The sequence below is a fragment of the Ixodes scapularis genome, unplaced genomic scaffold, assembly GCF_016920785.2.
Source record: "Ixodes scapularis isolate PalLabHiFi unplaced genomic scaffold, ASM1692078v2 PGA_scaffold1__304_contigs__length_218370807, whole genome shotgun sequence".
Classification (NCBI taxonomy): Eukaryota; Metazoa; Arthropoda; class Arachnida; order Ixodida; family Ixodidae; genus Ixodes; species Ixodes scapularis.
Genome location: NW_024609846.1, coordinates 48166445 through 48238533, shown reverse-complemented (window position 1 = coordinate 48238533; position 72089 = coordinate 48166445). Strand labels below are relative to the sequence as shown.

Sequence of the window (72089 nt, the reverse complement as noted above, 5' to 3'; positions counted from 1 at the left end):
TATTGAAAATATGGTAAAAGGGCAGAATGGTTTTAAAGTGATATAGCAACGAAATTGTAGTGCCTATTTTATTGTCTAAATGTCAACCATGTTTTTCCATACAGTGGAGACACCAATTTTTTGCTCAAAAAGACACAAAACATTTAAAACTAGTGTCTCAGAAGATCTCCCGATATGCATCACGTTCGTGACGTCTGGTTCTCCTTCAGTCAAGGCTATATGGGGGCTGGCGTGGCTGTGAGCTTCGCCACTTGATGACGTCAATGCACTACAAGCTGGTCGTTCGAGTTGTCCCTCCTCGCTCTCCGCAGGAGTTGAATAGGCACGGGAGAAAAAAGAAAACCGGTTCAGCCAAGTTAGACAGGGCTCAGGCGCACACAGCCTGCCACCATGTTCCCGTGTAGTGGTGCTGCTTCTATGTGGTGTGACGTGACAGTATTTGGTTTATTTAAATAATGTTTCGGCGTCTTTTTTAGCAAAAAAAAAAAAATCGGTGTCTCCATGGTGTGGGCAGAACATGGTTAACATTTAGACAATACAATTAGTGCTAAAATTTTGTTGTAATAACCTTTAAAAAAAAATAAAAAAAAGAACAAGGTACACCCTTATTTTCAACAGTTCACATCAAACATGTTTATAACTATCTACCTTTCTGTGCTAGTTTCCTTTTCCATCGTTTCATAGTCTCAGTAACTTTAAGGGTGAGTGACAGTCCTGCAAAAATGTCATCAAGCATGTAAAAATTTTCAAAGCCGGAAAAATTGACAGCTTATTGCAAGCTTTTAAAAAGTCATACCAAACAAAACGACCTATTGCAAAAACTGTAGGATACCTGTCTTGCTGCATGTAAGCTTAAGAAATTAAAATTAGTATACATTTCTAGCGATTTACTCCTACAAACTATAATTTTCTTCACTCTCGCACAATCACTAGGCAGAAGAAGCAAACGCCCTCCCATTATCATAATTGTGTGCACTGCAAACATGCAAGAGTTATCAACTTTTTGAGAAACGACTATAAGGGATAGCTCACATATACGGCACAGAGCTAAATCAACAGTAAAACAGTGCTGACTTGAACTTAACTTAGTACTGATACAGCAGTATATGAGCATCAGATCATTAACAAAGAGCAAAGTCAGCACTATTCCCAGCACTTACTAATAGTACTGCACTATTGTAACGCCCCGAATCTGGGTGAACCCTTTCAAATCACCGCATAAATTGGCTTCACAATGTATCGCACTACGATTTACCAGAGAGGTGCCTGAAGGTGGTGAAAGCATCGCAGAAAAAATTTCAAAGAATGAACTTACCCGAGTAAAAAGTAAAAAAATTGGTTTGGCTACCTATGGCACCAGTGTGCTAGTATATGCGCACCCTCCGACTGGCACAACAACCGACAGATGGCGGCAACGGCACCGACGCCTTATGGCTGCTCAGTAGCTCCACGGTCACGCCAAAAGCACACCACATGTAGCTGAAATTACTCAACGAACCATCGGTTTGATTATTTTTGTGTCCATTTAATGTGATTTATTGGGGGTGAAAATAAAATAATGTTCTGACAATTATAGCACCGAAAAAGTGTGCACCATTTATGACTCAAAAAGGTTGTCTGATTTTGGTGTGACTGGGCGGCTGCTGAGCAGCTACAAGCCGCTAGGGTTGATGTCGCCATCTGTCAGTTATTGAGCCAGTCAAAGGGTGCACAGTTAGCAGACGGGCACCAAAGGCAGAAAAAAATAGTCATTTTTTACCTTTTACTCAGGTAAGTTTGTTCTTTGAGCTTTTTATGCAGTGATTCCAATACCTTCGGGCACCTCTGTCGTAAATCGTAGCGTGATGCATCCCCAAACCGACTTAATGCAGTACTTTAAAAGCTTCAGCAAGATTAAGAACTTGGCAGCACAGGTCTAGTGTATATGTGAACAGATCTTAAAGGAAAGGAACAGAAATTTAGATTTCACAAAATAAGGTAGCAGGAGTGTTCAACGGGGCGCCACCAACCCCTAAACACCACTCATAAAGCGATATCTTGAACGGATAGCCATATTTTTGTAAAATAAGGATACGATGAGTGAGAATCGCGGCATTGTGTTTCCTGCAGAATAGTTGAGGAGGGGGGGAAACAGCCTCGCGGAGTCAAAGTGAGAAGAGGAGGAAACCAGAATCGCGACGTCACGGGCCTTTTTGGCCATTGTTCAAGCATGCTCTTCTTTCACAAAAATACAACCATCCGTTAGAAATATCGCTTTATGCGTGATGCTTTCGGGTTTGTAGCGTCCCGCCTAGCGCTTCTGCGTTGTTTTCCGAAATCAAAATTTCGCTTCAGCATTCCTTTAAAGGATGTACACCTAACAATTATATTTGGCAAATATATAACAAGGACTTACCTAACTTATACAAATAATTTCAATTTTTTTAGTTGTAATAGACTGATTTCACAGGCCAGTTTGGCTAAGCCACTGCTGCTGCAATGCATCAAGGGAACTTTCGTCTTTCTGCATGTGCCCCAACCTCGCTGGAGCTCTGCGCATGCAAAGCGCGAGACGGCACGAGGTGTCTCAAGCACTGCCACCTGCCTCTTGTGAACTAAAGTTATGGCGGCTTCACAGATGCACTGAACGCTAGGTGAGATCGGTCTATTCCACTAAAGACTAAAATAACCATACCAACAGGCTCTTATCAATCTTTCATGAGTCTTGATTGTTTCAAAAAGCAACATGTCCCCTATACCCTGTTTCATTATAGTAAGTTACAGCTCAAGAAGATGGGGCGAGCAGTGATGTGATTGGCCTAAGCCGTTTTGGAGCACCTTTCGGAGCAGCCAAAACAGTGTTCTGGAGCAGCAAAAGTGGCTTTTGGGGCAGCTAATACAGTGTTTCGGAGCAACAAAAGTGGCTTCTGGAGCTGATATTTTTTGAAAAATAAAAATTTATGTTTCAAGTGCTGGACAAACAAAGGGCACTTTGCTCGCCGCAGTAAACAAAGTATAGTCAAGTTAGACTACCTGGGAGTTTTTCAACATTTAACTGAAATTCCAATGCCATGCCACATTTTGCAATGCTTCAGTTAAGTGATACATATAAATGTACCCGCTATAGGTAGATAAGAACCAAACTGCACATATTAAAATTTATTCCAAAATGACCAGCTTAGTGTTAAATATCACAACATTAGGTTGACTAGCTATATAATAAATAGAAGTAGTCTCTAACTGTCGATACACGTGACCACTGCAGTGAAATGCGAAATTGTCACGCGAGCGGAGATGGTTGTTCGATCGAAACCATGCCACTCCGCTCCGTCGCCAACTAGTTCCCAAAATTGAACACAAAATGTAACTGTCCAGCATACGACAAAAAACAGTCAGTCCAGCCGTACGTGCTTCCCAGACTGGCTGGCAAGGTACAAGCTAAAAAAAAAAAAAAAAAATTAGCACATTGATGCAAGATATTGCGAGCCAGTGTCAAAAAGTTCTCGGAGCACTTTGTGCAACGACTGAACTCGAGACAAACAAGCGCGCTGTGCGGGTTCACCGTGCAGACATTGCCTTCTTTGCTTTAGCTCACTTTTCTTCACCAACTTTCTTTCGCGACGGATTTTTCGCGCACCGGGGTCCCCCTCGAAAGAAAGCCCACCGAAAAAGCTTCGACACAACAGTCTTCGAGCAAGAGGTTTTTTTTGTAGTAGCATATTAAACAAGAACAAGGATGTTGATGAACATTAGGGCGATCCTTACGTTTCAGTTTAGAAACCACCATATCTGCAGCGACGTGGCGACGGCAACAACCGACGTCGCGCGACCACGGCAACTTGCAGGCAGAGAGAGACCACATATAGTTTTCCCACAACCGTTGGTTTGAGGAGCAAGTGCTTCAGCTCAAAAAGTAACTCCCGCCTCGCCAAAACGTGGTTTCGCTTCACAGCATGAAGGCGTGGCTGGTACCCAACACGCTAGTGTCGAAGCGTCCGCACATGCCCGCGTCCATCCCGCGTCTACCGTCTACCATTGAAAAAGTTTAAAAAAGACGCGAGACGACGAGAGCGCTAAACGAGAGACGGCGGGAAAAACCCAGTGGAAAAACCATACAAGACCGGATGAATCACAGCAGAGCCGTAAATGTAGAGAGTTTGGCCATTCGTTGGGAAGTATAGGAGACAAATGAGGAGGCGCCATTGGCCGAAAGCGGGCTGGGCGTGTTCCAGGGCGTCTTCAGAAATTTGAATGTGACCAACCAGAAGCAGGAAATAATACCCTGGCGGTGGTCGCAAGAAACAAACCTGATAACTGCAATGGAGTAACTCTCAATGGCTGAAAATATGGTACACGTATGTTTCAATCACGTCAATCCAAAATGATGGTGGACGAGTGCGACTAGCGGAACGATCAACATAATCCGTACGCCAAGCGCCGAGGGCCGGGAATCTGCCGTTCGAGCGGTCACACTCTGCCCGCGCAAAACAGATTTGCGCGGCGCATTCGGTTCTTACATCTTTCTGCATGATCATGATCAAAACAACACGTGAACCCTATTTTCAACCACAAAGAGCTACTACACTTCACTCTTACGCGCTTGTTAAAACCATATACGAACATAGACTTTTGATCAGAACTGTTTGCTGCTACCACCGCTAGGGGATTCTTTTCGGCTTCTGGTTGGTCAAGAGAGCATGACAAGCCCTCTTTCCGACTCTGCCGCAAGCCCCGACTCTGCCCGCGCCTCCCATTGACCAAACTCTCTACATATACGGCTCTGAATCACGGATGAACGATTGATGCTGGGCACTTTTTATGGGGCGGCCGCTTGCGCCACCTAGCTCACGTGTGCTCGTTGCGGTACTCAGTTTAGTCTCAGTTTTGAAAGGCGACCAAATTTGGTCATTTGGCGCAGGCCGGGCGCAGATTACCCATATTTCGTCAAAATGTAGCAGGATGTAGCAGAGTTAGACCCTTGGCGCAGTTTGGCGCAGCAATCACATCACTGGGCGAGGGAAAGGAAGGCCGGGGAGGAGGAAGCAGACGGAATGCTAGATAGAAGAGGGAAAAACTTTCTCCTCTCTTCTCCAGCAATTCGTCTGCTTCCTCCTCCCCGGCCTTCCTTTCCCTTTCCTTACATTCTTGAGTTGTAACAGACTATAATTACGTGAACGACAGACAAAGGCAACGCCAGACGAGGGGAGAAAGGCCAAGCACTAGAAAGGTTGGGGAGGGGAGAAACCTACCCTCCTCTCTAACATTCCTAGTGCTCTCTCTTTCTCGCCTCTTCTTCTGTCCAGCCTTCCTAGTGCTTGCCCTTTTTTTTTGCCCGGCGTTGCTTCGCTTGCACTGCACACAACTAGTGGCGCAGACTATTAGCAATGTGCACGACAAAAAGCGTCGCTGTAGTTGAGGTTTGCGATCCGCCGAACCAGAGCTTCCTGTATACTGATAATGCTTACCCAAATGCCGGCTAACGGGGAGGGAAATCCTGCCAATTACAGGAAGGTAGAGGCAAATATTGCCAATCAGGACAAGGGAAATTCTGTTTGTGACGTCACAAACGGAAACCATTAGAGGGTGCCAACGAAACATCTTGGAGCTAATGGAAGTGGAACATAAATAGCTCTGATGAATGCCCGGTCCGGTTTTCGAGCTGCGCAAGGGCCACTGGTCCTCTCACTCGAACAGTGCTTTCAGCTCTTCATTCTGGTACCTGGGCCACAAGTTGTGCCAGCAGGCTTGCAGCACCAGCTGAAGGAGTTGAAGGCCCACTTCTGAAAATACAAAGCATAAAAGAAGCCATCACTTAGAACAACAAAAATAATAAAATCACACAAATAATTATAGTCGAGCTTTGAAGATTCATCTCAGCCACCTAGGTATTGTTAAGATAGATGGACCTTGCAGCACAGTAAGCCTGTCAAATTGCAGGCACCTCGGTCTCGTTTACAACCTGGTAACTCGGAATCAGAGGACAAAAAATTGTAACAAAGCCAAGTTACAATTAGTGGCCAATCAGACAATAACCTCTCAATATTTAGAAAGCATTGACAAAGAAGATGAGCACAGCCATGACAATCTGCTTGACTCACAATACCAAGTTAAGTGTCAGTCAACCAAATAATGCTCTTATGCCCTTGAAAACTGTGGCACGGATAAAGACTACCACCAAAAAGATACCCTGTCACCATGCTAAACCTTGCTCTACAAACGGACGTGTGAAGAGCAACCCACAAGGGCCACAAGAAAGCACCTGCCTCTCAAGAACCTTAGCTTCACCACAGAAGATGGTCTACTTTGATAAAAAGGACATAGCCTTGCAGCTATTTCAACTATCCGCTCACGTGATGGGGAAAGTATATCAAACATCTATATCAGATCGAAGATATAGTTTGACGGTCAAGTTGACCAACTGATTACGAAGCTAATTGCACGGAACAGAGGAGCCTGCTTTAATCTGTCGGTTAGCAATTGTCTGCTAAACAAATTAAAGAAGCACTTAACCAATTTAAGTAGCTATTGCTACTTAAATCGGCATCAGAAATCGATTCCTCGGGAACTATTGCAGACACGTCCACATTTATGACCGTAAATAGACTTTCGCAGACATTGGTTTAGTGCCCCCTTAAGAAAAAAGGAAGACAAGTCATTCGAATACAATGCCTGTATGGGTAGTGAGCTTCAAAGAAACTGCTCGTGCAGCTAAAAGTCTTTTGATCGCCTTGTAAATGTGCATAATGGTGACGGGGTATCTCATGAGAGATCATTAATGCTGGAGAAAATTGAGTATGTCGTAGAGCTGCGAGAAGGAAAAAACGAGAAGGAGGAGGCAGTGCAGAAATATCAAGCGAGCATTCGCACAACCGAGTCGGAGTTGCCGGAGTCTTTCCTTTTTCGAATGTGCTGGCGAACTTCGGAAACCCGTCAAACAAAAAGCATATTAATTTTTTTTTAAAAAGGCGCCCACCTAATTGCTGTTAACTGCGGTACCTTCCTAAAAGCAGGGGGACAAAGGGGAGGCCTGGTCGCTCTGACGAAACAACAGATATTCTGTCGGCCGGTCACAAATTCCCCTCGGCTCCCTGCGAGCTGGGGGGATTTGAGAACATTCGTGATGCGGAGCACGTGAGTTTAGAGCTCAATGACGTTTAATCCTGTGCTCAGGGAGAAACCTAGTCGTGCGAATACTCTATTAAGAACTCACAAAAGGATGTTGGTCTGAACTCGAAGTTTCGATTGATCCTGCTTTGACTGCTCAAAACTGATATTGTTTTAGCGGTATAAATTAACTGAAATGAAACGTTTGTAATGGCTGTTTCACAAACTTGTGACTGCTTGTGACCGGAGGGTGCAAAAACAGATTTTAATCTCTTGCGACTGCTTAGAATTGGTAATATCGCTGCACAGTTAGTAAGAAGTTGAACAAGGCTTAAAATCCGGTTTTTACCCTCACTCTGGAAAGGAGAGGATGTAGTTGTGCACGCCCTGGTGAGCGAGATTGTTTCTAACTGCTCACAGGACACTGCTGCATCTCGCCGCGCGAGACCGCGCCAACCAGGCACGTAGCCAGGATTTTGTTTCGGGCAAAAGGAGGGGAGGGGGGGGGGGCCGGGGCCGCCTATGACAAAATGCTGTATGAGGGGGAGGGGGGACAGGAGGTCCCAGCAAAATGGAAGATTTCGGGGGGGGGGGCCAAGCCCTATGGGCCCCCCCACTTGCTACATGCCTGGCGCCAACCACGACCGAACCCCGAGGCTGAGAGTTTCCGGCATAAGCATGGAGAGGTAGGTACTGCTTGATCTGTGGTACCAGTGCTTGCAGAGTTCCTGTATAGGCTCCCTATGGGAGCCAGAGTTGCGTGCTCATCCCCGTAGCGCCGTCTTTCCTGCATGGCACGTTGATCCCTCATCTGACTGAATTCGGCGAATATCTGCGCCGCGCGTTCGAGGCTCGCCCGAAAGCAGGGGAATGTATGCCGGGGCGCACGCAACGTCTACTTTCCTGCACGGCATTTGAGTCTGCTCCTCACGTGATCGGATCTCGGCGATTAGCGGTGCGGCAGCATGTGGAAAACAGATGCGCAACTCTGGCTCCCGTAGGGAGCTCATAGACCATTTCATTTAGCTCTCTCAGGGCGGCGCCATTTTGTTAGACCACAGCACCCTCTCCACACATCCGGGAAGTTCAGCAGGGTCGGCGGGGTAAAACGAGAGAGGGCACGCTCCCGACTCTGCTAGCAGACGAAAAACAGGGAGGTTGCCGTTCTCCATCTACCAAACATTGAACTCTCGCTCGTGGCTGCCGTTATGAAGTGGTTCGCATTCTTAGAATATTTATGGCTACTCCAAAACCAGCCTTTAGTGCTCTGTTGTTTTATCTCAGTAAATGATCAACTAGCGTATCTTTGCCCTGTTACTTCAATAGCAGTGGAGTCAGCTGGCAACTCAACCACTGCGTCTATTGCGCCAGGAGAGCATGTTTTTATTTATTATTCCAGACTTCCACTCATCGTCGCTAAAGGCCCACACCAGTACCAACTTCGTATAGTAAAATAGCTACAGCGACCGGATTTAACATTAAAAACGAGCGTGTTCGTAATTATACTTAAACTATCGGAAAAAATAAACAAAATTTGCGACGAAAGCAGACGCTTACAACTCTTTCAACTCTCACCAACATTTATTTCGTCTCCGTTCAAACGACGGCCATCGAGCAGGTTCAGGGGAGGGAGCAGAGAAGGAAAAAGGAGGGGGGGGGTTGAAAGAGGAGGAGGAGGAAAAATGAGTTATTCGTGGCCTTCCCTCAAGGCCTCTGGTCCCTTCCGCCCAGTTCGGGACGGAGGAATTTCATCTGCCTGTCGGAAAGGGCTAGATAGAGAAGCCGAAGCGACGTTAGTGACCAAGCTCTTAATGGCGTACCATTTGGCGACTTCCCTGCCAAATCTCTGCCTGTGTCCTCCCAATATGCGCGTACCTTCGCATCTGGACGAACAACCGTCGCACGTCATACGGTGTACGACTATTGGATGCATGGAGTCGTCGGGGAGTTTGCTCAGTGATAGGCGAGTCCCTTAAGGCGATGTGCGGTGTTATGCAAGTAGGGGATAACTGTAAAACGCTTTTTGTGAGTAACAGGAGCGGCTGGCGGTGCCCGGGAGGCGGTGATCAGCCTCTTTAGTGTATTTGCCACTAAGTCTTCAGGATACCCTGCCCTCTTTAGTTTCTCTGTTTGTAGAAGCATGCTGTGCGCGCTGTGCATAGGAGCTGAATGGAGGAGACCGCGCCGGAGAGCTGGGTGTTCCGGTATGTAGATGATTATCTGATCGTGCACCCAAAGCAGACCCCTCCCGAGTCTGTCATTCAGGCCTTCGCTTCGAGACCCACCGGACTCTCCTTCAAGAGAAAAGACCCGTCTGAAGACGGTCTTCAATACTTGGACCTGCACCTGAAGATGCACCCCGATGGGATATGCTGGGAGTTCAGATAGTGCACAGAAAAGCCGGTCCGCCCTTCACGAGTGCCCACTCCAAAGCAGTAAAACGGGGTCTCGTGAACTCACTCCTAAAATCCTCTGGAACCAGGTCGTGCCCCCATCTCACCACGCACAGCGTGCTCTACAGACAGAGAGGCTAAAGAGGGCAGGGTACCCTGAAGACTTAGTGGCAAAGACACTAAAGAGGCTGATCACTGCCTCCCGGGCACCGCCAGCCGCTCCTGTTCCTCGTAAAAAACATTTTGCAGTTATCCCCTACTCGCACAATACCGCACATCGCCTTAAAGGACTCGCCTATCACTTCGAGATAGGGGTAGTGTTTAGCTCCAAGCAAAAGCTTCAACAAATGTGCAGAATGGTGAATACCCCACCCTCTGTGACCCAATGCAACAAAAAGCACGGACAGCAGTTTGTTAAGTGCAGGAAGGAGGTGGTTTATACCATCCTTTTTTCGGGGGGGGGGGGGGGGGGGTATATAGGGGCAGACCGGCAGGCGCCTAAATGAGCGCCTGAAGGAACACTCGCGAGAGGTGAGCAAACCCCCCCCCGACTCCATGCATCCAATAGTCGTACACCGTATGAAGTGCGACGGTTGTTCGCCCAGATACGAAGGTATGCATGTATTGGGAGGACACCGGCAGAGATTTGGCAGGGAAGTCACCGAATCGTACGCCATTAAGAGCTCGGTCACTAACGTTGCTTCGGCTTCTCTAGCCCTTTCAGACAGGGAGATGAGATTCCTCCATCCTGAACTGGGCGGAAGGGACAGGGGCCTTGAGGGAAGGCCGCAAATAACCTGTTTTTCCCCCTCCTCTTCTTTCGACCCCCCCCCCCCCCCTTTTTTCCTTCTCTGCTCCCTCCCCTGAACCTGCTCGATGGCCGTCGTTTGAACGGAGACGAAATAAATCTCGTTGAGAGTTAAAAGAGTTGTATGCGTCTGTTTTCATCCCAAATTTGTGTTTATTCTATCGGATTTAATTTTCGCCGGAGCGACCGAGCCCATGCTAGCACTAAATTTAGCGCATGAGTTAGCACGCGCTGTGCCAGGGTGTTTTAGAATAATGTTTCTACACCGCAACAGAAAGTCCTAAGCACCACGTGCTTGCAACGCCACAAAGATACAGTAACACTTTTTATTTTGCACACAAATTACTAACTTGAGAAGAAAAAAAAGTTTCTTGGTTCACATTAACATTTTAGATTTGTTTAAATATGAGAATGCAACGGAAGCAGTCGACTGGTAATGTCCACTTGCGTCGCCTAAGCAAGAGAGGTCTCGTGTACTGACCTTCACACTCCATAATTTCGCTGAGAAACGTTTGCGCGTCGCAAGTTGCCGGCAATTGTTGCCCACCTTGTTGGGTCCTATTAAACGTTTCTGATGCGCACCTCCTATAGCAGTGGTCTCAAACTCATTTGAGTCTGAGGACCAGATATCCCATACCGGAAAGGTCGAGGGCCAACGCAACGGGGGGAAGGGGAGTCAGACGATTTTAAAAATGAAAAGACCTCGTCCTCTATGCTTTTTGTAACTCACAGTTTTGCCAGTGACATGTTTAGATTTGATTGGTTTATATGACTACTTTGGGGCCTCACGTCATGTGATATCAATAATTAAAATGACACCGCCCCACCAGCATGCTAGCATTTTTAATGGAACAAGAGAGAAATTGCACTGTCGTTTTCGTTGCTTAATTCGCTCGGAAATTCACCAAGCCCAACATGTCTCTAAAAAATCAATCAGTTAATTTGACAGTTCTTGCTTTCCTGATGATTTTTATTACAACACACTGAGAAAATACTGTGATGGATCTAGTCCCGACCTCGTAGCTTTATCTTTGGCAGCTACTCCTGCTGATCGAGAGTTCGCGCAGCTGAGATGTATCCTGAAACGAAAAGTTTGCGCTTGCAGCAGTAGCGTAATTGTTGTACATTACAAAAAGCCGGGAAGCAAGAAAATAAAGCGAAACAAAGGGCAAATGAGCACAGATAAGTATAAACTATGTGAATACGTTAAAATAGCAGAGCTACTTTTCGAGCGGAAATGAATCGGCGTGATGAGATCACTATGGCGCATGCCATTTAAAGCGCACAGGAACCGGAACGCGTAGCCGGTTGCCTGCGGGCCGCGTCCCAGCGAGTCGCTGGCCGCGTGCTTGAGACCCCTGTCCTATAGGAATGCAATGTCGTCCTGCGTTGTAGCTCGCAGCTGAGATGATGTGGTGAGGGTCTAGGACAAATCGCCGACGGTCAACTCGTCGGCGGTTCATTCATCGAATAGGCCGATTTGTCATAGGGCAATTCGCCGCACGAAAAATCGTTGCAGATGTTAACTGGATGCAGCTTTTTAAAAGCCAAAATATACCTTTTTCCCTGACATTTTAAAGCAAATACTGCGCCATAGCAATCCCTAAAATGAAAATAACTTGCCACTTTCACCGCTTTCACGGTGCCATGCATAGATTTTTTTAGGGGGGGGGGGGGGGGCTGGCTGACTGAGGAGGCTGGGATCTTTATGACCAGGGGAGGGAGGGCTGAAGCCCCATAAGCCTCCTCCCTGTCCACGCCACTGCAGTGGGGGACGGCCACTATGTCGCACACGTAACACTAAGGCGCGTGCGTGTTAAAGGGATAGTGAAACGAGATTTCGAGCTAACTAAACAAGGCCAAGCGGATAGGCGCGAAGTTGCAAAACCAAAAAATACCACACCTACGGCGATATATCTAACGGATCGCCATATTTCTTTGAGAAAGAAGTGCGCGATTGAACTTGGCTGACGAGGCCGACGAGACAAGGCACGTCACGATTCCCATTCTCTCTCCTCGCTACGTCCCGCCAAGCTGGTGAACCGAAGCGAGGAGGAGAGAAGCGAGGCCGCTTCTCCTCATTCTCAAATTCTCCCGGAGGACAGTTACGTCAAAGAACTCGCTTGATCACACCCTTCTTTTCCAAAAGTATAGCCATCCGTTTGAGATATCGATGTACGAGGGATGTTTTGGAGTTCGTAGAATCCGGTTCAACACTTCTGCAGCCTTACTTTGCGAAATCCAAATTTCGGTTCAGTATCCCTTTAACCTACCCGGTCCACCCATTCCAGCCGCTTCGCGGCGACAGTCTGCGACGACTTGTTACGAAACATAAGAAATAAAATTAACAAAAGGACGATCCCGAGATGGCATATTTTTCAACTTGTCTCAAGGTCCTTTCCTGTCTTTGCACTCTTGCAATCTTTTTTTTTTTTTTTTAGTTTTGTGGTTTAACGCGAGCGCTGCGCTTAGTCCAGATATAGAGTAACTGTATAGGCATTGCAGAGCTAGAGTATAGCATTCCTTTTCCTTTTGCTGCCAACTCAGTATTGGCAGAGTTGGTAGCAAAAAGCGGGCACCAATCCCCTCCCCCCCCTCCTCCTCCCCCCCCCCCGAATCAAAATCCTAGCTATGTGCCTAGCTGAGAACATGGAGGCGGTGAGTCTTGTCTTGTTGGCAGCAGAAAAAAAGTGGGCACAATCCTGGGTGTCCCTCCGTAAGTTTCTCTCGAGAAGAAACGCAAACCTTTCTAGCCATTGTAAATGAGCTGAATATTGGCGACTCCAGCGAAATCAACGCAGCGTAGCGGCAACACCGAGAAGCTCAGGAGAGGAGGTTGTTTCCACTCTGTCGTCTGCTATCGCTGCTTGGTTCACGTAGGCAGCATAGAAACAAACATTGTTTCCAGTAATTATTGTTATGCTTCCGCTGTGTCATTCCTACGCACTGACTAGAAGAAGGTTTCTACCGTCGAAAAATCGCTTTGCTTTCACATGTAACACCGATCTTACGCTGCTGTGAAAGAATTTATGGTGGTCAGCGTGCTGAACGACGAAAGCAACCTCCTTTCGCCCGCCATACTGCCTGACCGGCGCGCCCCTATAGTTCGCTGGAGTCGCAAATAGCTGAGCTGCTCGGCGAGGGCGGCACCCGCTCTGGCCTTGCGCATCGGAGGGAGCCCCTAGAGTAAGTTGTAAGCAGGAATGGCGTCGCGAGCTCAAAGTGCTGGTACTGCAGAAAAAGTAGTTCCTACCTCAGTGCTGCTCCTGCTTGCACTGGAACCTCTCGTCCTTGTGGTCCAACCATGATAGAAGTAGCTGTAGTGTCTTGAAAGCCGTTGGAAACGATCTTGCTCGCCATGTCGTGTGCAGTATTGTTCCCTCGGTTCTAGAGTGGCAAGGCCCAGAACTCTCAGCGCTTTCTTCCATGCTGTAACTTCTTGCAGAGCATCAAAGACAGTGGTTAAGATCTTTATGCTATCAGAAAGGCCACCGCATGCAAAACACCAGACAGAAAATGTGATTACAATGTTCGGCTTGAGTTGGAAATGCTGGTTTAACTTTGAGATGTAACACAACATGGTGCCATCTTAGCACAGGACTTGAGCATTAAAGAGGCCTTGCAATGAATTTTTTACTGGTTTTTAATTTGCACCGAACTTGAGCGCACTAAACATAGCAACTTAATGAAACTTTTTTTTCCCCCTCGAATTTCACTTTATCTTAAAAGTTATAGGCAAATTAAAATTACAAAAAATGCAAAAAATAACTTCCTTCATGACGTCTTTGGCCACTTCAGTGGCCGTAAACTAGAGGGGGGTAGTGAGCGCAGCGAGCGCTCATGGCTGCCGCACTCTGCGTCGACAGCTCGAGAGGGCGCCACTAAAGCATGTTCTGGATAGGCTGTAGGAGCAGGCAGCCAGGGCGGCTCGCATTGCATTTGCTGCACGATTAAACACTAATTCGGCATGACACTTCATTGGCCACAAACGACAGCAAACACGGGGTAAAGATCTGTTCAGAACAGGAGCCACTTCGCGCTGCCATATCGCGAAACGGCCAAACAGCAAGCCAAACCTGTGCCGAAGGCTTCGCAACGCTTGGAACCCGTCAAATCCTCGAGTCCGTAAATGACCGCAGTGCCACTGCATACATCCGGGACCTTTCTATGCTCGCCACTCGTTGGAGCCTGATCCTACTATTCCTTTCTAGTATGCGCCGCCTTTTTTACCGCTTGGAGGCGGGTATGTCGACAGGTCATTTCTGGTTTCCTGACTTTATAAACTGCATTTGTTTCTATTCTGATCTAAAATACTGAACAAAAACTACTTGCATAAATAATTGAGACGGTTCTCGCCACTTATATTTTGTGTTTCGACTAAAAGAAGCCTTTAGCGGCTCTCACCAGTAGTAAGCCCAGGAGCAAATACCTCGCATTTCGTGCACTTTTGGTACCGCGGAACACCCCCGTAAGTGGAGGAGGTTTCCGCGTCGTCCGGTTAAAATATGATGCACTGATAATTAGTTACTCTCTCCGTACCCGCTGGCTTTCCCGAACCAGAAGAGACGTGGAAACCGCAAAAAAGGTTGACGCTTAAATATGATTGCAGGGCCCCTTTAAGGTGAATGCTGGCGTATCGGCTTAATTCTGAGAATAATTAAAGTCTACGCACTCAAGTCGGATTTATGTAAACGTGGCAAACTTGGACGACATAAACGGGAATCGAAGGTAACAATACTGGGCAGGAGACTGAGGGAGGAGGAAACGAGAGAGCGTGGGGACATCAGAATGCCGAGCTTTCGTCTGAATGATTAGTGGGTAGATCTAAATGTAGCTGCCTTTGTCACTTGTCGAACGAGCTAGAATGCGTCTGGCGTTATGCTCTTGCATCAGAATGTGTTCGACACATGCAGTGCAGACCAAGGGCTTTAGGTCTACCCACTAATCAATCCGACCAGAGCTCAGCGTTCTGACGTCCTCGCGCACTCGTCTCTTCCTCTCTCTCAGTCGCTTGGCGCATTCGACATACTGAAAGCCGAGACAGGTAAAGGACAAACACAACGTCGCTATCCAGCAAACCGGCCCAGGTCACAAGCATACTAGTAGCCCTTCCCTTGGCAAATAGCACGCGCTCGCCGGGCGGATTCTTGTGCCGCTGGTAAATCTGGAGCCGGTAGAGCGCTCGGCGAGCGGCCGTGTTTTCAGACCACGCTATTCGTAGCGGGAGCTCGCGCTGCAACTTCGATGCATGCTCTGAAGCGCGCGCCCGTAGCAGTACAAAGCCTCTGAAAACGATCTACTAAAATTCTAGCTCCAACCGATCCGTGGGAAAGTGGCGGAGCGCGTCGAGCGAGCCACAGAAGTTCTCTCTGCCTTTTTCGGAGTAGTTTATTCGGAAATCACTCGCAACATTTCAGTTTAAATATTTCTGTTGGCGATGTTGCGGCAGTCACGAAACTGATTGTGCCAGTGCCACATCGCAATAGAAAGTTACGTGGACATCTGAGGGATGCGGTACTGTTACAAGCCCCGTTAGGAGCATCAAAAGTAGGCGATCCGATACAACGCGGTGCCGTCGCACAACCACGAAGACGAGTCCAAGTGCGAAACAAGCGCTCGCGATTTGCCAGGGAAAGGGGCTAAAGGTCAGAGCATAGCTTAGCAAGCTTACGGCAAAAGTAACACTTCGTTCTGAACAAAGAAAAGAGTTGTGCTCACCGGCCGTTTGAAGTTTTCGTAGCCCTCTCGCTGCCAGCCAACGGTCAATGACTAGACGCGGCGTCTCCGGGATACCGTTTGACACACTTGAACAAAGTACTAGTAAGAAACGCCCATTATTAAGGTTCTGAAAAGTAAAAAATAAGCGGCGAACGCCCGCACAAGACGACGTCACCCGACGACTCGCCTCCGCAAGTTGCGCCTCCGAGAGCAAAGTTATGGACGCCCATTCAAAACAAGATATGAGCGGGGAGATTTTGGGCGATAGCTAGCGCCACCTGCCATAGGCACCCTGTTTCGGTTTCGGTTTCAAAACCGAAAAAGATAAAATCGCTTATCTGATACAAATAGTACTTAAAACCACTAAAATCATCGGAACCTGAATTTGAAAGGTAGATTGGAGATAATGCGGCCTATCGCTTTGATACAAAATATTTTTTTTTTTTGCTGTTGCAAATGAATTTTTGAACATATTTATTTTTGCACGTGATTAGGGATGCCGCGAACCACCCTAGGTTCGATTTCGAAAGGTTGCGATATTTTCGACCTGAACTGATGCTCGAATTCGAAAGGTTTCTATATTTTCGACCGTACGGAGTTTTGAATTCGAAAAATTCGCAACTTTCCTAAATCGCGGGGTTTCGAAATCAAAAAGTTCGAAGCTTTCACAGTTTCTAAAAGTTGGGGTCGATTATTTCGATTTTTGTTTACTTGAGGTTCGATAAATTTGAAGATTTCGAACTTCCCTAATTTTAAATTCCAGAGATTCGAACGTTTCGAATTGCTTTAGATGTAAAATCGAAAAATTCGAGGGTTTCGAATTTTTAAAGACAAAGGTCGATAAATTCGAAGATTTCGATTTTCTTTCTGCATAAAGTTCCAAAAGGTCAAAGGTTTCGATTCTCTTTCAGAGATAAATTAAAAAAAAAAAAAAAAAAAATCTTTGAAGGTTTTAAATTTTTTTTATGTCCAATTGCGCAAAGTTCGAAGTCGGGTTTTCATGTTCCGCCACCAGTTTCAGTTTCAAATAACGTTTTCACGCCACACTGGTTTTCACGAAATCAGGTTTAGAAAAGTTCGGGTGTGATATTTAGACTGCGCGAAGTTGGTCAGGCAATTAAATGAGACGACGAGTGTCCGGGATGTGCTGGAATATGTGCCAGTGCAGAGTGACGTGTGACAATAGATCAGTAATTGTGACCGACGGCCCGGGGTGGTCATTAACGTGCATCACGAAGTAGCGATCCTACGAACGCACTGTTTAACGATACTCATCCAGTTCGAAACGGCCGGGGGCAGGCAGTTGGTTGAGGCTCACAAAAACCTTGAAGTGATCTGGCAAACTGCCCTCCTACCCCCTTGCACGCTGGTAGTAATCCGATCGAACGCCGCCCGAGTGACGCTGGCATATAGTAAGTTTAGTTTGTACATGATGCAAAATCCTGAGACTGGGAATGAAATTTTGAAGAAAAAGTGTAAGAAGGCAGAAAGAAGGGGACAGGACAACGCCTCAAACTCAGCTCTGGGAATGAAATTTGAAAGAAAAAGTGTAAGAAGACAGAAAAAAAGGGGACAGGACAACGTCTCAAACTCAGCTCTGGGAATGAAATTTGAAAGAAAAAGTGTAAGAAGACAGAAAAAAACGGGACAGGACAACGCCTCAAACTCAGCTCTGGGAATGAAATTTGAAAGAAAAAGTGTAAGAAGACAGAAAAAAAGGGGACAGGACAACGTCTCAAACTCAACTCAGCTGAAAACTCAGCTCAAGACAACGTCTCAAACTCAACTCAGCTGAGTTTGAGACGTTGTCCTGTTCCTTTTTTTCTTTCTTCTTACACTATTTCTTGCGACTTTCATTCCCAGTCTCGGGATTTTGCATCATGATCAACATACGCCAGCTCGCCTGCATCGTGACAATTTTTTTGTTTGTAATTGCTTTGGAGGTTTATTTTCCGGGGCGAAAGAAACGCCGAGCCAAAAGCACAGAAGCTGATGCAACTTGGGGTCGAGGAGCGTTCTATAATACCAGTGGCGTCGGAAGAGAAAAAACGGGGGGGGGGGCTCCAGTACCTCCCCCCCCCCCCCCCCCCCCTTCCAGATATTTCGGACTGTTAAAGAAAACAATACAGGGAAAGAGGGCATGGTCTAGCTTATTTTAATCTGAAATTATTTATGCATATGTATAGCTACTGTCGCTCTTCACTGCATAAAAGACCGCGTAGATGGTCATTGTTAGAAACTCGTTGTCAGAAGGCACTACTCGTCACATGCTCGGTGGCTCGGAAGTTCAGAGCTATGTATTTTCGACCTAAATAACTGTGCCACTGGTAAAAAATAATCAATAAATAAACATAACAATAAATGCAAAAATAAAAAGCTGGAATGAAAAAAGAACTATCAAGAACCAGCCGGAAGTGTTGTATTCTTGCATATTCAGAGGCCCAGAACTATGAAACAAGTTTCTCCCACCAAAATGTGTACAGGCCAAAAGAAACACGTCCCAAAAACGTAAATTGAGAAAAAAATGTTTTTTTTTTTAGGACGTGCTGAACTTGAACAATTTTAGAAATCTTCCCCATGAGTTGATTTGTTCCTCAACGGGGGGGGGGGGGGGGGAAAGATATACATTATTTTGTAATCTGCAGATGGTAATGATATGTACTGTCTCTGGTGTTAATTTAACTGCGATACCTCAAAGTATGTAGGCGAAAAAAATTACCAAGTTTAGGGCATAATCCCCCGTAGGTACATGTTTGGATATTTCTTCGAAACTCGTCTTGAACAACAATAATCATATATTAAGACGACACTCACCTAGGCTATACATAGATCATTCTTAAAAAGTTTAACATCTCTACCATAAATAGCTTCGGCTATAGCGCGCTTCAAATATGGCACGAACGACAATTGTCAAAACACCGCCGTCCTTCCTCGCTCCTTCGGGAATCTATTTCTTTAAAACCAAGAATGCCAGATGATTTAAATAAACGGCATTGTCCTTCGCAAGGAATGCGGCACCGCATGTAAAATTGCGAGAAAAAAATATTACGAATGTACCTCACTGCTTGAATCCAAATGAAACCGCCCGCCGGTCTTTCGAAGTTCCACGAACTTCGAACTTTTACCCTAAAAGCTCGAAGTTCGTCAAACCTTTGACGTTTCAGGAATCGAAAGTTCGACAATTTTTGAATTCTGTAGATTAATAGGTTCGAAAATTTTCGAATTTCTTAGCGTAGGAAGTTTGAAAGTTCGAAAAGCTTCGAACTTTTTAGTGCAAGAAGGTCGAAAGTTCGAAAATCATCGATTTTTTAGTCTATCAAGTTCGAAAGTTCGACAAGCATCGAATTTTGCCGGGTAATAAGTTCGAAATTTCGGAAAGCGTCGAACTTCTTAGTTTAATAAGTTCGAAAATCGACTTCCGTCGAATTTTTCGAAATGGAAAGTTCGAAAATTCGAAATCTTTTGAACCACTTCAATCGATCATCGAAACTTCGGTCGAAAAAAGTTCGCGGCATACCTACACGGGATTAAATATAAAGATGGACGACTTTATTTCACAGTATGATTGAATTTGTTTATGTGCCTAAATCTTGTCACTTTACCTGTTGATATTTCACGCACATTTTACGCCATATCGAAATAAAAGGGCACGGCGAGATTGGTGCGTTTTCCACCCATCGGAGATAACACGCCAGCTCGTTGTCCTTTCTGAGCATTGCACGGCGATCCGGTACGCAAACAGTTAGAAAGCAGTCCGCCAGTCCCATAGCCAGGAAATGTTTTCAGGGGATGCTTTCCTTTGCCCAGACCATCCAAAAGTAGAAAAAAAAAAAAAAAAAACCAAGAAAGAGGAAAAGAAATCCCGCAAACACAACTTTAGTTGCTATTTTTCTGTTTCTCAGAAGACAAGAATTCAACGTTTTTTATTTCGTCCCTCCGATCTTTAAAGAGGGGAACTTTACTGTAGAACAACGAAAACACGCAATCATAAAATATAATAATGCGCTTTGAACAAAAAAGTCTAAACAGGCTCATAAAATATTCCGGTGCGTTCACTTCTCTGCGGAACACTGGGGTATCCAATGACTGAAAACTACGTAAGAGTGCCAAAGAATAGCGAAGTTTAGAATACGATTACACATAAAAACTCCAATGCGCACCGACCGGGGTAACGAGCAAGTGAAACGTCACGCTCATTGTTCCTGCGCACATTTTTCAGAAATGATCGTGTTGTGGTCATGTTTCGGGTTTTTTCCGTTCTTCGTTGTCGTTTTACGAGAAAGTGGCAGAGAAAAGTACCAGTTTCTATCGTTTTGTGGGGTCTAAACATTTAGTGGAAGCCGCGGTCGGTCGATCGAAAGCAGCGAGAGGACCCTTTCGGAGCTGTCTTGGATGTTCCCGTGAATGTTCAAAAGCGCAACCCCTATACTCCGTTCACCCTTAGCTGAGACTAGAGGCTCCGCCTTCAGCGCGAGCTTTCTGCCCTTGCTGGCACAAGTCTGAACGCGCAGGCGCGCGCAAACAAAGCACAGCGGAAGCCAGCGAGCTCGTGCTGAAGGCGGAGCTTCTGGTCTGAGCTAAGAACGGAGCAGCAAGCGCTCCGGGGACGTTGAAGCTCTCAGGTATGGCTTCCGTCTTCGGAGTCTCGAGACCGAACGTTCCGCCTCAACGACGCTAACGGGCATGGTGGCCAGGATTTGCAGCAGGCGGTTGACATTAGAATACGAGACCTGGGGACCTGGGGACCAAGGCAAGTTGTCTCTACCGGCGACACGCGCTAAGCGGTGCGGTCCCTTCACATCTGTGTCCAAACCAGAACTTCCTCAGACAGTTTGTTTAATGAAACGAATGCTCCGCACAGGCTGGTGATTGGCCCAACCCGAGGATTGCGACATTGCAACCGACGTCGTTGGCCATGACATTGCTCTCGCCTAGGGCGGACGATGCTGCCTGACGTGAATGTGCCGATTCTGTTGGAGACGTTGATGGCACGCTTGAAGTTGTAGGTAAATAATCATTCTTTAAAAAAGCGTCAAGCGACAGCTTTGGCTATTGAATTAATTTTTGAGAGTCTATATACGTAAGGGAACTTTCACGACTCACGTGTTGAACTCAAGATTATAAACATTACCCACTGCAGCGATTAAATAAGTAACCTCGGTACGCTTTGAAACCAAAAGAATTATGAGCATTCCAAAGTGCTTCTACGGTGCATATGCTGCCGCTTTTCTCTCCCGCTTCTTTTTTTTTCTTCTTTTTTACATTTTTGTGTGCCCCCAAAACAAATAAAAGACGGGACAACAACAAAAAAAAAAAAAAAAAAAAAGAAAGCTAAGTTGTTTGTCATTTTGTCGTCCTGTTTGTAGGGTTGTAGGGTTTGCAAAGTCAAAGTATTGCTATTTTGAAATTTTGTTTCGCTGCCCTGATAGTGGCGTGGAGTCCTTGAGGCTCAAAGTGTAGGGGAACTTTAGTCAAGCCGCCTGCATTCTCCGAGGCGAGGCCAGCGTCCTTCGAGGTTAGGATTTCGCGGCTTATGTGACGTCAGGAGCGGAGTCATCCGCACCTGCGAGCCCGAAGAAAGGCTTAGGTTGCTAATAACACTGTCGAGTTTGGCGAGAGCTCTTCGGAAAGCCGGAGCCGGACTTCTATTTCTCACGCTCACGCAGTCCACGGACAGTGTTGTCATCTTCGTTTTGCTTTGGAATGTTCCGGCCCCTCGCCGTAGTGGGTTGTCGAACAGAAAGAGAAGCACATAGGACTTTTAATGCCTTCACAAAACAAGAAAAAAAAGAAAAAAAAAGAAGCTGACAATGAAAAAGGGAAAGGGGAGAAAGAGGAAAACCATGCAATTTCGAAGGTGTTTCGACCCTTGAACACGACCTGGCTACGCCACTGTCTGGTTTATCAGCGCGGCCAACCAGCGCACCCCGACGAGCTGCCACTGCTGCCACCTTGAGCATGCGTGTCTTCGCGGCAACCGCGTCGTATATACACGTACCGTATGTCGGATTCCCAGTCGGTACCTTTTCGTTCCCGTGGTTTGGACCCGCTTCAAAACAACGATTCGGGGTAGTGGTTAGCAGACCGAAAACAAACAAATGTTGGGGGATAACGAATGCAGACCAGCATTTATTTTCTCCAAAATCTCACACAAATGTGACAAAACACAAATCACACTATCGGGTTTGTCGAAACTAGCTGCTTGGCAGATTTTCCGGAGTGGTGTCAAGCGACTCTTGTGATTCCGCCGGAATGCTTCGATGAAATCGATATTCCACAGCGACCTCTTTCTGACAGATGGCCAGTCTGTTCGCCGAGTCAAGAAACTGACACCGAAGAAAGCGGACGAAGCCCAATTACACAACGTACGCGTTTGAAATTGCAGCGCATTTCACAGAACCTTTACAAACAATGCAAAAATTCAGTCCCACTTTCATCGCGTACCGCTACTATCGTTTACCTAGCCGAGACACTCCAGATGAAAATTTCTGGCCGGCTTGGTTAAAATGTTTCATTGGGTCCACCGTTCCCGTACATTCGATGGCGCTTGTTTCGACCGGGAACGGCTGCCATATACGACTAGCACATGATAAAATATAGCACACACATGAGGTCATCCTTAATTCTAATTAACTCTACCTTTGACGCGTCATGGAGCTTCCCGCTTTCGCCGGCACCCCACCACCACCACCACCGGCTGTTAGGCCTATGGGCCCGGGCTCGTTAACGGATAGGCCTAACGGCGGTAGCACATCCTCGGAGCAGTCCACGTCCACGCGCACAATCGCCCAGTCGAGCGCACGAACGTTAAAAATGCACACCAGCACGGAAAAACGTGTACAGCAGACGACACGCGGCACGAACGGCAGGTTCAGATCGCAGAAATGAGCGCCTCGAGCACCACACTGGCCCCAGCTGCCCCGAATTCCGTTCTCGTACATTCGATGGCGCTTGTTTCGACCGGGAACGGCTGCCTTAACGTACAACTAGCACATGATAAAATATAGCACACACATGAGGTCATCCTTAATTCTAATTAACTCTACCTTTGACGCGTCATGGAGCTTCCCGCTTTCGCCGGCACCCCACCACCACCACCACCGGCTGTTAGGCCTATGGGCCCGGGCTCGTTAACGGATAGGCCTAACGGCGGTAGCACATCCTCGGAGCAGTCCACGTCCACGCGCACAATCGCCCAGTCGAGCGCACGAACGTTAAAAATGCACACCAGCACGGAAAAACGTGTACAGCAGACGACACGCGGCACGAACGGCAAGTTCAGATCGCAGAAGTGAGCGCCTCGAGCACCACACTGGCCCCAGCTGCCCCGAATTCCGTTCTCGTACATTCGATGGCGCTTGTTTCGACCGGGAACGGCTGCCTTAACGTACAACTAGCACATGATAAAATATAGCACACACATGAGGTCATCCTTAATTCTAATTAACTCTACCTTTGACGCGTCATGGAGCTTCCCGCTTTCGCCGGCACCCCACCACCACCACCACCGGCTGTTAGGCCTATGGGCCCGGGCTCGTTAACGGATAGGCCTAACGGCGGTAGCACATCCTCGGAGCAGTCCACGTCCACGCGCACAATCGCCCAGTCGAGCGCACGAACGTTAAAAATGCACACCAGCACGGAAAAACGTGTACAGCAGACGACACGCGGCACGAACGGCAAGTTCAGATCGCAGAAGTGAGCGCCTCGAGCACCACACTGGCCCCAGCTGCCCCGAATTCCGTTCTCGTACATTCGATGGCGCTTGTTTCGACCGGGAACGGCTGCCTTAACGTACAACTAGCACATGATAAAATATAGCACACACATGAGGTCATCCTTAATTCTAATTAACTCTACCTTTGACGCGTCATGGAGCTTCCCGCTTTCGCCGGCACCCCACCACCACCACCACCGGCTGTTAGGCCTATGGGCCCGGGCTCGTTAACGGATAGGCCTAACGGCGGTAGCACATCCTCGGAGCAGTCCACGTCCACGCGCACAATCGCCCAGTCGAGCGCACGAACGTTAAAAATGCACACCAGCACGGAAAAACGTGTACAGCAGACGACACGCGGCACGAACGGCAGGTTCAGATCGCAGAAATGAGCGCCTCGAGCACCACACTGGCCCCAGCTGCCCCGAATTCCGTTCTCGTACATTCGATGGCGCTTGTTTCGACCGGGAACGGCTGCCTTAACGTACAACTAGCACATGATAAAATATAGCACACACATGAGGTCATCCTTAATTCTAATTAACTCTACCTTTGACGCGTCATGGAGCTTCCCGCTTTCGCCGGCACCCCACCACCACCACCACCGGCTGTTAGGCCTATGGGCCCGGGCTCGTTAACGGATAGGCCTAACGGCGGTAGCACATCCTCGGAGCAGTCCACGTCCACGCGCACAATCGCCCAGTCGAGCGCACGAACGTTAAAAATGCACACCAGCACGGAAAAACGTGTACAGCAGACGACACGCGGCACGAACGGCAAGTTCAGATCGCAGAAGTGAGCGCCTCGAGCACCACACTGGCCCCAGCTGCCCCGAATTCCCGAATGGGGCGCTCGCGCGTGGGCTTCTGGGTAGTCACCGCCGTCGGGCAGCGCTCTCCGGGCTCGTTGACGACGCGAATAGAGCATTCTTGGCGGCGACGTGCAATGTTCGCGCTCGTCGCTACGAGTGCACAAAAATTGAGAAAGCTGCCACGCGCCACCGACCTGTGCGCACCCGAACTCGTATGGACCAAGAAAACGCAACCTACGTATCCATCCGTGGATCGCGCCGTGTTTATTTACTTTTTTTTTTCTGCTGTGGCTTGGAATCGGGAAGAAATCTGGCCCCGCCAGGTACCGACGCCGGTATTTCCAGAGAGGGGAGGTTAGCGTATCAGATGTCTTTTGAAACCCCCCTCCCCCCCGCCCTTTCCCTTTGTTTTCCCGCCCTAAATTTTTACACATGCACAAATCAAGAGGTAGTCAGAACATCTAGACAAACCTCCCCATTCCCCCCCCCCCCCCCCCCCCCCCCCCCTTCCCCCTCTTAATCCGCCACTGGGCCCCGCGAACGGCTCGCTCATCCTTTTGAGATCGCGTGAAAGCTTTCTCGAGAGGCCGTTGGCTGTGTTTTTCGTGAAAACCCAGGGAGATGCAGACGCGCATTTTTCGGTCCTGTTCAGACGGCGCATTCATTTCACGAAACTCGTTTCGCGAGTCAAGTTGCGCCAGAAAAATGCATCGTGTGAAAGGGCCTTTAAACAACACACAATGGTTGCACTATACTTGAGTCTGCCCGAAAAGAGCTGGATTGTCTTCTGCTTCCCCATAGTACCCTCAACTTTTGAGTATTCGCCAGATTGAGCGAAAAGTTCGTACTTTGTGATTGGTTTTTCACTGATGTAATATTTGTTGTTCGAGAGCGTCGGGATTTTGTACAAAAACCAGCCCCAAAACGTCTTGGACCCATTATAACGACCTCTTCCACGACGGGAAACCCGTTGGTGCCAGAGCCGGGACTGAGCGGGACGGGGGAAACGCCGGCTGCGTCAATGGCGGCCGATCTCCCGCAGACGGGTGGACGGATGGGAGTATTTTCAACTCCCATTTCGTCTTGCGGAGGGTTGTCATACAAGAACTCCAGTTTAAAATGGGAGTGAAATCAGGTGTTGTCGCTTTTATACCTCGTTTCTTAGCGACCAGAGTAAAGTGGTGGTTTCTAGTTTTTATACTCCCATGTGCGGGAGTGAATGCTTTAGGCTTGGGAGTTTAATCGGTATCTTATTCTTTAAAACCCCCATCCGGGCTACTTTTCGTTTACAGTGTGCCCAAAAGGCCAGTTTCTTACACTCCAGGAGCTTGATATTCCGGAGGATGAAGAAATTGTGCTTGCAACATGGGAGTCCGGCAACCTTGTGAAAAAAACTTTGGAACCTGAGACTTTCCTAAAAGTCATCCAAGTGACGGTTGGAAGTTGGGTACTTCACAACCATATCCGGCAAACGCAAGGTAAAGCGATCTACGATGAATGCAACGCGGGAGCATTGTCTTTCATTTTGACTTTGCTGAAAACTGGACCATCGTGCTTCCTGACGAAGTGCAAGCATATCACTGGAAAAAAAAACAAGTTTCGATATTTACATGTGTAGTGACGACAAGAAAATCTACAAACAGCTTTGCCATCATCAGTGAGGACCTGTGTCACGACGCCGCTCACGCTTGCTTGGCTCTAGAAAAAGTGAAGGAGTGGGTTGAAGACAACGTTGCGGTATACTCGTACGTGACGTACGTAAGTGACGGCGCCGCCAGTCATTTCAAGAATCGCTACCAGCTTCACCAATTTGCAAAGGACGATTGCCCACAAGCCCAGTGGTTATTTTCTGCATCTGGACATGGGAAAAATGCATGTGACGGAGTTGGCGGACTCGTGAAGCACCAGGCCACGTTGAACAACCTGAGAGAACGTTCAGTAAGCGCAATTCAGACGGCCAGGACAATGGTGAGCGTTCTATCAAAGAAACTTAAAGGCGTGCATCTTGTATATCTGGACGAAAATGAGGTTGTTCGGTATCGTGAACAAAAAAAAAGAAGAGTGGCTGACGGTGCGCGCCTTCCCTGGCATTCAGTCTTGGCACGCGTGGCGGCTCAGCAAGTCATCAACAGAAGGGACCTGTGACGTATATGTAGCACGGACAGTCGGAGCTGCTTGGAAGCAACTTTATTAAATGGGTACAGCGAGGAAAACCTTAGCGTAAAGTGCCGAATTTGATTTCCCAAGGACTGCTCATTTTGAATGCAGGGACATCTTATTTATCACATTTTTCTTCACGGGGTATTTAACCTACTGTTTTTGTTGGTGGTTACTAATAATTTTTATCTGATCACTATAAAAAAAATCCCAAAATGTTATCCTCGAGCAGGATAAAATATATCGGCTTGCCACGATTCATTCATACACCGAGAGCATCGAAGCTGCTCCAGTTAGGCACTATGGCATCCGTCACCTGAAATTGTTTGTAATCGTAAATACACAGCCAACCTAAATATCTTACTATTATATCTTTGTTTTTGTGTGTGGAAGTAAAGTTATTTATTTTACTCTAGATGTAAAATATACCGGAAGGTACAACTTCACACTGCATCATCTTTTCTCAAATCATTAGTCTCTAATATGATACAACTTTGTACGCTTATGTAAAATGCTGTATATAGTTTCTCCTCCCTTTTACTGTGTGACCGATCACTCTTTTTATCAATGACCTCATCTGAATAAATGTATATAAAAGATTTGTGCAAGTTTCATGAAACTGGAACTCAGAGTCACTTCTTGTATAGGACACTGCTAAGTGTAGGCTTTGAAAAAGGACCCTACATTGGGGAGTTGTTTCTTCTTTCACAGTGCAATGATGCAACATGTTTTTAATAGAAATGAATGCCGAAATAGAGTATAACAGGGTACCCAAATTTAAAAAAAAATCGAAGGTGGTGTCTTTTTTATTCGCATTGGAATTTTTCTTTGTTTGATTTTTTTCCCATGTTTGTCCAAATATATTGTAACTAGTGTGTCGCTCAGATACCTCATTTATTTTTTCAATAATAGCCGTATATTAGTAAAATAATGTCTGCAAGTTATGTAATAATGATTAAATTATTTCATGAGATACAGATTTCCAAAGTTTGCCATTTGTCGTTCGAGCAGGCATGTTTGGCAATTTTTAGAAAACTAAATAAATTTTTAATAAATATTATTACTCTATATTACAAGCAAGGTGTACCCATAGTTTGTTTGTAAAAAGTTTAAAAATTCTCCTAATTTTATTGTTTTAATTATTCACTTTCCAACTTGCCCCCTCCATCAGTGCGCGTTATTGCAACTGTCCACCTCTCCCTGCCTTACGATTTTTCTTGTCTCCAAATTTTTTTTCTGGTCAAAACTAAGTGTGGATTCGTTTAAACCAGACACTAGACAATGTCATATAAAAACATCAGTTGATTTAAAAATGTCGACCAGCCACCCTTTGGTCGATCTTATCTGAAATCACCCATTGATAAAATTGGAGGACGATCATGGGGCGTGATGCGTTTAGACAGCGCTAGCTGTGCTTCTTATTCGACGATATGGCTATGACGATCGTCATATCGTGGCCCAATGTTTGCGCCAAGTTTAGCGGGGAAACTGAATTGAAGGATGGGCCACATGACGTAATTTTTTTTTCCCGCTAAATAATGAGGGGAAACTGAATTTGTTTACGCTCACGCGGCCGCCAAAACCGGGGGTACAAACCCGTAACAATTGTCGCTGTAAAAAATTAAAAAAAAGTTTTAAGAGTGGAGGTGTGCGAATATATGTTCGAATCAAACAGCGGACTGTCATAGCTTTGACTGCCAAGAAACCCGAGTGTTGTGACTTCTCTTTCCACTGTGAAGGTTATGAATGAGATGACTCGGTGCTATTCGATTGGAACTGGTATTTGCACACCCCTACGGCTAATACTGAGTTTCCGTAGCGTCATGAGCCGGCTGGGCGCGAGGCCCGTTTGACTGAGCGGATCGTAGAGGACGTGGGGCTCGCCACTAGGAATGCTTTATCATCTCTTGGGGTTGAGACGACCCCCTTTAACGTTGCTAGAAGCGTGCGTAGTGTTCCTTACATGACGCCCTAACGCGTTCTTTTGCTTATTATTTTCAGACTGCGTCGCTGGACCTTTTGCGCGGACAAGAGCGAGCGGCCGATCCCTGACCGACCGGGTGAGTGGGGTTCCTTTCGTCGTAGAATAGCTGTACGGTTTGACTCCCGTTTAGAAACAACGGGGACATATTGTTGCTGCAGCGGCGATCATGACGCGGTATTGGTGATTAGTATGTAAATTAGACGCGCCCTTGACAGGTTTCTGAAGACTCGACTCAACGGGATGGATACGCTGCGAAAAGCAACCTATTTTTTCCCGCGGTGTCCGCTGTGTGCGGGGTGTGAGAACAGTGCCTGTTTCACCGTGGGCAAAGTGAGCGTACCGCCGGGGTTGAAGTTCGTCGGTTGTTCTCTGTTCACTCTAGGCACTGCGCTCGTATCTTTCTTAAGAGTCGACACCGCCGAGCAGTTGTAACTCGTCGCTAGAGTAACTGGCCAATTGTCACTTTCCCGGAAATGAGAAATTCCACAACATCGATGGGAAGATACGTCAGCGAATCGAAGCGCTCTACTGGCTATTGTAACGGCACCGACGGCGCTCTTGGCGCTAGATAATTTGAACAGCTTGCACCGAGCGTGTCGCCGAGCGATAGTCGCGGTCAGAAAGCGACCGGTTTGGACCAGTCGCTCGCTGACCGATTTCGGCCCGGTCACCGTGTCAGTGGCTGAGTCAATCAGCGGCTCTTGGAAAGTGACGCGTCGCGCAATTTTTTTACAACCTGCTATCCGGCATTTTGTTTTTCGGGAGATGCAAGCAACATGTCCGGAGCATAGCTGCCACGGAGACCTTCACAGAAAGACTGATTGATGAACGCTATTAAAGTGTACCCAACACGCACCACCCAAATTTACCGAAAAGGACTTGAGATGCAGCAGATCTCTCTCAATCTTGGCTCAGATCTCTCTTAATCTTGGCTTGACCAATACGGTGCAGTGATTGGTTGTGCTTTAATTTTACGGTGTCACAAAATTCGAGCCAAATTTTTTTTCTTGTTGGCGCAAAAGGTGTTGGCAGAGAATAATACGATTGTGTAGCTATGGCAGCCCGAAAATGGGAAAATAGCGAAACGCGTGCCTATCCTGGCGGGAAGGGAGGGATCGACGACGGCTCCCGGGTGTTTCGAAAGCCGATTCGCCGATCGCGCGCTCGGACGATTCATGCTCATATTACATAGGCTTGTATGCTTTGGCCACACGTAAGTGATCGTACGGATTCTTCTTCTCTCCAAGGAGGGTTGAAAAATCGGCGCGGTTTGAACTGAACAAATACTCGAAGCAAAAACTGCACAAGGTTCATACTCACTCTTCGAGTTCCAGGCGAAATTTGAACGACTGAGTTTGAACTACTACTTTTAGCGTACAGGTGCTACTAAATAAACTGCTCCAACATAAGAAAACGGAAACTTTATTCATCTCTTCTGTTGGTAACGTCGGCAAACACGCGTGCAGTCAGCTGCCTTATTTCCAATTACGTGTGTGCCCATGTAGTTGACTTCAGTGATTTTGTATGCGTAGAAAGGTTTAGGGGATCCATTCCGTATATCTGGAATGTTTCCTTTATAAATGTATTGAATGACTCTTCTTTCGCCTCATACTGTCTTCCTTCGAAAGATGTGCCTCGCTGTCGGAAAAAAAAAAAAAAAAAGAGTACATAAGAAATAGTTCTTACGACAAAACTACATGCACTCACAGTTATGCGCTCGTAGCATTGGGGTTAGGAAGCGTTTGTTGCGCATCGCAGATCTTAAAATCAATGTTTTGAGCGATTTGTCAGGCAACCTTCTAAAAGGCACTCCGAGTTTCAGACTTTTTTTCTTATCTACACCATGACGGATAATGGGCAGCTTGCGCTGTTCTTTATTCACACAAATCATTCTGCCTTCCCCTGCGTCGAAGGTTGAGCGATAACATTTTTATTCGGGAGTTTCGGAATAGCGAACCGAATTTTAGTTCACGTTATGGACGGTAGGGAGAGCGGGCGTTAGCAGAGATAGAGTTTCAGAACAACGCATCTTTGCACCGCAACTCAAAAGGCAAGCATGTCGCGTTTGCTGCGCCCCCAAGATGTATTCACGGCTTGTACTGTACACTGCTCCCCAAACTTAACGTCGCCATGAGAGGATTCGTTTCTGGAACTTTTCGCGCTATTCCCGGGTTTACCGCTCAACCTATCATGGGGAAGTGTTGACTCCCCGATCACACGTTTGCCTGAGGGGATGGTTTTATCTGCTACAGTGACTAATTTAGCACTGAGTAGCCGGCGATAAATTAATATTTGGGTAATCGATTGGCGGCATAGCAGTGCACATACAAAAACGACAGCTGAAAAAAAGAAGCTTTCCCCGTTGTTTTGAGAAACATTATTTTATATCCGCAGTGTACATATATTTGCTCGGTCTGAAAACCAAACAAATCAAAGTTATAGAAGTGCTAGGGTGCAGGCAGACTAGCTAGGGGACAGCGAACGACTGTGTTTGAGGCATTGCCCCAATCACACACAGTTGCGTGTATGTTTATCTTCGTGCTCTTCTTCAGTGTCAAGCTTTAATTACGTTGTAGTATGACGGTGGTATCGTAAGGGCTTTCCAGATTGGTAGGTACAACGAATTATTTTAAATATACTAGATTCAGTTACACTAAATTATTTTTTCGAATTTGGGGTGGTAACGAAAGAAACAGGGGCGGCGGATAATGTTGTTCGCAAAACCGTGTTGATATCTGCATATCACTAGACCAAACGCTTCAAAACGCATGTGAAACAAACATATATACGGATCCGGCACAAAAATCGTCACTTTGTTCGTGCCCAGCTTTACGACCTCCTATAAAATTCTGTCCAAGTAAAAAAAAAAAAAAATATTTGTTTGTTATGTTTGCTTACCTTCCACATCCTCAATGACAGGCGGTTCACCATCGATTTCTGTAATTGAAGAGTAATAATAAAATACGTTGCAGATGGAAACCTTGTTGAATAAACATGAGCCCATATACATGGACACCAGGTACGTAGCCAGGGGGGGGGGGGGGGGGGGGGAAAGAGAGGGGAGCGGAGGGGGTGGCGGCGGCGGCGGCATGGGGCCCGGCCGAAATCTTTAATTTTGCCGGGGCCTTCTCTCCCCCCTCCTCCTGATACAGAATTTTCTCACGGGCAACACCCCCCCCCCCCCCCCCCCCCCCCCCCATTCAAAATCCTGGCTACGTGCGTGATGTGTACACAATGATCGATGCCATGAACTTTCAGCTGCGATTGGCAAAAGCGCCACCGAGCCACGTCAAAAAAAAAAAAAGTGATTTTCGTTTGTTTTATTATTTGCTTACCTTCAACATCATCAATGAAAGGTGGTTCACTGTCGGTTTCTGTAATTGAAGGGTATTAATAAAATACATTGAAGATGGAAATTTCATCCCATGTGCATGTGTACACTATGATATATGCCAGGAACTTTCAGCTCCGATTGCCAAAAAGGGCCACGATGCCTTGTCATAACAAAACGATGCCTCGTCATAACAACACGATGCCTCAAACACAGCCCGTTCTGTTTATGTTTATCCTCGTATTCTTCTTCAGTGTCAAGCTTTAATTACGTCGTAGCACGACGGCGGTATCGTCAGGGCTTTCCAGATTGGTGGGTACGACGAATTATTTTAAATATACTAGGTTCAGTTACACTAAATTATTTGTGCGAATTTGGGGTTGTAACGAAAGAAACAGGTGCGGCGGATAATGTTGTTCGCAAAACCGTGTTGATATTGCCGCGCGCAGGACTTGCAGAAGGTTCTCGTTTATTCTTGCTGCGAACATAACTTCTATCGTTTATACCTGCTTTTGTTGTTCTAGAAAGTGCGTGTTCATTCTCGCCCCAAGCGCGCTACGCTCGAACCTTCCCCGCCGAATCTTCGAGATAGTGACTCAATCTAGATAAGAGGCCGCCCGCGACCTTGTCGAGTCAGTTTCGCCTCAGCGTTCGATCCTGCTGCTTCGCCGCCTTCGATGCCCGCGACGCTCTGCTGTTATCTTTCGTTTTCATTTTGTTTTTGGGCACAAGTTCGGCCCATTAAAAGTTCAGTTTACTCAGTTATTCACCGCCTCATCACTTGTCATTCGTGACAATATCTGCATATCACTAGACCAAACGCTTCAAAACGCATGTGAAACAAATATATATACGGATCCGGCAGAAAAATCGTCACTTTGTTCGTGCCCAGGTTTACGACCCCCTATAAAATTCTGCCCAAGTAAAAAAAAAAAAAAAAAAGAAGAAATATTTGTTCGTTATGTTTGCTCACCTTCCACATCCTCAATGACTGGCGGTTCACCATCGATTTCTGTAATTGAAGAGTAATAATAAATACACTGAAGATGGAAACCTTGTTGAATAAACATGAGCCCATATACATGGGCATCAGGCACGTAGCCAGGGGGGGGGGGGGGGGGGGGGATGGGGGATGGGGAGGGGAGGGGAGGGGAGGGGGGGCGGCGGCGGTGGTGGCATGGGGCCCGGCCGAAATCTTTCATTTTGCCGGGGCCTTCTCTCCCCCCTCCTCATCATACAGCAGTTTCTCACGGGCAACAACCCCCCCCCCCCCCCCCCCCCCCCACCCCCGATCAAAATCCTGGCTACGTGCGTGATGTGTACACAATGATCGATGCCATGAACTTTCAGCTGCGATTGATAAAAACGCCACCAAGCCATGCCAAAAAAAAAGATAAAAAAATAGTGATTTTCGTTTGTTTTATTGTTTGCTTACCTTCCTCATCATCAATGACATGTGGTTCACTGTCGGTTTCTGTAATTGAAGGGTATTAATAAAATACACTGAAGATGGAAATTTCATCCCATGTGCATGTGTACACTATGATATATGCCAGGAACTTTCAGCTCCGATTGCCAAAAGGGCCACGATGCCTTGTCAGAGCAACACGATGCCTCAAACACAGCCCGTTCGGTTTATGTTTATCCTCGTATTCTTCTTCATTGTCAAGCTTTAATTACGTCGTAGCATGACGGCGGTATCGTCAGGGCTTTCCGGATTGGTAGGTACAACGAATTATTTTCAATATACTAGATTCAGTTACACTAATTTATTTTTGCGAATTTGGGGTTGTAACGAAAGAAACAGGTGCGGCGGATAATGTTGTTCGCAAAACCGTGTTGACATCTGCATATCACTAGACCAAACGCTTCAAAACGCAAGTCAAACAAATATATATACAGATCCGGCTCAGAAATCGTCACTTCTACGTGCCCAGCTTTACAGCTTCCTAATAAAATCTGCTCAATGCAAAAAAAAAAAAAAGAAAAAAAAAAGAAAAGAAAAGAAAACAAAAGATTTTTGTTTGTCTTTATATTTGCTTACCTTCGGCATCCTCAATGACAGGCGGTTCTATATTGGTTGCTGTAATTGAAGGGTAATAATAAAATACACTGAAGGATGGAAATTTAAGTTAATGATTTATGCCACGAACTTTCAGCTGCGATTAACAAAACCGCCACGATGCCTTGTCAGAACCTTCATTGAACGTTCTTGCGTATAATGTGGTGGCACGCAGTCTTGATGCGACGGAAGCCCGACATTAAAGTCAGCTATAGGTAATATTAATGACGTAACATTCTTGTTTTTTTTTTCCGCAGCCCGGTAGTATTTATTGACTGAAAGAAGAGGGGCTGCGATGTAATATCGTTCGTAGTAATGGTTCGTTATATCTGTTTCGTGGTTTTACGGCGCTGCACTGCGCATATAGGTCTGTCCTCCGCTTGCACAGTGTCAACATTAACCAGATAAAAAGCCGCGGTGCTGAACTCTCTACGTCACCTACCAAAGGCCAGCGTGGGGTAGATATCAGACACGAGTTTTATGTCAGCGTTCCGCTAGAACTTGCGATTCGTCGGTGAGAACGCGCGTCCCGGCTGAACGCTGGCAGAAGCTCTCGCTTCCCAAATATGACCCGCACTGGCTTTCGGCAGGTGACGTAAGAAATGAGCACTTCGGCCTCGCTATTTCTAGGGGACGTTCACAGTATGCAAAGTATTTCCTCCGAAAGGTCAAACACTTGTTATCCATCTTTTTGCCGTCGGCAGAAGTAATGCCAGGGGTGGAACGGCTGCGCCATTTTCGCCATTTTGCGCCAGACGCATGTGTCTGCGCCACCCTGCGCCATGTTGCAGAAACTGCGCCACAGCCAATACCTCGCGCCATTATACGCCAAATCGCAAGACGTGCGCCAAAAAACTTTTTATTTCGTCTTAGTTTCGGTTTCTATCGACTCGATTGGCAACAATGAGGGCGATTAGCCTGGTCGGCCTTGTAATCCTTTGTTTTGTTTATTCCCCCTGTCTATCCCGAGTCGGAAGCGCGCGAAAAAAACTCGGATTCTAAGCGCTACACCACCTACGACTGGATTGTTATTCTTCAACCATAAGCGGTAGGGCAAGTCGGCCGAGGTAAGGTCGAGTCGTTAAGCATCAGATTGCATGAGGCTCTGCGGCCCGGGATCCGGACGTCATCCAGTCGAAAGCAACTGAGCAAAAGATTCCTTTTAGTACTTCATCCTTAGGAGTTGGAACCGCATTCTCGCAAGATAAATCGTGATTCGATAGAACTGAAACCCGGTCCGATCCGAAACCTTGCCGGCCAGCAGCTCTTACCTTGCCGGCCGGCAGCTCTACTTATCTGCTCGGCGTACTTTAACCTTGCTCCTGCTTATCGCTTCAAATACGATAACTTCGTTAATCGTAGCCTGCTGCTTCGATACCGAGTTGCACAATAGGATAAACTCGAAATTTGTTGCCCTGCTCCTCCGTGCAACTGCACGTCCGTTGTTTACGCACGTCACGTGGTTCGCACATGTAATTACTATGTCAATCACGTGTGGGTTGTGCGATAAGCAGTGCTGGTTTGCATCTTGAACATCTGAAAGCCACTCAGAAAATATCAAGGACGCTATCTTCAGAAACATAGAGTACTTGCTTTTTGATTCTCATTAAGGCTCACAAAGTTTCAAGTTTTCGCATCTATTACACTGTTATCCCATCTACCTGGGTCCCTAACCACTGATGTTCATCTCTGCTCCTAAGCACAATTGAAATTGCTCCAGTGCTTGTCTAAGACACAAGCTGAAGTGCAATGCAAACTGATCTGAGCTGCTCCTAGCCTGCTCCAGAATGTAGTTTTAGCTGCTCCCAACCTGCTCTAAAACAGCTGTTTCAGCTGCTCCCGTGGCTGCTCCCAAGTACATTTCATGAGTTCCACCCCCTGTAATGCCAATACAAAAAAAAAAAAAAAAAAAAAAAAACGATTATTTTTATATTATTATAAATAACGTGTCATTCCTAAAATCCTCCTTTACCTCGTCTTTGAACCGAGCAAATGTCCAAAAGTATTTTTCAACGCGTGAAACCTTGGTTTGGCCGTGTTATGCTTACCATTCTTACGATCCTTCACGACCGTTGCAGTATCAGTAGTTTGATCTGGACAAGGATAACAAAATACAGTGAACCACGTGTACGAAATTTCTCTGTTGCTCTTCAGGCAGTAAGAAAAGGTAGCTGCCCTCTTGTTCCTCTATGTGCATTCACTCAAAGCTTGATCTGGCGCAATCGAAATTGTTGCCAACTCAAAAATAAACAGAAAAAGACACGAAATAAAACGAGTCTAATTTTGTTAAATGGGGAGAATTCGTCGTATTAATGAAGTAAATGCAAAGGTGCAGACGGAGCTGATTAAGAACTGGCATTATTAACCCTGGAGAGGTCGGGGAATAAGAGGGACAGTCGTCCTGTTTCCGTGCACTCTCCAGGGTTAAAAACATTGTCGTGTTAGATATTTTCTTTTTTTATCACGCAACATTACTTGACTTGTTTTGGGGTCGCGGGACTAAAATAAGTAATCTGTTGACCTATATGAACACAAAGTTACAGCTACACACGCATGCATCTGTTTTTGACCTCATACCCTCGCCTTCAGCATCAGCCAAATTCAATTCCTCATTGAGAACTCCTGCAACAGAAAAAGAACGATACAGTTCAGTGTAGTTCGGCAGTTGCATATCGCTTGAATTAGAATTAACCCAATTAAACTGCGGAGCAGTAACAACAGGAAGGAAGTGAACCAACTATACTACAGACCGTTTTCGTGTTACGGTTGCTATCTTGAAATATGACGTAGCTGGGTTAGGCGACAAGAACGAAAGTAGCAAGTCTGGGCGTAACTGCAATGGCCGACAAGGACAACTGTGAACAACAGGTCATGCCACCGAGCGATTAAGAAGAACGAGCGCTGCATTGCAGTTTGGCAGGGCGCTCGGATGTTCAACATCGGGTCCAATGACCGCGGACCGTCTGAGAATTACGAAAATGATTTTTCTGACCAAACTTTATTGCCCGGTCGGTATGGGAAGCTTTTCCCATACCGACCGGGTGCCCGATAAGAATTAGCAATACGGAATGAGGCTGTGCTTTAATTCCAGTTTTTTTTTTCTTGTGGGTTGCATCTTTTTTTCTTTTTTTTTATGCAGTGAGGAGTACATTTGATTATGAACGTTAGTCACGAAAAGTGACGCGGCGAAAAGGTTATCCAATGGGGTCGTTAAGTTCCTTCCTACTAATAAGTCCTTGCCTTCCGCAATGCTTGGGCGTTTCTTGGGCATGCTGAATTGGCACATTAAGTTTCGAACGTTTATAATGTGTGTGGAATTGTCTTATGAAATAAACGTGTCTTATTAAATACAATTTTTTGTGAACGATAAGGATCTCTTGTCTTTGTCGTTTATTTCAAGGGCGACTCTGCGTTATAAATCGACACTCATTTATACGGGTTAGTCTGCCGGCCTCTACCGATATCTCTTGTCTCCGATTGCGCAACCCTAACGTGGAATATCGGTTGAAGATTTGCCGCAAACAGCTGCGTTTGAAAGCAAGCGAAAGGTTCAAAAGTGCAGCAGCATCGAACACAAGCAGGTGAACGGTTTTTCGGTGTTTATGTAAAAGTAAAATCGGCTGGTGTTTCTCGGTGTTTAATAATTAAAAAAAAAAAAAAAAAAACGAAATTTGTATATTGGCGATTTGTATTACACGCACGTTAAAACATTGATTATTATTGGTGACCAAATTTGCCGATGAATACAAAAACAAGGTCATGAAAAACTAAGGGTTCAGCTTTAATTTATAGCTTGCATACTATCTAATAACGCTTCACGGTTACCGTAATGAGACAGTGCTTGCCGACGACAAACAACGAGTCAGAATACGTGTTAAAGTACGAGTACTCTTTGATGTAACCATCCGGAGTTTTTTTTTTATTTTCTTTTTATCCACTACCGCCCGCTTCTTTCTGTCGCAACATTTAACCGATAACGAAAGCCAGTGTAGTTTTGATCACTGTCGTCCAACTCTGACCTAAATAAAAACAAAGGCTTTGTGACAATTTGTGGTGACTGACCTAACCCTTATGCCACTGTCCTCTAGGTTCAGACGTGCGTCTGATTCAGAACGTACAGGGTGCTTGATCCAAGGTAAGATCATGCGCCAGAAGAATGTCCAAGAGAGGAGAGTTTCGACAAAGAATAGTCTTCAAACACACATAACCAGATTTTTTTTTAATTCTTTGTTTGTTTTAACCAATTTTTGTGTTTTAGACATTGGCTTATGCTTATCGGTGTTATTCAGTTAATCCGGAAAGTCTACGGCCTTAAAATAAGGAATGCAAACGTACCGTCGTGGAAAAAAACACACACACAAAAAAAACATGTTTTTAGTCAGCATAACCTTCACTAAGTTTGCTGCACAATATCCACCCTTTTGTATACTTTGACATCCGTTGCTGATTTTTATGAGAAATTCTTATGTTGACCGACCATCCACGGTGACATTACCGCGTTGTGTAGATGGCAGAAGTATAGAAACAACATGCAATATTTGGTAACACCTTACCTTGGAGCGCTAATGCGCATACGAAAAGGAATGCAGTCGCTCTCATCATCAGCTGCTGTGTGTACTGGCCGCCAATTGTTCTGCTACGGAGCTTATAAAGCTCACAAACGACATTGTAGCGCTCGTATTTCCTCTTACCCTTTGTTACACTATGTGGACAATGTGAATAATGTTTTTTATTGGTTATTTTTGTTTCACGGCAGGCACGTAGCCAGGATTTTGTTTCGCGGGGGGCCCGCCCATGACAAAATGCTGTACGAGGGGGAGGGGGGAGAGGAGGTCCCAGCGAAATTGACGATCCCCCCCCCTGGCTACGTGCCTGTTTCACGGACAGATACATACTTAGAATAATTAATTGTAAAGTGTATGGGGAATAGAATAAATATACGCGTGAAGAAGCGAAAAAAAAAAGTGGCAATTAATGTTTAGGCTCCCGACAAACTCCTATGAACGGAAATTCGATTGAGGTTTGCCATTAGACGAGGCTCCAGCGGAAGCATTGTTCGCTAAATTTAGCGGGAAAAGTTTGTACGCTTCGTCCGTGACGTTATACCTCTTTTTCAGAAAAGGCTATAGTCCTCCGCCTAAATTGATGAGTAAGTTAAAGTCGATTTACGTTGCATCTTTCCCGTATAAGACGGTCAGGGTTAAAAAGCGATTAAGGGAACCATGGGTTACCCCAAATATTTAACAATGATACGGGAAAAAGAATCCCTCGCGAGAGATGACCGTGATATTACTGCCTTCAAGAAATATCGTAATCAACTTACATCCGCACTTAAAAAGGCAAAGTCAAATTATCACAAACGTCTTTTTCATCACATGCACAAAAAGCGCCCCGCAGTTGTATGGCAGTCTATAAACGAAGTTGTTCAACGCAGCAATCAAAAGAAACCGATAGATGCGCTTTCCATATCTGGTGAAGGAGTGTCAGGAATACAGCGCTCCGTATTTTAACCGCCACCTCGCCAGCTTACGTTCCAGCACACTCAGTGAGTGTGCTTCCCCGTTTATCTCGAGTCGAGTAGGCGACTCTCTTTCTGGCCTCTAGGGACGAATCAGCAGTGTTTAGTGTATTTACGGGACTTAGTAATACCAGAAGTCACGACATTGATGGCATGCAAATAAAGACCGCTAAATTTATAATTGCCCCACCCTATTGAAAATTCTCATTTGTATGAGAACTTTCTGTGTCCAATAAACACATATGGATCATACAAGATATATAATAACATATAAGAACCGTATAAGAACTATATAAGAACTATATAAGATATATAAGAACATACAAGCACCATATAAGAAACTAGTGGGAAGTTTCTTATAAGTTTCTTATGGGGTTCTTATATATCTTATATAATTCTTATATACTTCTCATATAATTCTTATATGGTTCTTATGGGTCCTTATATGTTCTTATATATCTTGTATGATTCATATGTGTTTATTGGACACAAGAAATTTCTCATACAAATGATTTTTTTTGCTAGGGCAGTGTTGGTGTACACATTTAACCTTGGCCTCGTCAGCTGGCAAGTTCCCAAATTCCATGAAACTCGCAAAGGTTTCCGTTTTGCATAAGGGAGGTGACAGAAATGTAGTTACAAATTATGAACCTGTACTACCCATGTTTTCTAAAAGGCCAGAAAAAACTATTTTGCGTCGTTTCTACGACTTTTTTATGTTGCACATTCAATGTTAACTAACTTTCAGATTCGTTTCCGCAAGGGGGGGGGGGGGGGGGAGTCTACAGAATGTGCTTTGTTATTTAAAAATAATATTAAGAAATACAGAGAAAAAACTGTTGAAACTTGACAGTGGTAGTTTTTTTTTTATCGGCTTTAGCCAAGCTTTCGATTATCTTAACCATACAACGCTCATTGATAACCTTTCCAATCATTGTGTACGGGGCACGTCTTTATGACTTATTCACTCATACCTAGAGTATCGCAAGCCGTGTGTCTTAATAAAGGGCTATATTTCTTCGTTGCGCTATGAAGTCTGGTGTTTCATAGGGCAGTATACTTGGCCCACTTTTCTTCAATGTGCATATTAATGACATCGTCAACATCTGTCAACGCTCACGTTTCATAATGTATGCCGATGATTCTAGTATTTTCTTTACTGCGATGAATATTGATGAACTGATAACTAAAGGTAATGCTGTCTTGTGGAAGTTTCTTTGTGATCAGAACAAAACGGCCTTGAAATAAGTACTACTGAAACGAAAGCGATTGTTTTTTAGACCAGTGAATGAACATTGATACTAATTAGGCGCTTAAAATTGGTAGCACCCAGATTGAAATGGTAAGCCATCATAAAACGCTACGCGTAAATTTTTCGAAGTATATGCAATGGGATCATCGTATAGAATTCCTAATTCACAAAATTGTCAAAGGTAGCTGGCATTATCGGTCACTGTCGCTCCCTTTTACCTACAAAAGGAAAGATTCAAATTTATCATGCTCTGTTTGGCTCAGAGAGATTAACTACTGCCATTTAGTGTGGGGCACAACGACAAAAGCTAATATCAACAAACTAATGAGTCTTCAGACAAACAATGCTCCGTTTTATTGCAAATGTTCCATACGCCACATGCCGAACCACGATTTTGAGCTACAGTGTCTTGAACATTTTCAGTGTTTATGACTATCGTTTGTTATTTGCTTACGCCTTTTCAACTTTGGAGTTTATTACTTTTTTTATGGATCTAGCGAATTTGATTAAACGTGAATAAATCATCGATGTTCGTCAAAGAGAATTTTGTAACGTTCCTCATTTCCGTACAAAATTATGCACTGCAGTCTCTTACTCATAACCTACCTACACTGGTTAACAACATTTGGATGAACCGCACTAAAATTAATTTTATAAATAAATAAAAAAAAAATACAGTGCGCACTTTTTTGTTTTGAGTAGGTAAATAGGCTAGCTTCGGTGGGAATTTTCTAGAAATGTTTTCAATTGTTTTGGTAGAAATTTGTATGAAATTTGTTCAGTTCTTTTGTATAATTATTAGGAAGGGTTAAATATAATTGTTTTTTATTCATGCATTTCGTGTACGTGCAAGGGCGCCGGACGCAGTTAAGCTAACTCTTGGTAGCTTTTCCCCCCTGTGCCATCGGCATAACGTTGCTGAAAATAAAGTTTAAAGTTCAAAAACGGAATCTTTGTTAAAATATATTAGGATACAGTTTAAAAATTATTCTAGAAGTAATTCGTCGCCATCAATTTTTTTTAACGGTATATTGTTTCACCATCGTTCCTCTCGTGGGACAACACGCTTCTGATCCTGTTTCGGATTAAATTAAGACATTATATCGATCCGCTACATTGCGATCCGCGGCTATTGAATGCATTGAATGCTCAAATCGGGATGTGACTCAGCGCCTCTTCCCTTCCCCCTTCTCTTGTGTATCAAATCCGATAACAACCTGATAAAAAAGAAAAAGAACAGGAAGGCATTCACCACATGTGAGACGCGAAGCATTGTACTTTGGAAGACGTGCGTGAAATGAAAGGTGACTTTTCCTGCTTAAAGGTCATTTCGCGAGTTCCGTGTACGTTTATTCAACTGCGGGGGACCTTTGAATCGGAGGAAGCAAGAACGGCAAGTGAGAATTCACCTTGAGGTACCGTCTCAAGGAGCTCCAACGTAGATTCAAAAGATTTCCGACACTGACGTCAAGAAAAGGCCGCGTAGCGCGCCGCCTAGAGCCAATGATTGTTTCCACACCGCTGGAACCTGCAAGCTTTTTTTTTTTTCAGCACCGCGACGCCGTACTGTGATCGATGACAACTAAATGTCGGTTCTTTGTAATTGATTTCCCATACATTGTAAACGGATTAGTAATTGGTTTCCTATACATTGCGTTATTGCATGTTGCCCATAGCAGACACCAGAGCAGCTTTGGATTCCTGCCGCAGAAGGGTTGGTTATCGGGGATTGAAAGTGCCACCAGATCGTTCGATCGACGCCTCTCAGAGCTGAAGGGGTGTTCCTTCAGTGTCGCTGGTTACTTTTAATGTTGTGTATATTTGTTTTATCTAACACGTTGTTTTTTGCATTCGTCGCGGACGTTTACAAATTCTCTTTCTGACAGGTCTTGATCCCAGGTTTAATGCTGCTAGCTGGAGCGCTCTTATTATTTTTGTTTGTCCTTGGCAAAGCGCAGTGAAGATGCTCATTTTTGGCTCACCAATGTCTTAAATTTACAACATATATTTCTCAAACTTCTCTTGTGAATAATATTTCAAAGAAACAATCATCGCCGTACTTTGTTGGAAAACAGTCAATCGCACCATTGTTGTCCGGATGTTCTCCCTCAAAGGGCAACTCCGCTCCAATTCCGAAAAATTTAGGCTTACATGTGATTCCATTTCACAAAGCGCTACTGAACAGCTCTACGTCTTCGGATTCGCGAAATATGGAATATTATTTGTGTAATCCTAATTTAAACATCAGCTGATACCGAAACCGAAACTTCGGCTGAGTCAGGCAACATTGGTCTCGTGTCGTCAGAGTCATGGCCACGTCACGTCGAGCCACGTGGTCTTGTGACGCTCGGGGGGGGGGGGGGGGGGGGGGGGGGGCGAGGGACAGGACACGCGACGCGGGCAGGTCGCTTCGCATGGCTTGGACGGTGATGGCCCGGGAGAGAGGGGGAAGGGGAGAAGACGAAAGAGGAGAAGGGGAGTGGAGAAACAGACCGATAAGCGCGCAGGGCAGCGCAAACTAGCGCATCCGCGTTAAGGTGATCACGTGGACGTCGTTCAGCCAACACCGGGACGAGAAACTCATGACGTCATCATTCAATTTCGCTCTGAGAAGTAAAAACAAACAAAACGTGAGAATGACGTAGACATGCCTCTGACGTAGTGGCTCAACGTTGGCCGCTCCAACTCCGTCGCATTGATTGTGCTGACGATTCCGCCTCACGTTGCACGCTAGAGTTGGCAGACTTCGGCGACTTGGCTCACTTGAAGGTTTGCTGGCCAGTTTATTAAATATATAGACGGAATTAGATCGTAATATTTGACATTGGGTCTTCCTATATGATACTGAAGAGAGCTACATAGTTTTCTAAATATCAAAAATGAAGCGCAGTTGAACTTTAAGCCAAACTTACTCGTTCCCTATTCCAGTTGTTGCATCTTCATAAAACGAAGTTCAGTCTTGCTCCCATTTGCTTCTAAACATACCCTGGACTTCAACAAGCTTAATAAAATTGGCAGCAGTACCGTGCTTAGCACTTTCTAATTACAGTAAAGAACTGAGTGCTTCCAGCGTATGAAGTGTGAATGGCTCTAAGTCTTTACAGAGTTAATGAAAAAAAAAAATCATCGCCCTACTTTTTTGGAGAACACTCAGTCGCACCATTGTTTTCCTGGTTTTCTCCCTTGAGTTGAACTTACTCGTTCTCTACCAAATTGTTACATCTTGAGAAAATCAAGGGCAGTCTTGCTCTCATTTGCTTCTAAACACATCCTGGACTTTACCAAGCTTAATAAAATCAGCAGCAGCACCATGCTTAATATTTTGGTAATTACAGTAAAGAAGTGAATGCTCCCAGCGTATAATGTGCGGATGACTATAAATCTTCACAGAGTTAATGAGAAAAAAAATAATCACCTTACTTTGTTGGAGACAGTGTTGCGGGGTTGCCACTCCGGAATCGGAATGATTCCGGAATCATTCCACACTTTCGCGACCCCGGAATGGAATGGGAATGGAATGGTGGCATCGCTGGAGGGAGTGGAATGGGAATGGAATTCAATCTTTTTTGCCCGGAATGGAGTGGGCTCGGTTCTTATGCGAGCTGTCTCGATTTTCATCTAGCACAGACAGGCTGATGGCGCTATTCGCTAGCGCATGGTAAGTGGCTCTTGAAACAGCATCATTGCACTCGTGGGAGCTGTGGGCTTTTTTCAAGAACCGGTTTGAACTGGTTCGTGTTTGGTGGAACCGGTAACCGAACCGTTATTTCAAAAGCACCACTGAACCAGAACCGAACCGGAACAAAAAGAAAGCAACCCTAACAGAACCGGAATAATGACCTGTTCGACTCCCTGCTTTTAACCCAGCCGATCTTCTAGTTTCTGCGTGGAACACAAATAAAAAAATTGTATGGGTATGTTAAGAAATCGCAAGAATCGTACAGCATATATAAACGTTTACATTTTAAGGCAGGTGCCATGGGTTCCATGATATGGTGGTACAGCCTAACCTTATGCTGGCGCCGCAGCGGTTTTCTGTTCTTGCCGCAGCGGATGGAGATTTTGGGCGGGTATACAAGGCGTCGCTTGTAACAGTGCACTAGCGGTGCTGTTGCGCAAGTATTCGAAGCAGAGAGCAAGATAGGTTGTTCTCGCGCCACGCACGAACTAGAAATTTTTAAGGCCTTATCAAACAAACAGCACGCTAACTTTGTATCTGTTGTAAGTATACAGTCCGTTTGCGAAAACAAAATGGATGGTTTTAATTTTTGGTGTCTGTTCCCACTCGCGAGTTCTTTACGCGTGATCGCGCGATTGATGTCTTCAGTACACCAAGTGCCACAAAGCGCTTTGTGCGATCACGCTTGGGCTTAGCAGAATAGGTACTCTTAAGGGAGTTTTTGCATACTTTCGCAGTCGTTTCCGCGTTTGATAACGTCAGCACCTTTATGCTGCCTTGTTGCAGTATCAATGTGGCTTTCAATGGCCATTTTTCACGTTTAGGAATTAGAGAAATGGAGTGGTGGAGTTTAGCCATTCCAGGAGTAGAAATGACTAGGCGTGACACCATTATGACCATCCTTATCTACCCCCCCCCCCCTCCCCACCCCCCCAAAAATATTACTTTCATACAGAATATATTTTCCAGAAGTATACAAAATATGACCGTGACTATCACTGTGTTAACTGACGTGGAAACACACAACAACAACACCCTTGCGGTTATCAAGTTCAGTCTGTATTCCATGCATTGGGTGCGTGCATGGATACTTAGAAAGGCTAAGCTGGTTTGTTTGTCGTCACATAACGTTGAACACTGAGATACCGAATCTCCAGATACTAATTCCCTCGCTTTGTTTACGCGGCTATGAAGGTATATTACCGCAACTACTGCCGGCAATAGTGGCGTCCGCCGACGGTCCTTCGTGAGCAAATGGCCAGGGCAAGGGTGGTTGTCTTAGGATGCAACGAAAGGGAACACAAATATAAAACTAAGCTAGGGACAACTTGCCTTTTTACACCCTACGATAGATCAGCGCCGCTGTACAGCCTTTGTCGCATGTAAAACGTGTCTTCTTGGAACCGACGTCGCGCGGCAAAGACAACACGAAGCGCTACTTTCAACTGAATGTTTATTGAAAACACACTATTTATATATACCCTATCGGGCTTCTCTAGTAAGAATTCAAATTCTTTGTCTGTCAGATGCACTGACGGGGCACTAATGCACTTGTCATCCCCCTGCATTCTAATGTTAAATGACTCGAACATCTCTCTCGATATTTTACTTCTCAGCTTTCCCAGTTTTTTTTGTTTTTTTTTTCCAGTTCCGGGGCGCAAGGGCATCTGTCGCAATGAATAGCTAAATTGCCCGAGGAGGAATTCTCTACTGATGGCGCGTGCTCTCTTGCCCTTTCATCAACGCATCTGCCCGTTTGGCCCACGTACCCTTTTCCGCATGTCATTGGAATTTCGTATACGACCGAACATGCGCATTTTACGAATTTTCTAGAGTGCTTCTTTCTGCACACGTCACCTCCGTCTTGTTTATTGTTAAAGGGACCATGAAATGATTTTAAAATCGAATTTCATCCACCGCACGTCGTAAAAGGTGTGACAAGAAACACAAAAACACAAAAATAGGGAGCCAAAAAAAATTATTTGCTATAGAACTTTTAAAAGAAAACTGGACTCTTTTGCGCCTTCTTCCCTTCGCCTTTTCACTACGATGCATCCGCGGAAACGGGGCACGTCAGCCGAATCCACGTCGCCTATTGGGTTAGAGCCTACCTCACCAGCACCGCGATCGTAAACAATAAATAGCCGGCAAATGTTTCCTACAAGTTTTGTTAAATAATATTCAGATCCACATTTTGTAGCACAATTAGAGATGTGTGGCGAAAATTGCCAAATTTGATAGGATGGATGGATGGATGAATACGGCTGAGCCCTTTGGATCGGGCGGTAGCTTACGCCACCTAGCCATTTTGTTTTACCATTTAAGCTTAGAATATTTAAATGTGAAATCTATATTCACTCCGCAGTGCAAAGAAAGTGAGGCTATGAAACCCCCTTGCCATCAGTGATTAAGAAAATACCTAGTTTTCTCTCGATTTCTGCCACCATTCACTTAATCTTTGCTTGGTAATCTCTACAGTCTTGAAATCCACTCTCCCTTCGCTGTCTCTGAAACCCAATGACTTTATTAAATCTATGTTGTCTTCGGTAGGCATAGGGTGAAGCCCTTTACAGTAGAGTATCAAGTGCTCAGCCGTCTCGTCCTCCTCTCCACAAGCAGTGCACACTGTATCAATTTCCTGGTACTTCACTCTGTATGTTCTGGTTCGCTGAACACCCGTTCTTGCCTCAAACAGCAATGAGCTTCCCCTAGAATTGTCATAAATGCTTTCTTTGGCAATAACTCTTTTGTTTAATCTATAGCTTTCCAGAGCAGTCTTTGTCTGCATTCCCTCTAGCCACCGATCTCTTTCTGTGGCCTTAACTTTCTTCTTAACTGAGACTTGCTCTTCCGTATCTTCGCTATAGCCCAAAAACCTTCCTCTTAATTTCCTAGTGCGCTGTCTCCACTTTGTGTCTACACTCCTCATGTATAAATAGCTGAAAACCTTTCGTGCCCATTGCTCCCCATCCATTAGCCTCAACCTATCCTCAAATTCTACCTTGCTCACCGCTTCCCTGCTCTCAAATGATGCCCATCCCATGTCTCCTTGTACTCCCTGGTTTGGCGTTTTGCAATGCGCCCCCAAAGCCAGTCTACCTACTCCGCGCTGTTTTATTTCTAGTTTCGCATGCACTTCGGATTTCATGCATAGCACTGCGTTTCCAAAAGTCAAGCCAGGCACCATGACCCCTTTCCAAATCTCTCTCACCACCTCATACCTGTTGTAATTCCAAAGTGCTCTATTTTTCATTACAGCTGCATTTCTGTTGCCCTTACCTATTATATACTTTTCATGGTCTCTGAGATATTCTGCACCATCACATATCCATACTCCTAGATACTTGTATTTACTAGCTCTCTCAACTGCAATATTCTGTATCTTCAGCCTCTCAACTTCATCCTCGTTAAAAATCATGACTGCCGATTTTTCGCTACTGAATTCTAAACCTAATTCCTCTCCTTCCCTACCACAGATGCTCATTAATTCCTGCAACTCTGTCCTGTTGTTAGCCATTAGTACAATATCATCCGCATACATCAATCCCGGTAAGGATTGCTGAATTTTTTGGCCTAGCTTACTGTAAGAAAGGTTGAACCCAAGCCCACTCTTCTCTAGTCTATCCTCCAATCCTCTCAGATACAACATAAACAGCAAAGGCGATAACGGGCACCCCTGCCTAAGGCCTCGTCTTATCTCTATTTTCCCTGTCGCCATTCCTTCCCATGTTATAATCACCTTGTTATCTTTGTAAATGTTCCTTAATAGTGCTGTTAGTCCTTCATCTAGGTTTAAGTTCTCCATTATGTCCCACAGGTTTCTTTGGTTCACATTGTCATAGGCACCCTTGATATCCAGAAATGCCAGCCAGAGTTGTCTGTTTTCTTTTTGCGCTATTTCTATACACTGTGTTAGAGAAAATAAGTTGTCCTCCAACCTTCTTTGTTTTCGAAACCCGTTCTGTAACTCGCCCAGTATGCCCCATATGATGGATGGATGGATGGATGGATGGATGAATACGGCTGAGCCCTTTGGATCGGGCGGTAGCTTACGCCACCTAGCCATTTTGTTTTACCATTTAAGCTTAGAATATTTAAATGTGGAATCTATATTCACTCCGCAGTGCAAAGAAAGTGAGGCTATGAAACCCCCTTGCCATCAGTGAATAAGAAAATACCTAGTTTTCTCTCGATTTCTGCCACCATTCACCTAATCTTTGCTTGGTAATGCTGAGAGCCAAGCGCCATCTATCGTGTGGTAAACGAAGCAACCACTGCGCGTGCGCAGTAGGGCAGGAGGGCCGAGTTCAGTTACTTGGGTCGCGACGGCCGTCAAACGTTTTTTTCCTTTCATTTCCTTCCTCTCAAAACTCTGACTGACTGAACGTTTATTTTTCTATGTGTTCTTCTCGCGCGTGCCGACTTCAAGCAGCAAGAAAAAAGTACTTAAAACAGACCACGACGAACAAGAACGCTGGCCACGAATCTACCGACTCCGACGAAGCGAGCTACTCAGATATAGGCCTAGCAGGCACTCCAACTCGGCGCAACGTTGCTTCGTCACAAGACCGTCTGCCTACGACCGGCTGGCGTGCTGAATGGAATATGCCCGCGCTACCCTTGTGGACCCTTCCCGCATTTTAGTTTGATCGCTGACCTCAATTTTAGATTAAGAGGTGAGGTCAATCTCTTCCCCTTGTTTTCCGAGCCAGTGTTGACGAACACTCGTCGAAAAGGGACTCTCGTCGATTCTATCTTCCTGTTTTGTGTGATATAGAACTGAAATAAACGCCGTATGGATTACCTTCGTAACACGGTATGTTCACTTTGTTATTGGTATGCCATTTTTATTCTGACAATGCACGTCACTGTCGAGCTATAACAGTTCGGGGGGGGAGGTATACGTGCAATGCCGGTCCAACCTTTCTTTGCCGAGTGTCGCGTCAGTATCGAGTTGCAATCGTAAAAGATCGGTCCCGAAGCGCTTACCAACAGCGCGAATACAGCACTTCCATCAAACGCGCGCGTCCGCTCCGAGTGTGAACAGGTATTTACGTGGCTCTTGCTGACACTCGTAGTTCAAACGTATCTTTTTTAACGTCGGCTCGCTCCTGCATCTCCGAGACCGCGAAAAACACCGCGGCAATTTGTTTCCATCTACGTCGCTTTGCAAACGACTGACACGGGCCGCCTTTTACCAACAATGACAGTTGGGTTGACTTCTGGAGTCTTCACCGGAAGACTCGCTGCACTTCCCAACAGGCATACCGGCGTATGGGACTAGTCCCATGCTGTCGCTGTAGCGCAACATATCTCGTTGAATTTCGCTCAGCTGCGATGCCGCGATGAGAGGCGCCGATTCAGAAAATACGTCGGTGACATCGGCGCAGTAAAACCTACCGGCGCACCCCAACTCGTCGCCGCTAACACTCCCATTCACCTACTGCCGAGACAACTTCCGGTTCCGGAAACAGCGTACGTCACGGCTTGTTTTGCGGTCAGTTGGAGAGAAAGAAAAAGTCGATATTTCATTAATTTTTTGTGCAGAAGTTAATAAACCGAGACGAAAACGGATGCCTGTTCGGCATTCAGTGAACATTGACGGTTTAATGTAAAAGTTATTTGGAAAAAGTAAAAAGGTCATTTCATGGTCCCTTTAATTCTTTGCCACAGGCTGGACAGCTTTTCCGGGGCCGCAAACACAACCGGCAAATCAAAGTGTGCCGCCACTTTTTTTAGGTTCTGTGAGACCTTGTGTATATACGGTATAACAGCGGGTCTCACTCTCCTCCTGGGCTCAGTGTTGCCATTTTAGCGATTTTGTCGCTAGACTTGGGGATTGTTTATATACATTTAGCGAGGGATTTTTTTACATTAGCGGCTAGCGACTTTTTTAGAGACTTTGGTGTTCAACCGTAATCTTGTTATTTTGAACAATTTTAGAGACGCTCGCGGGCTAAACCCTTTTGCATCTCTAGCCGAGCTTGCCTTGGATCTGGATATATGCTCAATTTAGCGGCGCGCTTAAAAAAAAAAAAAAATGGTCAACACTGCAGACCATCTCTCCCGCGCCCACGTACCTACGTGCTCTCCGCAAAACGTTGCTACCACCAGCCAAGAACGCAGCCGCTCGTAGCTGGCGGCTGCGCTCTTGGCTTTCGTTTTCGACTACGAACTTCCAGAAGAAGTTGTTCGGCGAATTGGCACAGCTGAAGCCTACAAAGCTGGCAACGAACCGTCGACATCGGCAGATTTAGGTGACTCGACTGCAGTCACCATCGAGGAAGAACCCTTCTTCTTCTAGACTGTTCCGTTGAACTGTTCTTGAAGACACAGCAGACATTATAAAATTAACAAGCACCCGTTTCTTATTCGTACTTTCGTACTTACCGCCTAGTCGTTTCGCAAATAAAACATTACAAATAAAAACCGTCCTAGATGTTTTTCAGTGCAAGTTTAACCTCTCAAAATACCTGAGATATGATTATTTGAGGTTCACTTACTTTAAAAAGGTTTAATAAGCTTTTGCAATTCAGCGAATATTTCATCGACTTCCTGGCGAATCTAGCGACTGCTTAGTGAGTTACTGGCCTCAATTTAGCGGCGCGCGCGCAAAAAGAAGAAAAAAAAAATGGCAACATTGCCTGGGCTCCTGTGCGTCCTCTTCTTCCTTTTTCATCTTGGAAACAAGTGTTTCAGCCACCTCTTGAAGAAAGCGATCAGGGTAACCCGATGATTTTAGGCGTTCCACCTGGTTGAAAAAACTACTTTTCACGGCGTGCTGGCACGACTTGGCCAACAATGCCTCCAAAAGGGAGGAAGCGATTCCTCTTTTAACTTGCTTAAAGTGTGCTGAATTAAAGGGCAGGACCGTTTTCTTTGAGCGTGGTCTGTACTCCCCCCCCCCCCCCCCCCCCAGCACACGTGCTCCTCTTGAAAATCTAAACTTAAATCCAGGAATTGCAGCTTTCCTGACGCCATTGTTTCGTGAGTGAACTTTAGTCCTCGCGAATTTAAACAGAAAAAAAAGTGCTGGGAATTTTCTGTTTAAATTCGCGAGGACTAAAGTTCACTCACGAAACAATGGCGTCAGGAAAGCTGCAATTCCTGGATTTAAGTTTAGATTTTCAAGAGGAGCACGTGTGCTTGGGGGGCGGGGGGGGGGGGGGGGAGTACAGACCACGCTCAAAGAAAACGGTCCTGCCCTTTAATTCAGCACACTCTAAGCTAGTTAAGAGAGGTATCGCTTCCTCCCTTTTGAAGGCGTCGTTGGCCAAGTCGTGCCAGCACGCCGTGAAAAGTAGTTTTTTCAACCAGGTAGAACGCCTAAAATCGTCGGGTTACCCTGACCGCTTTCTTCAAGAGGTGGCTGAAACACTTGTTTCCAAGATGAAAAAGAAAGAAGAGGAAGCACAGGAGCCCAGGGGGGCTAAGCTCGCCTCCGGCGGGAATCTCTCCGATGCCACGTCACGAGGGAGGGGAGGAGCTTCTTTTGACTCCGCCCCGGCGAGTTTCCCACTCCCCCTCTTACATTTCCGACCCCCCCCCGGCGGCGGCGAGTTCCCCAGCGTAGCTCCGATTTTTCCCTACGCTCCGCAGTGAAGGGTTTTTATTTTATTTAAATCGGGGGATCGGTGGCCGGCTGGGCTAGCGCACACCAGCTCGGAGCACGTCGAGTGAAAGGTCCGTTGCAGAACCCAAGATGCTGGGTTCAATCCCCACCCCTGCCCGTTTCGATGTTGATGAGCATCGTACCGTCGTGCAGTGTGTAACACTACTGCGGGATGGACGTTAAAGACCCCAGGCTAGCGGTTGTACGGCACTGCATGGCTAAATTTCTCATCTACAGCTGGGAGAATCTTCCCCGTTGGGGCAGACCAAGTTTTAGGCAGTATCAACATACATACAGCCCAATCTTTTTTATTTAAATCGTAAATGACAAATAAGAATAGGTAACAGCAGGGATGCTAATTATTCAAACATTGCTTGGATGTGGGCTAGTTGACTAGACATTGTGATGGTTTGCTGCGCCACGTAGATGCAAGAAAAACGCTCTTGATAAAGATATGAACTAAAGCAGAGTATAGACGAAAAACAACATACAGGAATGGAGCAGACTAACAACTGTGTAATTTCTTTCTCATCTTTCTCCCCCCACACCGCCACACAGCCACAACATTTTTTTTTTTTCAGAATAGGGAGCGAAAGCTCGCGCTGCAGAACCCAGGATCGTGGATTCACCCCCACCCCTGCTCTTTTCGATGTTGATGAGCATCGTACCGGCATGCGGTCGTGTATCACTACTACGTGGTGCACGTTAAAGACCCTATAGCTAGCAGTCATACTGCACTGGCTAAATTGCTTATCTACAGTAGGTGACAATGTCGCAATGTTCTGGCATGTTCTCCTGCTGTATAAACAACTAACGGCCAATTTGTTTGTCAAAATACGGTGTGGAGGGAGAAAGATGAGAAAGAAATTACACAGTTGTTAGTCTGCGCCATTAATGTATATTGCTTTTCTTCTATCATCTGTTTTAGTTTGAATTTTATCAAGTGCGTTTATCTTGCATCTACGCAGCACAGCAACCCATCAAAATAATTGTAAAAGCCTGTAGGTAATGGTAAATTGCGTTCCTGGTTGCTGCCGTAAAAACACATTTGTTTCTAGGATTCACTTTGTAGAATTTGGATGTAGGATTCACGACGGGGGCGACGGTTCATTCACGGCTCCATCGCCTCAAGCCCGGTTCGCCACGCAGTTCATCGCACAGCCACCTTACCACGTCTTTCGAGAGGCGATAGTGTTGTTGAAAATGAACGTCGTCCATGTCAAACATATTGGCGTGGCTTAAATACCTATGCCGACGGCAAAACACGAACGAAACCGCTGCCATTTTGGACGCTTCTCCCTGATCTCGCGCCCAACTCGCCCAAACTCGCTTAGGTCGGAGCCGGCAAGCTTTTCCCATCCGCGGCGGCTTCTGCCACGTCACAATGACGTCACCGCATCTCGCCGCGAGTTCCGAATATGCAACTCTCCGACTGCCTCAAACCTTCCGTTTAACGTCACGATCTAGGGAGTGTCGGCGCGTGTCGTCATGCACGGCGCCGACCAATCGCGGCGGTCGGCGAGTTTGACGGAGAACTCGCCTCGATCTCGCCGCGCCGAGCTTAGCCCCCCTGGAGGAGGTGAGACCCGCTGTTATACCGTATATACACAAGGTCTCACACAACATAAAAAAAGTGGCGGCACACTTTGATTTGCCGGGTGTGTTTGCGGCCCCGGAAAAGCTGTCCAGCCTGTGCCAAACAATTAACAATAAACAAGACGGAGCTGACGTTTGCAGAAAGAAGCACTCTAGAAAATTCGTGGAATGCGCATCTTCGGTCGTATACGAAATTCCAATGACATGCGGAAAAGGGTACGTGGGCCAAACGGGCAGATGCGTTGATGAAAGGGCAAGGGAGCACGCGCTATTGTAAGGAGTTCCCCTGCGGGCACTTTAGCTATTCATTGCGACAGATGCCCTTGCGCCCCGGAACTGGAAAAAAAAACAAAAATTCTGGGAAAGCTGAGAAGTAAAATATCGAGAGAGATGTTCAAGTCATTTAACATTAGAATGTGGGGGGATGACAAGTGCATTAGTGCCCCGTCAGTGCATCTGACAGACAAAGAATTTGAATTCTTACTTGAGATGCCCGATTGGGGGTATATAAATAGTGTGTTTTCAATAAACATTCAGTTGAAAGTAGCGCTTCGTGTTGTCTCACTTACACTGTCCTTATCTTGCCGCGCACTATGTGAAAATAAGTCATGTACCAACTGCCCATCTTTCACTATTGATGCATTGCATGATGGCGGCGCAACTGACATCGTTGAACGAGCAAGTCATTCCATAAGATAGCTAACGTCGGAGCGCGGCCAATGCTATACGAGCCGACGAGCCAATCAAACAGCGTCGAAAGTGCAACGTCATTGCGCTCATCACCTTTTTCTGTGAGGGTTTTTTTTCCTTGTAATCCAACTTAACGTATAAAGTGCCGCGACGCTGCGGTTTTAGTCCGCCATTCTGCAAGGATTCCACAGCCTCTAACAGAGGGCAGTCTTTAGATAAGAGTCTACAGTGCTCCCCCCCCCCCCCCCCCCCGTCCCTTCTTTCCAGCGTACGCACTATGCTGGAACTGGAGAGAACAGCTGCTTCATCAACTTGCCCAAGTAAATAATTAGACTGTTTTCTTCACCACACATGTTTTATTAATCCGACATCACAAACGTGTATAGCCCATCAAGTTTTGCTGTAATGACATCGCGCAACCTCTCTTTCAGGCCTGTATTAAAAAACGTTTTCACGTAGGCTTCGAACGCTATTTTAGCAGCCGCAAACGTGAATGTAGGTTCACCGATATTGGATGACTTTATATCTACATCCTTGGTTCCTGATATTTCCAGCTCTTCCACCTTTAGTTTCACATCCTTCCTAAAAAGAAAACAAAATCAGAAATCGGTGTTTTAGGGCATATAGAGAAAAATCAGCAATATATGTATTTAACGTAGCAGTTCAGGAATCATGCGCTGATTCAATTGGTATCATCTCCAACTTTATGTACGGTTTCGTTACGCCGGCTACCCAGCGGTTTACGTGTTTAGACAGTTGTTGCATGTGTTTCTAGTAAAGTGGTGGTTGACAAAGGCCCGAAACCTGTAAAGTCTGTAGTCATATCATTATTTTACCAGGTCTCTCTTAAATCTGCGACCAATAAGTTCAGTGTAAACACTACGTAGCACTGATTTTAGGCTGTATTTTTGACCCCTTTTGTAACCATTATTTTACTGTAACTTGCCTAATAGCCAACGCTAATCTGTACCCTCGGGCCAATCGGAGCGACGGAGGCGAAGCACGTGACAACCCCTACGAAAGGCGCGGGGGTGGAGCCTAACCCGAGCAGTTGGAGAAGAGGGGAAGGAGGAGCTCGACTTATACGCGATTCAGAACCTGTATATCCAACGAGTCGAAAAATTCACTAGTGGATATTCAGGCTCGTTGGATATTCAGGCAAGGTTGCATCTTCCGTCTGGTTGGATGTTCAAGCTTATAGGACATTCAGCCTGATTTAGACATTCCGTCTCGATGGATGTTCGGTCATGGTGGACATTCCGGCCTAACATGGATCTTCCGTCTCGTTGGATATTCAGACTAGTTGCGCATTCCGTCTCAGTTCGACATTCTTTCTCGACGGATACTCCGTCTCGCCTGCCACGTGACCGAGCGGATACAGTACGCGGAGCGGCATACAATTGCATTCCTCTGGCTACCTCATTTGAGCGATGCGTTTCGCAGTGGTTACCTATTTCTAGTTGATAGATCCTCATATTTGTTAGAAAATAATGTTAGTTGCTCAGGCGAATTCTAGGAAGTTGGTTAAATTTCGGTAATTTTGCGAAACATACACAACAGCTGAAAAATACAAAGATAGAAAGACGTAGAACATTACGCAGCCTCAGCGGCACAAATCCCGATATTTATTTTAGAAACATGAAGGGAACTGTCTTGTTAATAAATTTCGTCCGACACGAAAGAATAGCTAGGACAGTAACTAGGTTTCAAGAATAAAGTGTAAACTCATACAACAATGAGGGGTTGGTACACACCGGACAACTGTTTACACAAGAAAGCGCTACCGAGACGAAGCTTCGTAGAGTGACAAGTTTCCGCTTTTGGCATGCGGCACCCTTCTCCGCGACATCAGAAGTGGACAACGCCGTCAGCGGAAAACATGAAGCATTTATTCACTTTATGCGTCACTGAACGACTACTATTTCTTAAGTAGCTCCTGGGATCACACTAATGCTTATGATTGTTAACATTTGAGTCAACCCGAGACTGAGGAAATACGAAAGTGGACACCAAAAAAAGAGAAGGAGGACGTCGCTTTAAAATGATCCGTGTACACCAGCTCGCTAGCCCTTACGTTTTGTTCATGATTGTGTCCACGCTATTGCAGACGTTCTGGTACGTAGCAGCGTGACCACTGAATAATGAGGCGAACGCATCAATGTCTGCGTAAAGCCTCTCGTTTCTTGCCGAGACGGAGCTTGATGTTGGTCTTGCCACAGCGAGTGTCCCCAGCAGAAGAGCCTGGATTAGGTTTTGAACGGCATGCTGCGCAACCCGAAAAAATTTGGGTTCCTTCTTGTATTTTTTTTTTGAAATTTGGCAGACTTTTGTTTGTTTTCTCGTTTAACAAAAGCTTCAGGTAGCAGTTTAAATAAAAAAGTACGAGTGTGACAAGAAAGTTCAAAAGTTAGTCGTAATTAATTGAGTATATCCTATAAATTAAGTGCTTGAGCTTTTGGAAGACGCTGACAAGGAAAGCACGGTTTGTTTGATATCTTAGAGAGGCCTGACTTTTCTATTAGGGCCGAAGCTCCTTAGTGTCTAGCCTTGTCCGGCGTCCGTGCTCCCATCGATTGCACTGCCTCCGGGATCGGCCCACTTAAACGTACGCAAGCACGGGGGTTTGAACTCATGACCGCTTGCTTACGAAGCAGATGTCTTAACCACTACGCTACATTACAACGTTGCATGTAGCCGCTTAACGTTTATACGGGAGAGGGCGCTGCGGTCAAATGCGTATATAATTGCTTTAAACTTCGCATGCATTGGCTCAACTTTTATAGACGAGAGGGCGCTGCGGTGAAATGCTCAACTGCGTATGTAACCACGATCCATACCACACATTCTCTTTCTGACATGGACCGTTGACTTAAGCGGTGGAGATGCGTTCCCACGACTTCTAGCGGATCCAAGCTGATCCGCTAGAAGAACCACTGGCTCTGCATTTCACCGACCATAAAGCAGCAATAACGAAGTCGAAACGCAACCCGGAACTCAGCGCTACCTATGAGCAATAAAAAAAAAAAAAAATCAACACCATCAGCACTACCTATGAACAATAAAATCAGTATCATCACCACCAGAGCTTTGCCCCAATCAACATCATTCACCACGTGGAGACGCGGCCTCTTTTTTCATTAACGCTTGGCTCGTTTTAATGGGACACCCTGTATATGTTTGTCGAAGCAGTGCATGAAAGCAGTCGTTGTCTCTGAGAGTCGCGGACACCAGGGACATTTATTTTAAAGCCGTCACAACATTGCTAGAATCTGTCTGGTAAACTTTATTTCAGTATTGCTTCCTCTCACCGCCCGTTTATTCACAAAGAGCAAAGTCCCATAAGAAGCATATCTGTTCTACTGCGTACTGCGAACTTATTTTTACTATATTGTATTTAGGTTCTAAGTTGTCACGTTGTACAGCATACAGTAATTGTCTACGTCTTCACGGTTGCCGTATTGGATATCCAATATCAGTGTACATTCATACCTGGTTGGATCTTCCGTCTCGTTGGATATTCAGTCGCGGTGGACATTCAGGCCTGGTTGGATCTTCCATCTCGATCGATATGCAGGCACGGCGGACACGCAAACGGCCCGAATATCTATCGAGACACAAAATTCAACGAGTCGAAAGATCCATTTGATCACGTGACAGGCGAGACGGAGTGTACATCGAGACGAAATGTCCAATTAGGACGGAATGTCCAATGAGTCTTAATATCCAACGGGACGGAAGATCCAACCAGGTCTGAATGTCCACCGTGCCTGAATATCCATCGAAATGGAAGATCCAACCAGACTTGAATATCCAGCCAATAAGACGGAAGATCCATCCAGGTCGGAATGTTCACTGAGACTGGGTACTTAATGCGGCAACCGTGGAGACGCAGAATATTACTGTGCTGTGCAGTGTGACATGCTAGAACCTAAAGTAAGAGTACGGTAAAAATAAGTTCGCAATTCGTAGTGGAGTAGATATGTTTCCAAGGAGACTTCAATGCCTTCTTGTGAATAAACGAGCGGCGAGGAAAAACATTCCTGAAATAAAGTGTACTGTCAGGTTGAAATGAAAGGCGATCACCGGAGCGCGTGCCGCTTCGTACATCCTGCGCCGCCTGTCAGCGATCGGGGGAACCCTCGGCGCATGCGCTGTTCAAGTTGAGGCTGCGAGGCGGCGTGTCCTACTGTTAGGTGCTCAGCTCCCGGCTGGCGCACCTGTGCTTCTCCGCGGCGCCGCTGAGGGTGCTCTAAGCCGTCGCCGCTGGGGTTCAAGCTCCTGGCTGCCATCGCCGCACGCTCGCCGACGGTTTAGAGCACCCTCAGCGGCCCCGCGGAGAAGCACAGGTGCGCCAGCCGGGAGCTGAGCACCTAACAGTAGGACACGCAGCCTCGCACCTTCAACTTGAGCAGCGCATGCGCCGAGGGTTCCCCCGATCGCTGACAGGCGGCGCGGGATGTACGGAGCGGCACGCGCTCCGGTGATCGCCTTTCATTTGAACCTGATAGTACCTGGGAGATCCTCGTAATTTTGTGACGGATTTTAAATAAATGTCCGTGGTGTCATGAACTCTCAGACAATAGCTGGTTTGGGCAAAACTATACAGGGTGTCCCATTTAAAACAAACTAAGCTTTAAAACCAAATAAACCAGAGCTTTACGCGATGAAACCAACTGAGCTTTGCTTGTAAGCGTTTTCCGAAAGCGCAAATATATAATTTGTGACACTTAATTTATTCATTACGACTAATTTTAAAACTTTCTGTTGTCGTGCACAGTCCTTTGCCAGTAGTTCTTGTGTTCTTAATTTAAACTGTTTATTGAAACCATTATTAAACGAGAAACCAAGGAAAGGACTGCCAAATTTCTAAAGAAAATACGCGAAGTAACCTGAATACCTTCAGGGTGCGGAGCATGCCCCACAGAATCGAATCCAGGCTTTTTTGCTGGACCCGTTCGCTGTGGCAAGACCCTCATCAAACTCAGTCTCGGCAAGAAACGAGAGGTTTGCCTCACTCACCAGTGACCATGCTGTCATCTACCAGGACGTCTGCAATGACGTGGACAGAATCACAAGCATCTGTGTGCTCCCAGGGGCTACCTAACAGTTCTTTCAGTAGTCCTTTAGTGACGCATAAGGTGAATACATAGTTTTTTTTGTTTTTTTTGTTTTTGTTTTTTTCTTTTGCTGGCCACGTCGTCCTCCTTTGAAGACGTGGAGAAAAATGCCGCATGCCGAAATGGGAACCTATATCACTCTACGAAGCTTCGTCTCCGTAGTGTTTTTGCGTAAACAGTTGGTCTGGCGTGCAATAATACCATTCCTCGTTGTACGTGTTTACATTTTGAAGCCTCTTTCTTTTTGTCAGGAAATTTATTAATAAAACGATAGCCTACATAATACATCTTTCTTAAATAAATATTGAGTATTTGTACAGTTGAGACTCCGCTAATTTGTACGTCTCTTTCTATAAAACGATAGCCTACATAATACATCTTTCTTAAATAAATATTGAGTATTTGTACAGTTGAGACTCCGCTAATTTGTACGTCTCTTTCTAATTTTTTTTTTGAACGGTTGTAGATGTTTTGCAAAGTTAGAGAAATTTAACCAGCTTGCTAGAATTTGCATGAGCGACCAACATTCTTTTTAACAAATTTCAAGACCTATCAGCCTGAAATACGTAAACATTGCGAAACGCGTTGCTCAATTGAGGTAGCCAGAGGAATGAGACTGTATGCCGCTCCGCGTACGATATCGACCTAGCCACGTGGCAGGCGAGACGGATTATCCATCGTGAAAGGAAATCCAACGAGACGGGAAATCCTACCAGGACGGAATGTCCAATTGAGACTGAATGTCCAACGAGTCAGAGTGTCCAACGAGACGAAAGATCCATCCAGGCTTGAATGCCCAACGTGTCTGAATATCCAACGAGGCTGAATATCCACCAGTGGATCTTTGGACTCGCTGGATATTTTGACGCGTTGGATTTTCAGGCTCTGAATCCGGTTCACATTCAGGCCTGGCCGGACCTTCTCGTTGAACATTTAGACTCGTTGGACATTCCGTCTCAATTGGAGAATTTGTCTCGATGGATATTCCGTCTCGCCGGACACGTGACCAACGCGGAGGGCAAGTTTGACTGCTTCTTGCGCAGGGGGTAGCGGTGACGTCAGAACGCCGAGCCCTGATTGGCTGATCGCGACCCCCTATCTGAGCGTCGTCTGTTCCTTTGCAACGTGGTCTGCTCGCAACATCGTCTGCGACTGTCTTACCTTTCCTGCGACTTTCGGAAGCGCAGGTCTTTACGAGCGAGCTCGACTTCGCCTTTCAGAGAGGGCAGACGAAATAACTCGAGCGGTACGTTGTTTTTGTCTAACAACTAGCAGACGCGCATCAAGGAGAGAAGTCAAAGGGCTCACCGGCGAGGTGTCCCGAGGCGCCGAGGTTTGTTTGCTAAGAACCGAAAGTGAGAGTGGTTAGTGTCCGCAAGTTCCCTCCCAAATACTTTTTTCCTCCTTCCGTGTGCGGCGAGACTCCTCACTCTTTAACGGCGTCGGCGGGTTGGCGCGGTTGGCGCAGTTAACGTCGTTTGCTTTTTCTGCTAGTCAAAGCGATGGCTGCTTTACCGTTCCTGCGTCTGTCGGAAACTCATCGCTTTTTCACCGGCGAGAGCACGGCTTTCGAAAAAGATTGCTGTTTGTCCTTTGCCCCTCTTGTTCCACTTCTTCAGGGATTATTTTCGTCATTCTTGTCCAGCTCGCTTGCACCTTTGCATTTAATTGCATTATAACAATAATTACTTCTTGGTGTCAACGAGTCTACGACATAACTTCCGCGATACGTTCGACGCCGCTCGGGTAGCTCGATTGATCTTGCTCGGATTTTCTTCCACAGGTTAGCACAGGTTTTCAAACTTTTGTCTCTTGGGTTTACGCTACACATACATACCCTAATACGCTAACTGACAACAGCCTTTTAGTCGAGCGAGAAAGCTGTGAGAACAAGCAGCGATCGAGCACTTTTGGGCTATGGTGTGCCCACAGTACCGATCGCACAGCCGCATTTGTTTATTTACAGTCACTACATCGGCTGTCATCTGTCTTTAGCTGATTATCTCTGAACAACTCATTAAACGCGAGGTACCATTCACGAAACTCGTGCAACTAAACGTTTTAGCATAGCGACGAACATGGTGTTTACTTCGTACCTGAGCGAGCGACCTGCAGCGGCATGCTGCTCTTGGGGCGTTGCAGCCACTGCTGTGGAAGGTCCGTCTTGGACAGTCCATTTAGAGCCGCGTAAAGTGCGGTAGCCACCATGTGACTGCACTTTGCGGCCCCGCTAGGAGACTCACAGTGACTCTCTAAAATTTCACCTTAATCGGAGAGCGTCATCTTTACCGCGTCGCTACAATTCTTAAACGACGCCTGGACATTCGCAACTAGAGTGAAATCCTTTACCTCAAAAGAAAGGACGTATACTTCAATTTATTTCCTTTCACTTTTTTCGAAGGCCGCGTTCTCGCCGGTGAATTTCCGACAGGCGCAGGAAACCACAGGAAAGGTAAAGCAGCCGTCGATTTGACTAGCAGACGTAAAGCAGACGACGTTAACTGCGCTGCACACGAAAGGAGGAAAAAAGTATTTGGGAAGGAACTTGCGGACACTGACCACCCTCACTCTCGGTTCTTAGCAAACAAACCTCGGCGCCTCGGGACACCTCGCCAGTGAGTCCTTTGACTTCTCTCCTTGTTGCGCGTCTGCTAGTTGTTAGACAAAAATAACGTACCGCTCGAGTTATTTCGTCTGCCCTCTCTGACAGGCGAAGTCGAGCTCGCTCGTAAAGACCTGAACTTCCGAAAGTGGCAGTAAAGGTGAGACAGACGCAGACGACGTTGCGAGCAGACGACGTTGCAAAGGAGCAGACGACGCTCAGATAGGGGGTCGCAATCAGCCAATCGGGGTTCGGCGTTCTGACGTCACCGCTACCCCCTGCGCAAGGAGCAGACGAACTTGCCCTCCGCATTGGATCTTTCAAATCATTGAATCTTCCATCTCTATGGATATTCAGGCCGTAAGCGCTTATACGCCGACCGTCTTCTGTGTCCCAGACGTAGCTTCTGTTTCCCATAATATATGTCCTTCACTCAAAATTCGCACAAAAGCGGCTTTTCTCTTTCCCGCCCGTGACTTTGACAGACCTATATGCATTATATAGTATAGTCACGTGTCTCCCTGCGACGCGCTGATTGGCGCCAAAGAACAGTCCTTCACCATTTACCAAGTTACAGTGAGACAGAGTATACTAGGGAGTTTTAGTAGATCGTTCCGATGACTGCAAGAACGGTGTACCCGATACACGGCCGAGGCATTAGGGAGTTTTAGTAGACCGTGTTTCCCCCTCCGCTAGACCTCCGCTACGAAGAAACCGCCACTGCGCCTGCGCGCCGATGGCCTTGGCTGTACAGTTCCGGGTGCGGAGGGGCTTAGCGGAGCGGGAAACACGGTCTACTAAAACTCGCTATTTACGCACGCATCGTATCGTTATCGGGTATTGCTATCGGAGGTGTCGAAATGATTCACTAGAACTCTCTAATATTACGTTTCAAAGACCGAGAGGACAACGTGGATTGTTTGTGGGGTGTTGTATTGGAAATCGCCTGATTGTGGTTTATGTTACGTTGGGCGGGACGAGCGTTGCTTGAAATACCGTTTGACTAAACACGAACGCTGCCTAAAGAATAAGGGCCAATACTCGGAAGTGTCTAAGCATTTGTCTGAATATAGCAATTTTTATTCCGTTGTAGTTTGGACCTGTGTTGGGTTATTTTGAAAGAAGGTTCACAAGCACTTAGTTAAAGAAATCATCACAATTCTTAAACATGGAGATGCTGCGGACAAGCCGCTCTTGAGATTGGACCTGGTGCTAAAAAAAATTCTGAAAGTTTCACAACCAGGTCGTGTTTTGGAATTTTTAAAACCAAGATTCCGGGACACGGGCAGACCCCCACTACTTGCACTATCTCTCTGCCATCGTAGCGCCGGCGCACGTAACTCAATGGACCGGAGCAATCTTATTTTATGCGAACGAAACTAATCACTCAATTGGTTTGCACTTTTGTGTAACTGTTTACTGCATTACCTTCAGTCTTCGCGCCGAATTTCCTGATAAGGGTTTTATTAGTTCCGCCAAAATCTGACCAAACTTTTACTCATTATATCCAAGTCAAACCACACAGAAAAAAAAAAAAAAATATATATATATAACACCAAGAAAAAGACACGATAAATTGTGTTTTTGCATGCATATAGCCACAATTCCGAGCTTCATGACAACTTTTTTTTTTTTTTTTTTCGAATTATGTGAGTACAAAATGGTCCGCTGGACTTTCAATTTAAAAAAGATGCTTCTTGGTGAAGTGACTCAAGGATTCTGTGGTGTTTCTCGTTCTTGGATAATACTTTAGCATCATATTCAATGTTTAACTAAATGGCAACTACAATGAATATTGCTATTAATGATAAACACTGAACCTAAATACGTGTTTATTTTTCTCACCAAGCAATTAGCACCAAATATATTCCACTGTCTCAAAAATAACTACTTATAAAGAAATAAGGATGCAAAACGTTTGTGAGTCATTCTTTACAGTATAAGCATTTCATTGCCTTAGGCTTTACACTTCAAGGATGACATTAAAAGGTTAGGACACGAGAATTAACCGGGTAGGTTATTTTTTATATGGAATGCTCATAGTACATACACCACGTTTCGCAATATTCCGAGTTTTAGTAATTGCAATAATCAATTTTCTATTTTTTATCGTTTTCATCTGCCGACCAGGCAACACTGGCCAATTTAGTCACGCCATGATGCCCACAAACCACGTGACCATGAACGCTCTCTCTTTCTAGGCGCCCCCGTGATCGCCCGAGCTCGCCTTGCCACGGTACGATCATAACCGCTCACGCAACTGGGCAACCCCAACGCCATCCTCGCTCTTGCCCCGGCCCTTTGACCATCCACCCTGCATGTACCTGCGAGATTGTCACGGGCGACGACGACCACGGCGAGTTCGACGTTAGTCGTCGTCGCTAGAGCTGGTCGCCAGTGTGTCGCAGTCAAAATGACCAGCTTCCAACATCGCTTGATAACAATAATAATAATAATACTTCTTTATTTCCTCTCCAGAAAGGGGGGAGGGGGGCAAGGACACAGAGCTACATTCAGTAACTTGACGAGGTAGAACCCCGATACAACCCGATAAAACCGGCAGAGAGAGCAGCAATGAGAGTGATTGCTCTCATTGCTGCTCTCTGATTGCCGTCGAAGACTTCGACGAAACGAGCGATGCCGTAGACGTAATCGTCACGGACCGCATGCTCGAAACGCAGGAAGTAGACGTGGAAGCTGAAGCTTGAGACGTAAAGAAAGCAAAGTCTGTGATTGCGTGCAAGGGGACACCGCGCAGAGGGCTGGTGACGTCACGAGTCCGCCAACCACGGCGGCCTCTTTGAATGGGGCGGATCCGATGGTCCTTCATATAAATCAATTTATCCACGAAAGTACCGCGCCATTTTTCAAACAAATTTATCAGGATTATAGGAACAACCAATTGGTCCTGAAAGTATACTTATCTCATATCTTACGTTTGGCGCGTCCTAACCCTTAAAAAAAAAAAAAAAAAAAAAAAAGGAAACAGAAGTTGTCTAGAAAATTTGGGCAAATGTTCAAATTGTCCATTAATTGCGACACTTAGCAGTCTATATCTCCCAATAATGAATCCAGTATTTTTGTTGTTATCGCTCTAACAAGATGAACTCAGATGTCAAGATCAAGCGGAAAGAATTGGTCTGTCTAGGAACTTCGGGGAAACGCGCTGTCGATTGTCCCATTAATGCCCAGACGTAGCACTCATAACTCCAAAAAATGAGTCTCCTCTTGGTCTACTAAAAACCCGAGCACTTCTAGAGCGGTTGGGCATTTGTTAAATTATTACTCTCCGAAGATGTCCTCAGACGTCAAAATCAAGCGAAAAGGTGGAGTGTTGAGAGCTTTGGCAAATGCGCCATCAATTGTATCATAAATAGCGACACTTAGCACTCTATAATTCCCAGTAATGAATCTCCTGTTGGTCTGCTATGCTTTTGCCTGATTGCTTTCAGAACGGATTAGTATTTGTTAAGTTAGTTCTTTGCAAGATTGCCTCAGACGTCAAAATCGAGCGAAAAGGGGGCGTGTCAAGGAAATTTGGGCAAAGGCGCCATCCATTCTACCCTTAGTGGCGGGAATAAACAGTCTACAACTCCCAATATTGAATGTCCTGTTGGTCTGCTATGCGCGTGCATGAGTGCTTTCATAGCGGCCTTGCATTTTCTAAGTTATCGCTCTCCAAAGATGGCCTCGGACGTCAAAATCAAGCGAAAAGTGGTGACCTCCGGTTTCATCGCCAGTCCGGATTGGAAAGTTGATGCGTCTTCGACTTTTTTTGTAAAAAGAGGGTGGTCGTAGTCTCGTGTTGCTTCTGTTTCTTGTCTTTTGTGTTTGGTCACTACATAAGCAGTCTCCAGTCGAATAAATTTCATCTGTGCTTGTGCTGACCTTCTTCTGCCTCGGTCTTCGGGTTCTTTGTCGAGTTGTTCAATTTAGACCAATTCGTTTGCGCTTTTACATTTTGTTAATTGAAAACTAACCGGTGGTGGGAAGACACAATACGCGCCTACCAAGCTAGCAAGTAGTAGCATACCACAGCCTATGAAAACATATAACAAAATGTTTCGGCTGAACGACCTCTTTGTTCTTGAGGTATGCAATGTAAATCGAAGATACTTACTCTTTGATGTCCAGTGTAATCTCCGTGAAGTTGACGAACACATTTGTTTCCATCATTATCGTAGATGTAGTAAATATTAGGCTTACAGTAACATTCGCTCGAACACTGACAGTGACGTTTCGCATTGCCACATCGATCTTCAGGCATGTACCATTGTTGTCGGCAGAGATAAAGTTTTCTCCCGCACGGCAGACAGTGCCCAGACCGTGTACGGTAATATTGTACAGCTTTACTCTTGCAGCCGTCACGCTAACTTCAAATTCAACACCAGGAAATTCCAGTGGATCCAAATCATATCCTACGACTGCTGCGTGGAGTGCTCTATCGAAGAAGTGCTGGGTCTCCTGGTTTGAAATCTCGTCGCCGGAAGAGTCTGCGGCTGTAAGAAAAATGGTGCTTGTATTTAAAACGAATAATGACCGTGCTCTTATTTTATCCAATAACGTGGACGCCTTTTTTTCTTTGTATTTACGGCATTAATTTGTGGCCTTTTCCTCATAGATGGCGCTGATATTCTTCGGAACAAACGACTTGCTCGCAGCTGCGCATGTAGGTCGGGCGTCTCGGGTGGACTCGCTCCATGGGCAGTTCGCTGCCGATCTAGGCGAGCTAGATTGTGTTGGCCCGGCGTCCACCGCTACCGGCAGGGGCCAACGGCTTGCGTGGGGCACGAGCTAGCCAAAGACCTGTCTCTTAGTTCCGGCTAACTCTAAAATTAAAACTCCCTAAAAAAAAAAAAAAAAAATAAAGTAAAGGTGTACGCTTAGATCTTTTGTCCCATATACGACACCTTAAAACTTCAGTTTGACGTACAGCGCACTGACCTCGAAGTGACGGCGCCAAGTTTTACAAGGGGCTTGATAACGCCGCGATATACCTTAATAAAACAGCTGAAGTACGTATCAAAGACTACAGGGAAAACAAATATAGGTTTAGCAGTAGGGTGCAAGAAAACCCCGATTACTTTTTTTTTTGCAGTCAGTCAGACGTACATGTGTACATTAGCTATTTTAATAAGTTGCACAACTCGGCTATGAAGCCGCTTGTGAACGTTAGAACCGTCGGTTCCACGTGGGTACGCTAAACTAAAGTTTTGAGGTGTATTATACGTGACACGGGATGTAAGAATATACTTCTTTTTTTTTTTTTTTTTTTTTCTTAGAGTAAATTACGTTGGAGCCATATCCACGAAAAACCGCCAACCGCGTCTTGGTGTGCCTGAACGAGGTCGCTCGCGAACCGCAAACGCTTCGCAAACGCAAACCGCCTGTGTGAATGCACCGTCACGCTTGTCGTTTCTTAGAAGTGTTGACAATCAGTGTTGCCGAACGCGCGAGAGAGGTACCACGAGACCACGCAAGTGCCACATCGCAATTCGCTTTCAGTTTCAGGGGTCGCTCCATAACCGCTCATTTCGGTGCTGCGCCGCCATTTGCTTTTAAAGGTTGCGCGAGGTACGGACCTCGTGCATTGGCGAATTTGATGATTTTGATGCCGCTTGCATGACAAACACATCAAAAGGCTTTGTACGGAGAACATGTGACTATTCGATTCTTTTATTGTATTTTCGGCGTTTTTTTCCTAGCCTTATTCTCGTGCGCAGTTTGGCCGCGGGAGTGCTGTGGTCGGCGACACATTTGTACGCCTAGGTGGCTCCACCGCACGGCAACCACACGTACTATTTGCCCTCTCCCTTCCGCTGGCCAGTGCTCCGAGCTGACAGGCATAGTGTAACTTATAAAGGAGGCACTGCTCAAACTGAATATACCCTCAAGCCCAACTACAGCTTTAACATAACTGAACTTAATCCTAACCTGAAGTTTCAATCTCGAACGCCTACGTAAGATAAATGTTTGTAGAGAAATTGTTTGTAAATAACCTTCTAGTAGCATCGTTATCGATATAAAATTCTGTTGTAAATGTATCGGTTAAATTGTTCACTCTAAGAAATAGGGGGTGTACAGGGGTATACACCCCTTGTCTCATATCTAAGACCCCTAAACAACAATTCGACGTTCAGTCCACAGACGTCGAACCCGCGATACCAACTTTCAAAAGAGGCTTGATAGTCGACCGATACAAACTTATTAAATTAGCTAATGTACGCATTAAAGGCTACAGTAAGACAATCGAGGTTTGTTTGACCCTGCTGCAAAACCTCCGTTTTTATTTATTTATTTTTTTTTGTAGTCTTTGATACGGACATTAGCTATTAGTAGACGTTATATTCAACAGCTATCAAGCCGCTCGTAAAGGTTGGTATCGCCAGCTCCACGTCACTGGACAGAACGTCGAAATGTAGTTTTGGGGTGTTACATATGGGACAAGGTTGTACCCCTATACTCCCCCTATTTCTAAGAGTGCTCATCGTTGCCTCTTTTATATGTACGTGATTCTTATGTTGCGATTGGATACTACTTACGACCAAGCTGGACAAGCCGATCCGATCTGAGTCAAGTGTCAAGCCAGCAAAAAAAAGCTTTCGGAAACGACAAGAACCGTGCTCTTTTTTCTCTCTGTCTCTATGAAACGCGGCGAAATTCTCTCGGATCGGCTTGCTTTGTCAGCAGCAGATATCCTCCGTCAGGGAGAAGTGTGATCGCGAAGCAGCTATACTCCATGGTACTGTTAGTATGAACGAGCCATCGCCGGTTTTCTCTGGTTTTTTTTGCTCAGTTGGGGTACTAACCTATGTGGTAAATTTTGATGCCCGCCGGTGCCGTTTCGAAGTACAACGCGAAAAAGCGGCGAAGCCGTGTTCGCGCTAGCGGTGTCTCGCAATCTACATGTGGCGTGGCGGACATCTTGAATTGCGATTGTGAAAGGAACCTTATCCCTGCGGACCTTCTATGGGAAAAGAACATAACAGAAACTTGTGTCCCCATGCGACCATCCCCTAACACCATACGAAAATTGCATATGAAGGAAAATTTTAAATTAAGAGGTTTTATATGTACATTTTACAATTTTACGCGATTCAAGAAAATCTCATTTGTTTTATACTTGTATTATACACGTAAAACAAAATATTTTTGGTCCAAATGAACTCCAAACGGCGCTTGTGTCTTGGACGCAAAACGAGATTTCTGACTAGTCTTCCTAGAAGTGGAGTTATCGTTGTCCGACTACAAGAACGTGTTAACAGCCTAAGCAAAATAAATTTGTGATGTACGTGACCATTTTCTTCAGCGCAAGGAAATAAAACGATTGTTTTGGTGATAAAAAAAAATTAAATACTTTAACGTTATGAAAGCTCCGCGAGCGTTTACTGAAGAGGACGCTTTCTCGTAAAGTGTACCGATATTTTCTTTTTAATTTTCTCTTTTGGTTTTGTTTTAACTGTAGTAATATTTTTGTCTCGGTATTCCAAGCTCTAAATAGGCCATATGGAGTTTTTTTTTAAATATATTTTCTTTTGTAATATGGGTACTAAAAGTGCTGTTTTTCTTTCAGTGGCTAAATATTTTTTGTAGTTTCTTTTCTTAAATAGCGCGCTGTCCGATACAGTTCTCCGATAACATGATCATGTACAGTGGTGCGCATAACAAGGGATTTTTCGGCGCTTTTTCGGGCTTACCTCCCACATGAAAGGCGAGAAATAGTAGCAGCTTTGTTGCTTCCATGGTGCCGTCTTCGTGCTGCGTAGAGCTCTGCTATCTTGTATTTGCTGTTCTTTTAACCGTTCCGTTCACTTGGGACGCGCTGTGTTCCCGTGTGTTGGTCGGTTATTGTTCATTGTGGCTGCACCCAGCACGGAAAATAGATGTAACATTTGTACAGTGTGTTTTTTATGGAAAATTATTTTCTAAAAGGGCACTTTGTTTGTGAAGTCAAATACCAAAGGTTGAAGCCGAACCGAACCTCTAAGCGCAACGATCATTTTATAAATCCATTTATCGTTAAAAGGGCGATGTAACGCTTTTTATACTTGCAGCTATCACCGCTTAGATTTATTCCTTGTCCTTCATAACATAACGTATGAAACACGTTGTTGTTTTTCTCCACGCAATGGGGCAAAAAAAAAAAAAAAAATCGAGGAAAGCGAGCGGGTTTTTCCGCTCCTCGCAGCTACAGCAAGCGGCCACGTGATCTAGAGCCGATGTTATACACCAACTCATGTTTACAAACAAACCGGAGCGCCCCTAGCGGGCGCCACCGGCGCCGCGCATGCGCGAGGGGGGTGTGGGCAAGAAGCTCGCCGTCGCCCATAAACAAACTATTGAAATGCGATGTTGTCGGCGTCGGTGTTCGGCCCCCTGCCCTTTTTCGCGTTCGAATTGTTGATTCTACGTCTTCCTGGCGATGTCTGACTGTCTTGAGCGGCGTCAGCGAAATTACCGAGGCTCGTTACACCGCAACAAAACTTCGCCTGAATAACGTTGCATGTGGCGATTCATTCCGCGTGGACGCCGCAGTACGTACGCTAAAGCCTGATTCGCATGATGAGATTTCGCTCGCAATTTTCAGTCGCGACGCCGCTCGGGCTGCAAAAGCGTGAATCGCAGCTGAGATGGTCGACGTCGATACTGAAAATCGCAAGCAGAATCGGACCAAGTCAATTAGGCATAACAATTCGGTGATGGTCACTGGTAACAATGATCAAAATCTCTTCGTATCTACTGTTTACATCGAGCCTGCTTACCAACCCTCAAATTTAAGTCTTTCGAGGCCTGCACTTACTTCTTATCGTTAGTACCGGGCCAACATTTGGTCTACGGGCCGGCGTCGTCTAAGAAAGCAGACGACAAGCAGAAACGTTTGAAAGAGCAGAGGACAGTTCGAACTATCAGGCGGCTGTTTGAACTTGAAGACGCACTGAACGTAGTCCGCAGGTGGTCCGCACAACTTGACGGTTTTCTGGCGTTCATGTTCGAACAAAACAAATAAATCTGATGACCGCAAGTATCCGTGAATTCAACCCAAAGTGCTCCCCGCCCAAGCAATCGTTGTCCGACGGTGTCTGCTTTTCCCTTTTCGCGGCACATATCCAGATTCTCGGACGAACCGAGCACGTGAAAAGTGACCTTCAAACCTTTCTCGACACTTTTGGTACGGCCCCAGTCGCGGCGTTTTGACGTGAAGGCAGGTTTTTGTCTGGTTCCTTACAAAACAACGCAGGAATACACGTCTGGCATGGGGAGTTCTGCCCACAGCCCCAGACCGGAAGTGCGACCGACGCGCCACCACCGCGCCGTGACGTCACAGAGTTGAGTTCGTGTATACCGCCAATGTTTGTCCATCCACGCGCTGTGGTTGGCAATGCTCAGGACACGCGCTGAGTTCCACACATCAAATTGTTAAGGTTCGGTCATTCCCGTCATCGCAGCCACTGGGCACGAGTTACTTACTATACGTGATTCTAACCGAAGTCGACGGACGACAGAGTGGATAAGCGACAAACACACGCCTCTCAAATGTTAAGACGTGCGTGTTACTCCCTTGTTCTCTTTGTTGTCCGTCGTCTTCGACGAGAATCATGTGTAACGTTAGCCAGCTCGCCTGTTTATTAACCTTGTCTTCTACGAGTCACCACCCAAAACGCATGTCGAACCGTTAATAGTACGAGGGGAAATCGAACGCTCCCGCAACGCTCGTTTGTACTTGTATATATATGAGCCGCTTTTATAGATGCTCGCCGCTGGGATCGCACAGCTTGATGACGAAATCTTGGGGATTGCATATTGTCGACAACGCCCAGCAAATAGATCCCCACAACTTCGTCATCAAGTTTTGCGAATGAGAGATCGAAAGAAGACGTCCGCTTTTATCCTTGGCATTACGCGGCGACGAAGACGTTTCTTGGTCAGCGGCAGTGCGTGCGAGTATACTTAGGTTCAAC

General features: G+C 45.8%; 1 protein-coding gene and 2 long non-coding RNA genes across 3 annotated transcripts; all 3 read right to left on the bottom strand.

The window, feature by feature from the left end:
* Positions 1–30191: 30191 nt before the first annotated feature.
* LOC115309074 lies at positions 30192–33016 on the bottom strand. The gene is made up of 3 exons (XR_003916633.2): positions 32976–33016; positions 32007–32045; positions 30192–30309 (listed from the first exon to the last, which is right to left on the bottom strand). It is a non-coding gene; the product is annotated as an uncharacterized LOC115309074 (long non-coding RNA).
* A 3096-nt stretch (positions 33017–36112) lies between these two features.
* On the bottom strand, positions 36113–38679 carry LOC120837536. The gene is made up of 3 exons (XR_005714922.3): positions 38618–38679; positions 36642–36686; positions 36113–36157 (listed from the first exon to the last, which is right to left on the bottom strand). It is a non-coding gene; the product is annotated as an uncharacterized LOC120837536 (long non-coding RNA).
* A 16091-nt stretch (positions 38680–54770) lies between these two features.
* On the bottom strand, positions 54771–69899 carry LOC120837537. The gene is made up of 3 exons (XM_040206969.1): positions 69828–69899; positions 66251–66629; positions 54771–54993 (listed from the first exon to the last, which is right to left on the bottom strand). Exons 1-3 carry the CDS (start codon positions 69871–69873, stop codon positions 54771–54773), a joined length of 648 nt encoding a protein of 215 aa, XP_040062903.1. The 5' UTR covers positions 69874–69899.
* Between the last annotated feature and the right edge of the window lie 2190 nt (positions 69900–72089).

Bases quoted from the DNA above. Each gene is read 5' to 3' on its own strand.
- LOC120837537 (XM_040206969.1), bottom strand. From the start codon at position 69,873: ATGGAAGCAACAAAGCTGCTACTATTTCTCGCCTTTCATGTGGGAG. The intron at 66,630-69,827 runs GTAAGCCCGAAA...TTTTTCTTACAG, and splicing joins TCTCGCCTTTCATGTGGGAG to CCGCAGACTCTTCCGGCGAC. The intron at 54,994-66,250 runs GTAAGTATCTTC...TTTTCTTTTTAG, and splicing joins ATTACACTGGACATCAAAGA to GAAGGATGTGAAACTAAAGG.